This window comes from Hemiscyllium ocellatum, chromosome 32 (assembly GCF_020745735.1).
Source record: "Hemiscyllium ocellatum isolate sHemOce1 chromosome 32, sHemOce1.pat.X.cur, whole genome shotgun sequence".
NCBI lineage: Eukaryota > Metazoa > Chordata > Chondrichthyes > Orectolobiformes > Hemiscylliidae > Hemiscyllium > Hemiscyllium ocellatum.
Genome location: NC_083432.1, coordinates 41,785 through 113,873, shown reverse-complemented (window position 1 = coordinate 113,873; position 72,089 = coordinate 41,785).

Below are 72,089 nucleotides of genomic sequence, written 5' to 3'. Positions count from 1 at the left end.
GGAACTGACTGTGAATGGGACATTACCGAATCGGAGGGAACACATTCTCTAAACAACCCGCTAATGAGATTCTCTCCCTCACAATGTCACAGCACCTCCAGAAGCCCCGAAGACTCTCTCTGTCTCTATGGAACCCCAGCTGACACAATACTTCCACAGATAAAATGTCACCAAACTAATCAATATGGATGAGCTGAGCCCTACTGTGGACAGGGCGACCCTCCTGTGGCCATTGTTTAACTGATGGATACTGGTTAAACATTGTTAGCTCTCTTTCAATACAGTAAAACTATCCACTGTAATTAAAACTGTATTGTCTTACAATCAGCTATCAACCTCTTGTATCCCTCTAAAACCTGGATATGCCTGTACTTTGGGGAAGAGGCTGAGACCCCTCTGTGTAGAGTGATGACCATTCTGTGTGTGAGCGATCTTTGGCTCCTTCCCACAATATCGTGAAATAAAAAAGCGGATCAATTTCACAAGGTCTGAGTAGGAGCTTCATTTGAAATTGGACAATTCTCTGGCAGGGCCCAGACTGAACACACAGCAAAGATGCTCACTGAAGCAAGAGGGAGAGTACTAAAGGAAGTCATTACACCTGTCCTTCCCAAATTTATTACTAATTGCTAAATGGTGACAATGGTCTTGTTGAAAATGTGAGCGTTGAGCAGCTGGGATTTATCGTCACAGCTAATGAAGAGGAGTTGAAAAGCCTGCAGCACTCCCAATGAAAATTACCTGGTCCTGGCAGGATACAGCCTGGATTGCTGAAGGGAGCAAATTGCAGGGTCATTGAAAGAAATTCTCCGAACACAGGATTAGTGCCAGGGAACTGGAGGATTGCAAATGGGACACCATTGTTTCATAAAGGAGCAAAGGTTAATATTGTTAGGCTGGAACCTCGGGATTCCAGTCTTTGCGAGTTCTTTGGAAGGAGAGACTGCACCAGCTTCTTTAGTTTGGAGCAGAGCACGGTTTATTTTACAGAATCAAAACTGGCAAACTATACAACAAATTCTACAGCATGCAATTCGTTGGAGAAGGCGTTCTGCTTTCCCCTTTGGACTTGGCTCAATTATACTTTGCGCTGCCAGGAGTTCCCGGTCAGTTCTCCCTCACTCGTCCCCTCATTGGTCAGTACACCTGAGAGCGAGGGGGCCTGCGCCTCTATTGGCCGCATCGAGGTGCCTGTCCAGCTCCCGCTGTGCCGGACAATGGTACAGACATCCTGGGGTCGGCAGTTCCGACCCTGCAATCAATAGTCCATTGTTCAGAGTATCAATCTCATTACTATGTGTCTGACAGGCTAGGTGTTTTCCATAACAGAGTCAATGGTTTTCCGCAAGCGAATTAACAATCATTATTACTTATCATGGGTTTCGATGGGATTCTGTTCTAGTAGGTACATTAACAGATGCTTTAGCAACCATGTACTCCAATAGCGCAATTCACACCGTTCGACAGCTACCGGTTCCTTTATTAGTCATGAGTTCTCAATGGGACAGTCTGATACTGGCTGACATGATCTAATCAGCGAGGAATGTTACTTCAGACAGGTAGCCCTGCAGTTGCTAGGTTCTCCCCCATGGCTGTGATTAACTGTTTGGGGACTGGAACTGGTAATGTCTGCTGTAGCAATAGTGCTACCCTCCCTAGCCCCACTCTAGGCAATCTGATGGTGTATTCTCCCCAACATTCCCTCCCTTGGCCTCTTTTAGAGGCTACACACCCCCCATCGCAATGCCCGCGTAACAAGGTACATACAGAGAATTTAAACAAAAACATGCAAATCCAAAGTAAGGTCCCGCTCCGGGAGGGCTCCTCTGCAAAGGTAACAAAAGGACAAATTAATCAATTATGGTAAAACGACAGACAGAGGTCGAGGAAGTGGTGAAGGTATGAAGGTATCACAGATTAGTACAGTAACGGGCAGAAGAGTTCTAGAGGGGAGAAAGAAGAGCAATAAATCGGCTGGGGGATTAGGTCTGCAGTCCACGGAACACCCAAGTGTAAATTTGTGAGGGATACGAAATGGGGCACTAGTAGCGGTCTTGTTCTCGGCAGTAATCAAAACGCAGCGAACAGGTGTACTGTGGCCTGGGTCTGGTGCAGAGCAGAATGTCTCATAGAACCATCATGAGTCGCAGACATTGGTGCGAGCATTGAGTATGACTCGAACGTAGGGCCCCACAGTTTGACTGTGCCTGCTTTAGGTAGCCTCTCATCTGAGGAGGCCCACCCGTCCTTGGCTAACCAGTCATCAATCCTTACAGCGAAGGGTGGTGGCCAATGGCTGTTCCTCGTGGTCGTTAGGCGAATCCGTTGATAGAGGCCATGCGCTATGATGGTTAGGCGAGTCGCCGGGGCACACAGTGTTCCCTGATGCTGGCATGTAGCGGACAGTGCTAGTGTGCACGTTGCCAATGATGGAAGGGGTATCTGGACAGCAGACCGACCCACCCCAGGGTTAGTACGGGGTAGGGGGAGTAGGAGTAAACACATACAGATAGAACCCTGCTATCTGTCCGGAACAGAGGAGCATGAAAGGTAGTCGCCAATGTGTGTACATTAGTCAAGGCAAGAGCACTGTTTTAGAATTAGTACAACAATAGTCCCCCTTGCCGTTAGAGAGAGCGTCTGACCGGTAGTGGTGAGCAGGATGCAAAAATCGTTGAAACCGCCAAGGTTAAGCCGACTCGAGGAGTGTACACAGAAGCAACCGTGAGTGCGTGAAGTAACTCCCCCCACCGCCCCCCAGGCAGCAGCTGTGTAAACGGTGGACGTAGGAAGGCTCAGTGGGGTATGGCTGCAGGGCAACGCGACGGATGTTACGATCGGGGCCCCGCCAGTTGCCAGACTCACACCAGGGGGTAGAATGGGGAACATGCAGGGTCACAGCGGAAAATCGTAGACTGTATTGTGCGGCGTCCGCAGTGATGCGGCCCGTGTTATATGGGGATCTAGGGGAACGTGGCCCTGAGGGGACGTAGCGGGCAGCCGGTGTAGCACCACCGCCTGGTAGGCGGGTGTGGAAGTGCTCGTTCCCGAGAAAAGTTAGTACTGAGTAGCATCAAGAGCAGAACCGTGGCGCACCACCGTGGGCGACGCGATCGGATGAACTCGAAAGAAAGCCATTGAGACCGCTGACATGCACCGGAGAGATAGTATTTAGTACGCCTGCACCCGTAGCCCATTCAGAGGTGGTAGTGCATCATTGGAGAGAATAACCGCCAGATCCCCACTCGCCTGGCTTCCCATCGGGAGGCGTGAGTCACTTAATGCAACCGGCCGCACGGAAAACCGGCTCCACGGTTCATGAATGGAAGTCACCTTACAGCATGTATTCCATATGTCCCTCCCCGTTTGTAGGAGATCACACGCAGGCTGTCGTGTACTCAGAGTTGGTGGCGGCGCAGGCATCTGTTGAGGAGTGCAGAGCCCAGCATATGGGGGGTTCGGTTGAAAAGTAATGATACCACATTACATTTAAACCAGGGAGATGGGGCTGCAGAAATGTGGTGAAAAGAGTCCTGCCCTCCCCAGGGTGACATTTGGTGAAATCAGCCAGAAAATAAAAGCATTGTATTTAACAACCGCCATTAGCACATTCCTGTGAAGGCAGAGCCATTGGGTGAGCTGATCTCGAAAAGCTCCTTGCTATTAGACTCAACGGACATCACCATGCCAGTACTTCTGGATGTGAAGTCTCATCTAGTAAAAGGAAGAGGGGGCCAGTGCGAAATGTCCAATGCATTCACTAAGATTGCCCCCCACCCAGTTGTGCAACAGAACTGGAGAAACCAGATATCAATCAAGACAATGAGAGGAAAAAAAAATGAAGGTAGGCCTAACCCCTAACCTTTCTCACAGCCCATGGACCTGTACGAAGCTGTCACCTAAAAAATAGAGTGATCCCAGTGTGAGGTAAAAGGAGTGGTTCCGTCTAAAAGGAAGAAATAGTACCTTGTACAAAGGAGTGCAGAGCAATTTGTGAACTCCAATCAGAGAGAAAAAAAAAGGTCCCTGACCACTGGCTGCCACAGAAGGCAATTGAAACAAGGGGAAATAGATCATCCTGTAGGGGAATTGTTCGTGTTATTTTTAAAGAGTCAGAAAAAAGCGAAAAAATGCAGCCACCCCACTGATTCAGTATTGGGAGAGGTAACTGCGGAAAAGCAGTCACGCAAAAAGATACCAAGTAGCAGCATTTCTTAATCAGAAAAAGGTGAAAAAGCAAACGTGCACAGGCTGTGGAAGACATTCAGTAGGAAAGGCTGCGGCCAATTGGGAAATAGCACTATACAGGGCAGATAGATTCCGGGACAATGATGAAAATGCAAGATAGTACGAGTCTCGGTTATAGCTTGCCGTGCATCTGCACTAGCAGCTGCAGGCGCAAAAACGTCGTCATGCACATGAAATAACCAATGTTGGAAAGTAAAAATATCCGGTCAAGAGCTCTACCGAAAAAATAGGGTGACCCCCTAGAGGGGTCAAAGGATTGACAACAGTTAAAAGGGGAGAAATAGTACACCGTATAGGGGAAGGCAAACTATGACCACTGTCACCACAGGTGATTAAAACAGATTGTCGTATGCGCAGGTTACTTCCCTAGGAGGCAAACCGAAAAAACAGGAGGAATATAAAGTAGGTAATCAGTTCAGATGAGCTGGACATGGGTGAATGCACCACGCATCGCGCAGGAACTGTAACAACTGCAGCGTGTACACTATGTAAATGACAAACCAGAAAGTTGTCGGGTGTGAGATCACGAACATACAGGGTCGGCTCTGTTGCAGTATGGGTGACCCGTGGCAACAGGACAATAGAGCAGCTAAATTTCCACAGTGTGGTTACGAAAAACATGGCGCAGGGGGCCCCCTAATTTCTCAGGGTGCGCAGCATAACTCGCACGTAGGGGAGAACCCCGAGCTGTTCGTAAATATTGTTGAGAGGTAATTTAAAAACACAAAGGCAACTCAGAAAGCATGGGTAACATCAACAAAAAAGGGCGAATTGTTCCCTGCTCTTCCCAGATATTCATGTACGTCCTGCCCGTGTTTTAGCCTGAGGGTCCCCCATGCGTCCAGGGAGAGGGTGGTGGGGAAGCTATCTGGTGGGGACTGCCGTATAAGATTTCAGAAAAGGTCAAACAAGGCCGTCTCGTCTGTCCGTGGTCCTAAATTATCTCATGGCAGGTTTCTCTCTCAAAAGTCGCTATGTGACCAGGGGACCTAATTCTCCTCCCCCACACTAGTGGCGAGGAGAGGCGCTTGGACGGTTGGCCTAGTAGCAACGGCCCCCTTTAGCGGGCTACACCCTTCCTCACGACCCGCAATAATCTCCCCCTCGTCCAGCTGGGAGGTGATGTCAAGAGGGGATTCGAACTCATTACCCTAGGTGGGTTCCCCAGGGCCAAGGTTGAAGACAAATTTAGACAAAATGCACGTAAAACATCAACCACGAGCACAATCTTACTTTTACGACTACCCGCCTGCTCGCAGCAGAATCCATGGTGAACAAGGTGGATCACTCAGGACAAGGGTCAGTGAAGAAGCTAGAGAGCCAAAAGCATTCCCAAAATACCAGCAAAGATATCACAGAACAGACCTCGTTCGGTGTTGACGGACAATGACCCTATCACTACGCAGAGACGTAGGGCAAAGCAGGGCTCTGTTACGCCCCCTCATTTCCCACGTCCCTGTCGGGCTCAGTCTCCTGAATTGAATTCAGGGCAACGTTTGGCCTCCCTGACCTGGGGCAATGGGGGAAATGGTGCCAGTTATTGTCATCCTCCCTTCAGACCCTGCACCCAAGTTTTCCATATGTTACCGCAGTCAGGGGCCCACCAGCGGTTGTGAACGGACTTACTGCCTTGGGCAACTCTCACATGCGTTGCCCCATGTGTTTTCAGCCCGTTCAGTATAAGGGATGGTGATGATTATGGAGAGGGGGCCTTTGTCACGGGGACCCTGGTGAGTAACGTAAAACTCTGGGCAATTAGGAGATTTGCGGTGGGACGAAATTGGACTGTTTGCCTGAGGGGACTTGTCCCCTGAACGAGATACAGAACGAGAGGTGCAAGTATAATCCTTGTGTGTGCAAGAATCTGTGTGTGTGAAGGGCCGTGTGTCATAGCCAAAAGAGAGTGCGCAGGTGCTGCGTATCTGTGTGAAACAGAGAGTGAGAGCCACAAGGGGCTGCTCAGCTAGCAGAGAGGTTAACACTGTTCTAGCTCGAAATCATCTGATTGTTAGTGAGTGGATGTGTGAGTGTTGTCAGCTAGAGCTTGCACCCCCCTTTTTGACTGTGATATTTATGGATGTGTAACATGATCTTAAAAGACGAAAGAGTGCGCATGTGATTGTAATGAAAAGATGAATGAGCGCGCATAACACTTTAACGTAAGGGAAAATCTGTGGATCTGAGAGAAAGGATGAAATGGGTGTGTAAGATAGGTCAGTAAAAAAAAATTAGAGGACATAGGCGGAAAGATGAATGAGTGCCCCCATCTCGTCATAAAAGAATCCGTGAGCATGAGCGTTGAACAAATGGCTGAAGCACCCATGTCGGCGGACAAAAAATGAGTGACTGGTCGCGAGGAAAAAAGATGAATGAGCTAGGCCAAACCCTTTACTGTCTGCTGAGTCGCAGGTCCCGGTTGGAGACCTGAGATCTGCGGCCACCGGGAAAAAAGGAGGAATAGGCAAAAATAAGTGGGCTGGGGGATGTCAGAGCCTAATGCCGGCTTCGATAATGCCGGGCAAACAGCGGTCGCATGAAAACCACTTTAAAAGGGGCGAGTAGTAGTGGCCACTGTGCCACCGTATGGTAATGCTGTACTGCGCATGTTGTTGTTCGGTATTTTCTATTTAAAAGTAAAAAAAAAGGGTACAACCTGTCGAATAAGATGTAGTTAGAAGCATGATTCATGTCATCATCATGATAATTTAAGAAGACCTTCCCATCGGATTATCCCCTGGACCAGGACAATCGCGCCTACGTGTCCCTCCGATGTAGTGATGGCTTAGTGGTCGACCTGTTAGGGTCGCAGACCCCTGAAAACGAGTAGCCCCTCCCAGAGCGAGCAATCCCGCTGAGAGTGAGTTGACCCGCCAGAACCAAGCTGACCCCGGGACACCCCGGGATTTACCGTCTTAGGACGGCACAACCGTAGTGGTCCGACAATTAAATGCTCCACCATCCCTTACTCTGTCACCTTTCTGTACCCATCTCTACCTTTTCAAGTAAAAGAGTAATTAAAAATGATAGTGGGGCAGTACACAATGTTGGGAGGACAGAAGTCATTAACCCTAAAAATCAATGTGAGTCCACAGAGATAAATCCCAGCCCGTTAAATCCAGGGAACAAAACTCACATACTCGCAGAGCTGCAGATCTGCTCCTGTTTGCTGGACAGCTTTCCACGCTCTCTCTCTCTCTGAGGCTGCCGGTGCAGGTCCGCTGCACCCCGATGCCTCGCTGCCGACGTGGTCTAGCAGGTCCAGACCTGGGAGCAAGTGTTCCTGCAACACTCCCGTTCGCCACGTCCGTCAAAATCACAGCACTCACTCTTTCTCTCTCACTGGGCCGGCCCCACACTGGTTGTCACCCGCATACATGCCAAGCCACGCATACTGTCGGTGTCTCTGTATCCCCGTCTCAGCCTGTCGCAGTCCCCTGCCCTCTGTCTTAGTAACATGCTCCAAGGCTTTACAGCCTCGGCGGTCCGAGATCAGGTCCCCCATGTCGGAACTCCCCTGATGGGAACCGTGATAAAAACAGAGCATCTTTCAAAACCTGACCTTCGCGTGGCAGATCTCTGCTCTTAACAACCGGTCTAAGGCAGACGTCTGTGCGGATAACCCTGTTCAGAAGATGAGATCCGACCTCTGTCCCCCCGGGGTTTGGTAGATGCTAGCAGCAAGTGTGTATAGCAAGATTCGTCGGTCTTAAGTGCTTCGTAACGTGGATCCAAGCAGTCAAGTGCGGTCAGCGCTGCAATAGTTAATCTCAGGAACGCGCTCGGCTCCGTAAGCCACGCGAATTAAACAGACAACAAGGGGCGCGCTCGGCTCCGAAAGCCGCGCAAATTAAACAGACAACAAGGGGCGCGCTCGGCTCCGAAAGCCACGCGAATTAAACAGACAACAAGGGACGCGCTCGGCTCCGAAAGCCACGCGGATTAAACAGGCAACAAGGGACACGCTCGGCTCCGAAAGCCACGCGGATTAAACAGACAACAAGGGACGCGCTCGGCTCCAAAAGCAACGCGGATTAAACAGGCAACAAGGGACGCGCTCAGCTCCGAAAGCAACGCGAAATCAAACAACAGGGGCGCGCTCAGCAGCGAAAGCCACGCGAAATCAAACCAGTTACAAATTAAAAGGTTAGTGGTAGCTTACCAGTCAGGATTCTGCGATGCTGCTGCCAAACTGATCAGTTTTTTGGGTTGGTGAGGTTCAGAGAGCAGACAAGAAACTAACTAAAGAAATTTAACTACTGGAAGCCTTAGGTTTAACAGGCGCTTCCTCACCTTAGAAGGTTTCGGCCGAAGATTGTCTGCCCCCTGACCCGCCAACGTGGCCAACTTGCCGTGGTCTCTTTCCCTTCCCGCGACAGGCTCACCAGATGTTAGGCCGGAACCTCGGGATTCTAGTCTTTGCGAGTTCTTTGGAAGGAGAGACTGCACCAGCTTCTTTAGTTTGGAGCAGAGCACGGTTTATTTTACAAAATCAAAACTGGCAAACTATACAACAAATTCTACAGCATGCAATTCGTTGGAGAAGGCGTTCTGCTTTCCCCTTCGGACTTGGCTCAATTATACTTTGCGCTGCCAGGAGTTCCCGGTCAGTTCTCCCTCACTCGTCCCCTCATTGGTCAGTACACCTGAGAGCGAGGGGGCCTGCGCCTCTATTGGCCGCATCGAGGTGCCTGTCCAGCTCCCGCTGTGCCGGACAATGGTACAGACATCCTGGGGTCGGCAGTTCCGACCCTGCAATCAATAGTCCATTGTTCAGAGTATCGATCTCATTACTATGTGTCTGACAGGCTAGGTGTTTTCCATAACAGAGTCAATGGTTTTCCGCAAGCGAATTAACAATCATTATTACTTATCATGGGTTTCGATGGGATTCTGTTCTAGTAGGTACATTAACAGATGCTTTAGCAACCATGTACTCCAATAGCGCAATTCACTCCGTTCGACAGCTACCGGTTCCTTTATTAGTCATGAGTTCTCAATGGGGCAGTCTGATACTGGCTGACATGATCTAATCAGCGAGGAATGTTACTTCAGACAGGTAGCCCTGCAGTTGCTAGGTTCTCCCCCATGGCTGTGATTAACTGTTTGGGGACTGGAACTGGTAATGTCTGCTGTAGCAATAGTGCTACCCTCCCTAGCCCCACTCTAGGCAATCTGATGGTGCATTCTCCCCAACAATACAGCAACCTGTATACATGTTAGCTCGGCATCAATAGTGGGATAACTGATAGAGGATATAATACGGACTGAGGTAAATACCCATGGATAAAAATAAGTTAATACCAGACAAATAACATGGCTTTGCCAAGAGCAGATCATGTCTAGAAAGAAACTTGAGTTCTTTGATGAGGTGACACAGGCAGAGAATGAGAGTACTCCTGTGGATGTTATATATTGGAACTTTCAAATAGCATTTGATGCCACACAGCAGGATGGTTCCCAAATTAGAAATGTCTGGGACTGGTGAGTCCTCGGCAGCACGGAATTGAAGTTGGTGAAATGATAAGAGACAGGGTGGAGCTGTAGGTGGGCATTTTCCAGTTTGGAGCTGAGTTGGAATTAGTGTTTTCCAGGGATTGGTATTCAGACCCTTGCCCCATCTGATTGAGAGATGGGTGTTGTTGCAAACTCTCTAAATGTGTCGATGTTACCGCGATGGGGAGAATTGTGACTTGTGAGAATAGAGTCATGCAGCATGGAAACAGACCCTTCGGCCCACCCAGCCCATGCACACCATGTTCCCAAACTAAACCAGTTCCACCTGCCATATTAAGGCCCATATTGCTCCAATGCTTTCTTATTCAGGAACTTATCGAAACAAGTTGGTCAAAACGCACAGATACCCGGCAAATGGATGTCAATGCTGAAAAATGTGAGGGATTGTATTTTGTTCCAATAAGTACAGACAGAAACCACAGGCTCAATGTCACAATTTTGAGGGGAATACAGGAGCTGAGGGACTGAGGGGACCATGTGTATAATTCTATGGAGATTATCCGGCAAGTGGCAAGAGCAGGTAATAAGGATTATCGGTTCGTTGGGTTTATAAACAGAGGGATAGAACATGAAAGCACGGGAGTAATACTACACCCCTGCAAATTATTGGTCAGGCTACATTTGGATTATTGTACTCAGATGTTGGAACCTTATACAGTGTTTCCACGAGTTTGTCTGTCAGTATCTGGATGATAGATTACAGAGTTATACAGCACGAAAACAGACCCTTCAGACTAACGTGCCCATGCCGACCAGATTTCATAAAGTGAGGGAGTCCCATTGGACAGCGTTTGGCCCATGTCCCTCTAAACCTTTCCCATCCATCTCCCCATCTGGATGCCTTTTCAATGTTGTAACTGGACCTGTCTCCATCACCTCCTCTGGTGGCTCGTTCCACACACGCACCAACTTCTGTGTGAAAAGATTGCAGCTCGTGTTCAGTTTTAAATATTTCCCCCTCACCTAAAGACAAAGGCCCTGCCTGAAACTGTGTAAACCTCCCCTGGTTTATCGGAGCAAAATGGAAGTCCTCACATTTATCTAAATCAAACTCCATCTGCTATTTATCGGCCCACCAGACCAGCTGATCAAGATCACATTGAATGCTTGGATAACATTGTTTACAGTTCACTATATCATCAATTTTGGTGTTATCTACAAACCTACTCACCACATCTTCTATATTCCCATACAAATCATTTATATAAATGACAAACAACAGTAGACCCAGCACTGATCCTTGCAGCACACTGCTAGGTGCAGGTCTCCATCCTTAACCAAAACCCTCTCCCACCACCCCGTCTCCTACAATCAAGCAACTTTGTATCCAGTTGGCTGGGTCTCCATAGACCCCATGTGGTTGAACATTCCTAACCAGTCTCCAATGTGGAACCTTGGTGAAGACCTTGCTAAAGCCCATGTAAACAATGTCTCCCGCTCTGCCTTCATGTATCTTCATGGTCACCTCTTCAAGAATCACAATAAGGTTTGTGAGACATGATTTCCCTGGTACAACGCCATGTTGGGTATTCCTGACATTTCCAGAATTGGAAGGTCATTCCAACCCACGTGGTGAAGTTTCCAGAAAGGAAAAGTAGTAAATATGGTGTCCTGGGAGGAGCAGAAACCTGTTTTGGACTCATCTGTGGCAGGGAATATGTCCTCACGGTCATTCTCTAGTTTAGATGGAGAGTCACAAGACAATCCCTGATCACAGTATCATGGGAATTTGTAGCTCAGGTTGTGGATGAGATTGTTGACTTGCTCACTGAGCTGACAAGTTTGTTCTCAGACATTTCCTCACCATTCTAGGGAACAGAATCAGTGAGCCTCTGGTGAAGCATTGGTGTTCTGTCCTGTTTGCTGTTTAAGTGTTCGGGTCTGCTGGGGTCGGTCGTGTCATTTACAGCTTTGCTGCTGGTTCTGTTTCTGAGTGGTTGGTAAATGGGGTCCAACTCGACATGTTTGTTCATGGAGTTCCGGGTTTGGTGCCAGGCTTCCAGGAATTCCCATGAATGTAACTGGCGTGTCACAGGATGGATACGTTGTTCCAGTTATACAGTCACAGAGTCATACAGTCCGACAGAATGGAGAGAGACCCTTTGGTCTAAACTGGGTCATGCTGACCAAACTTCTCATCGATACTCAGCCCATGTCCCTGCACTGGACCCTTCTCCATCTCATCCTTTCCTATCCATGTTATTGACCAAATGCCTTTTAAATGTTGTTACTGTACCCACCTCACACACTTCCGCTGGTAACTCATTCCATTTGTATACCACCATCTGTCTATAAACTTATAGAGTCATAGAGATGCACAGCATGGAAACAGACCTTTCGGTCCAACCCATCCATGCCGACCAGATATCCCAACCCAATCTAGTCCCACCTGCCAGCACCCGGCCCATACGCCTCCAAACCCTTCCTATTCGTCTCCCCATCCAAATGCCTTTTAAATGTTGCAATTGTACCAGCCACCAGCACTTTGTTTGGCAGTTCATTCCATACATGTACCACTCTCTGCATGAAAAAGTTGCCACTCAGGTCTCCTTTATATCTTTTCCCTCTCACCCTCAACCTATGCCCTCCAAATCTGGACTCACACACCCCTGGGAAAAGACTTTGTCTATTTACCCTATCCAAGCCCGTCATAATTTTGTAAACCTCTATAAGGTCACCCCTCAGCCTCCAACGCTCCAGGGAAAACAGCTCCAGCCTGTTCAGCCTCTCCCTATAGCTCACATCCTCCAACCTTGGCGACATCCTTGTAGATCTATTCTGAACCCTTTCAAGTTTCACAACATCTTTTCAATAGGAAGGAAACCAGAATTGCACATAATATTCCAACAGTGGCCTGCCCTTAAGGTCCCTTTTATTCTTTCCCCTCTAACCTTAAACTGATGCCCTCTCGTCCTCAATTTCCCAACCCTGGGGAAAAAAAACCTGATGCATTCACTCTATCCATGCCTCTTATGATCCTACATAAGATCCTTCTCTAAGATCCCCCCTCACTCTACTACGCTCCAAAGATGAACGTTTTAGCTTGTCTAACCTCTCCCTGTAACTCAGACCGTTGGATCTTGGTAGCATCTTCATACATTTCTTCTGCACTTTTTCCTGTTTCATAACATCCTTCTGACAGCAAGGTGACCAAAACACAATACTCCAAGTGCAGCCTCACCAATGTCCTATAAAACTGCAACATAACTTCCCAACGTTTATACTCAATGCCCTGACTGATGAAGGTCAGTGTGCCTAAAGCTTTCTTCACTGCCCTCTCTACCTGAGACTCCTCTTTCAGAGAACCATGTACCTGAACTCCAAAGTTCCTCTGTTCCACTGCACTCATTAAGGCCCTACCATTCACCATGAAACTCCTGCCTTGATTTTATTTTCCAAAATGCAAGACCTCACACTTATCTATATTAAACTTCATTTGTCATTTTTCAGGCCACTTCTCCAGCTGATCAAGAACCTTCTGCATTTTCTGATAACCTTCCTCATGGTCGACGATATTATATTATCATCTGCAAATTTACTAATCATGTCTAGAACGTTCTCATTCAAATTATTGATGGAGATAACAAACAGTAATGGGCCCAGCACTGACCCGTGAGGCACTCCGTAGTCACAGGCCTCCATCTGACAAACATCCTTTCACTATTACCCTCTGCTTCCTACTATCAAACCAATTGTGTATCCAATTTGCCAGCTCCCCCTGGATTCCATGCGATCTAACCTTCCAGAGCAGCCTACCACGTGGAACCTTATCAAACGCTTTACTGAGATTCATATAGACAAGTTCTACTACCCTGCCCTTGTCAATTTTCCTGGTCACTTCATCAAAGAACTCTGACAAATTTATGAGACTTCATTCCCACACGCAAAGTCATGCTGACTACTCCTAACCAAACCCTCTCTTTCCAAATGCATGTATACCTTATGTTGAATTGGGGTCGTTCATTGTCCGTGTGTCTGTCCAAGTGATAACTGGTCATGCCTCTTGGTTGCTGGTTGGTGTTCATGTACCCTGGTGGCTAATTTCCTTCCTGTTTGTTCTATGTCGTGCTTTTGACAATCTTTATGTGGTATTTTGTCTCAATTCACCCGTGTTGTTGCTCTCTTCTTCCTTGGTGAATTGCATGCTGGGAAGGATATTGTTGATGTGTTGCTGGGTTTCCTTGGCATCAAATGGACAGATAACCACACTCCAGCAAGAAACACTATGTGGCAGACTGGCCTGTCCATTCTATACTGCATTGCCATAGTTAGACAAGAGTCTGCCTTTTGAGGCACAGTGGCTCAGTATTTAGCACCTGCTGTCTCACAGCGCCAGGGAGTTGGGATCGATTCCAGCCTTGGGATAGTGTCTGTGTGGAGTTTGTAAACTCTCCCCGTGTGTGTGTGTGTGTGTGTGTGTGTGTGCGTGTGTGTGTGTTTGTGTGTTTCCTCCAGGTGCTCCAGTTTCCCGCCACAATCCAAAGATGTGCAGGTTGGGTGAATTGGTCACACTAACATTGCCCGGAGTGTTCAGGGATGTGTAGGTTAGGTGCATTAGTCAGGGGTTAATGTAGAGTAGTACGGTAGGGAATGGTTCTACTTAGGATACTCTTCACAGAGTCAGTGTGGACGTGTTGGGCCAAGTGATTCCCCTCTTAGGGAATCCACGATTCTGTAATCCATTTGGAAAGTAATTGATCATCCGTCTAGAGAATCTCCAATGGAACATATGTCTGAGCATGCAATGAAAGTAAAAGTGTGTTTTTGAGAATGCAAATAAAACAAAACATCATCATTCACAATAACATGTTTTATAAAATTATCATATCATATTAAAATACATAAAGTACAGGAGTAATGAATAATTAATGTCTGAACTTTGATCTAGGTTTGGCTGACAACCAACTTATCTAACTGTATAAGAGGCTGGAATATTCTTTGATGACCTAATTGGTTAATTGGAGATGTTTCATTCCAAACAGCCTGACGTTACATTCATATATTCCACCCGGGGACATCGGACCTGATAGTCATTAAATATGTCAGGTCACCAAATCAGACAATGTGCCCAGGTTTCTGAAACTCAGCCTTTTTTCAATCATCACAATAGAGTCCTCCAAAACACAACTCACACACTGACTGGATTGTACCTTTCCTACACTGTTTGTGTTTTGATTGTTTCTTGAATCATTTTGATATTTCCTTTCAGCTCAAACATAAGAAGTGAACTTCAGCTACAGACTGTGTTTCTCTCATGGCACCGTCCATCCTGAAACTGATCTTCTTCTCATTTGAAATCTCTTCCCTGAGAAAATCGGTCGGCATGTTGTTGTCCGAACCCAGGCATTAAAATCCTTCAGGTATATCGGGCCACAGCAGGTAACACTTATACCTGAAATGTTATCCTTCACATCTCATTCTTGTGCTGCGTTAAATCGCTCTGTAAAACTGTCCTGAATTCTGATTTTGTAGAAATGATTTAATCCGTAAGAGATACTGAGCTCTGATTAAGGCAAAATTAATCAATCAATAATTAATTGATTAAAAAATTAATTAATTAATCAATAGGAAAGGGATGTAAACATAGATTTAAATATTTATTCCAAGAAGATCAAAGCACAGCAGTTGTTCAGACTACATGGAGTTTTTGACTGACGTGATTAAGTAAAAAATACTTTTCATTTCTCAATCTGGTGAACAGAAAAGTCTTTGTGCTGCTCTACAGCATAATGATGAGCTATCTGCTGAGTTGGCCATGAGATACTCCATGCAGAATCACTGTCTCTGAAACATTAATGCAGTTCCTGGTCAGGATGCTGCCAGACCTCCTGTGTCTTCCTTTAGTCTTCTATTCAGACTCCCCGGATCTGCAGTGCTTTATTTTATTGTATTTAATTATATGGTGATTCCTTGATGGACAGCACACATTTCAGAGACATCATGAAACCCGACTTTGATTTGACAGAACACTAACTCTGTGATCAGTAATACTCCTCAGTGGTTCAGGCATTGGGCTTTGTAAAACTTTAATTCAAACCTCAAAAGCCTTGAATGAAGTTCCACATTTGGCTCAAAGTTGCCGTGTTGCCAGAATTCATGGTCCGAGCTGAGTCACACACTGGAGACTATCCAGAGAATGAACATTCGTGAAATGAGTGACCAGAGGCCTCACTCAATGCAATGCTGCTTCGAGACTTGATGGTACATACCCCCAACATTGCCTCACCCTTTTATAATCTTCACTACTTTGTCTTTCCCCCAGTTTCATCTGAACACATTTGCGGTGATGAAAGAGCGTTTCTTTATAAATATGGAAAGCACCAATGGGTGGCCTTTCCTTTCATTGATGTTCCCTCCTTCCCTTGTCAGATTAGCGGGTTTGATCATTCATTTCTGTTCCGTCCTGTGTACGGCTGAGGATCAATGTTCGACTCTGTGAGAATTCTTCTGAGTGGACAGGAGATGGAAAATGAACATGGCTGAATCTGTACGGAAATATTTCGAGACTGTTGAAGTGAAATGTTCATGAAATAACTTTCTTTATAGATTATGATACCTTTGCAAATCAAAGTCAGAAACAGATTGTGTTTAATCAGCGAATATCGATGGAATGCATTTTTGTCAGAATGTGCAACTATTCTGCATGATAGATATTCCACACATTTACAAGAACGATAAGTTGCTAACCAATGAGAAAAATAGGACGAGATCGACAAAATGGGAACTGAAGAATCAATCTGATAGGTGTACCTGATAATTATCAATATTTAGACAGATGACGTCACTCCAATGAGACTGGGACCCAGTCAGCAAGTCACCTTTCCTTTACACGTGTACGGTACATGGAGTCTGCCTCCCTCGCTCAGAGCCAGGCCCTAGAATGAGGCGATTCTCTGAATCTCCTGGATGTACCTATTAGTCAGGGCTCTCTGGCCCAGGGGAACAAGCCCAGGCAAAGATCTCATTGTCAATGAAATCCACCTGGCCCCAGTCCCAGGGATGGAGGCCTGTTCCTTACCATGTAGCTTCTCCTGGGATGTTCTCACCTCAGGTCCAATTCTTCTGTCTCTGACTCAGACGTGAGGGGCATGTATCGGACTGTAGCCCATCTGTTGTATCTGAAGAGGCCACACTTAGAGCTTTGTATTCAGTTCTGCACGCCACATTACAAAAGGGAAGTGGAGGCTTTGGAGAGAGTGCAGAAGACGTTTGCCAGGATGCTGTCTGGATTAGAGGGGATGAACTATAAGGGAGGATTAGAAAATTTAGGTTGCTTTCTCTGGAGGGGTGGAAGCTGAGGGGAGATTTGATAGAAATATATAAGATTATGGGATGTACAGATAGGATTGATCGTTTCTGAATTGCCTCTGAATTGAAATGTGTAATACTGGGGAGCATGCATTCAAGGTGAGAGGGGGTTAGTTCAATATCTTTTTACACAGAGAGTGGTTGGAGTCTTAAACGTGCGGCCGGGGGCCGTGATGGAGGTAGGTATGATCGGGGAGTTTAAGGGTCTTTTAGATATAAATATGCATGAATATGCAAGAAATGGAGGGCTATGGCAGGCAGAAATGTTTAGTTTAATTTGGCATCAAGTTTAACACAACGTTCTGGGCTAAAGGGCTCATTCCTGTGTTTTTTCAGTGCTATGTTGTATGTTTATTTTTGAAGGTTAAATGCAAGAGGAAATAATACAGTCGAAGACAGGATCCTTCGGAGTATTGATATACAGAGGGATCTCGGAGTGACAGGACACAGCTCCCTACAAGTGGAAGTACATGTCGATAAGGTGCTGTAGAGGGTGGGCCATTGATTAGAAAAGTTGGCGAGTGATGCCGGTTGGCAGCTGTAAGTAAACCGTTAGGTTCCAGTGGAGTAGGGAATGCTGTTCTGGTTATCACATGGTAGGCAGGATGTGGAGGCTTAGTGTGTAACATTATGAGAAGCAGGAATAGAGTGCAGAGTCAGAATCATGTTTCGAGGGTGGAAATGTCACATACAAGGTTTTATTGATAAGGTGAGAGGGAGAGGGTTTAAAGCAAGTGTGTGAGGCAACAGTTTCTTTCCTGCGATGTGTGGTAGATGCCTAGAAGGTACCGTGATAATAGCAGACGTGATAGTAACGCCTGAGAGACATTTAGATGGGGATGTGCCCAGGCTGGAATAGAGGGAAATGGATCCTGTGCAGGCAGATGGAATTAGATTAACATTGAATTATTGTCAGCAGAGACATGATTGGCTGAAGGGCCTTTTGCTGTACTGTTCTGTGTGCTATTATAACCACACTAATTTGATTTTTTAAGGAAACCTTGCATCACAGCCTGCCAAGTCAGAGGGCTGGCTCAGTCCAATCCTGGGTTTTCTGTCTTTTTGTTCCCTTTATTAGAGCCAAAGAATCATAGAGATATACAGCATGGAAACAGACCCTCTGTTCCAACTCGTCAATGCCGAACAGATATCCTAACCTAATCCAGTTCCATTTGCCAGCACTTGGCCCATATCTCTCAAACCCCTTCCTATTCATATACCCACCCAGATGCTTTTTATTGTCCCAGCCTCCACCACTTCCTCTGGCAGCTCATTCCATACAATGCACTATCCTCTGCATTAAAAGGTTGTCCCTCAGGTCCCTTTTAAATCTTTCCTCTCTCACCCTCAACTTATGCCCTCTAGTTCTGGTCACCCTCACCCAGGGAAAAGACCTTGTCTATTTACCCTAGCCATGCCCCTCATTATGTTATAAACCTCTATAAGCTCAATCCTCAGCCTCCAACGCTCCAGGGAAAACCCTCCAACCCCCAACCCCCAGTAACATCCTGGTAAATCTGTTATGAGAGAGAAGTCAATATTTCAGGTGGAATTGTTCTTCAGTCCTGAAGAAGGGTGAATACCCAAAACGCTAACTTCCCCACCTGCTGATGCTGCCTGGCTGGCTGTGTTCTCTCAGCCTCCTGCTTGTCTACTTTGGATTCCAGCATCTGCTGTTTTCTTTCTCTCTAACGAATGATAAACAGGACTCGATGGGCCGAATGGCCAAACTTCTGCTCCGATGGTCTTGTGGTCTGACGTTTCTGTGGATCATTTCAGTCCCAGGCTCAAGGAGCTGCAGCGCTCACTGGGAGCAAAGCTCATAGAATCCCTACGGTGTGGAAACAGGCCCTTCGGCCCGACAAGTCCACACTAACCCTCCGAAGAGTAACCCACCCAGACCCATTCTCCTAATCTATTATTCTACATTTACCCTCGGACTAATGCACCACAACTACACATCCCTGAACAATGCAGGATAATTGACAATTCATAATTCACCCTAACCTGCACATCTTTGGACTGTGGGAGGAAACAGGAACACCCAGAGGAAAGCCAGGCAGACATGGGGTGGGGGGGTGGTGTGGAGAACATGCAAACTCCACACAGAGAGTCACCCCGAGGGTGGGATCGAACCCAGGTCCCTGGTGCCGTGAGGCAGCGGTGCTAACCATTAAGCCACCGTGCCGCCCCTGAGCCACCGTGGAGTGGGGGTGGGGGTGGGGGGTTGGGTGAAGGAGGGGTTGGGGGGGTCAGTCCGGCAGAAAACTAAAAAAGCCCACCGACTCTCCCACTGCACCCACTGTCTTGTTAAACTGTTATTAAAACCATGCCAGGACATCTTGTTCTTGTTTAATGTTCCACATGCTGTCAGCCCCATTTACAGGATACCTGGGCTCGGACATGACTGTATATTAGAGGCATATGCTTATTACTTCAGCATCAGATGAAGTGGTAACAGTGTGAAGTTTGGTCCATTCTATGTGTACATGTAACTGGTGTGGACTAGGCCAGACCACTCAAAACATTCTGAAGCAGGCAACCCAGACGAGAACTGTGCAATTTGTTTCGGTACGTGTACAGTGAACATTACCCAGAGTCAGGGAGCTATGTTGACCACCACGTTTCAAAACAGGCAAACATTTATTTACAAAATTACACAATGTAACACATAGAACAGAATAAAGATCCCCTTCAGAAAGTAGTCTCTCCAAACTAGACTCAACTATGTTGTTGCGAACATACATAACAGTCCCAATAAGCAAATCCCCTTAAAAAAACAGTAAAAATGGAACAAATGCTTCCAGGAGGGCAGAAAGAGAGAGAGTTTTCGCAGCCCGTTTCCACACAGCTGAACTCCGAACCTGGATTAAACTGCTCAGCTCGAGAGCTGACCACGCTGACCACGAGAGAATGATGCTTTCATTCTACAGGTCACTTCTAAAACATGACCACTTTGGCCTGAAGTCTCATCTGTTTACACAGAAACAAAAAGACCTCACAATACTCTTTAATCTCTGTAAAAAACAGTCTAATTGGAACCAGGGCTGTTTACGACCACTCTGACAAAACCAAGGACACAGAATCCTTGAGAGAAGGAACAGCTTTTAGAAAAAAGGGATCGGCTTTGTGACATTGCTGATTTATTGTTTTCGATTATTTATTCCGGGATGCAGTTCGATACAAAACAGGCAGGTCACCAGATGCGGCTGTGCCAGAGTAAGCAAAGAAGATGGTTCTAATAGCTCTCCAGTGAAATGTAGGGTCGGTCAGTCAGAAAGGAAAGCAAACAGCTGCTGTTTCATCCAGGTGGATGGGTTTGTAAAGGGAGGCTGTAGTGACAGAGTTTGGGACAGGTACTGAGTAAAAGGTCATCATTTTTACAGCAATAAATGATCTACTCTGGTTCAAAAACACCATTCTCTTGTCTGTACGGATGCAAAATGTCTGCTCAACATCTTTCTGACGCTGCACAGTGTTATGAAGTTGAAGGTATTAGTGATGTCTCATGAACTTAATTGAGTTTTTTGAAGAAGTAACAATGGGGATTGATGGAGGCAGAGTGGTAGATGTGAACTATATGGACTTCAGTAAGGCATTCAAGAAGGTTCCCCCATGGGAGGCTGGTTAGCAAGGTTAGATCTCATGGAAAACAGGGAGAACTAGCCATTTGGATACAGAACTGGCTCAAAAGTAGAAGACAGAGTGTGGTGGTAGAAGATTGCTTTCAGACTGGAAGCCTGAGACCAGCAGATTGCCACAAGGATTGGGGCTGGGTCCACTATTTTTCATCATTTATATAAATGATTTGGATGTGAGCATATGAGGTATCGTAAGCAATTTTGCAGATGACACCAAAATTGGAGGTGTAGTGGACAGCGAAGGAGGCTACCTCAGATTACAATGGGATCTTGATAAGATGGGACAATGGGCTGAAGAGTGGCTGATGAATTTTAACTTAGATAAATGTGAGGTGCTTCAGTGTGGGAAAGCAAATCAGAACAGGACTTATAGACTTAGTAGTAAGGTCCTAGGGAGTGTTGCTGAACAAAGAGACCTTGGAATGCAGGTTCATAGCTCCTTGAAAGTAGAAGCGCAGGTAGATCGGATGATGAGGAAAGTATTTGGTATGCTTGGCCAGAATACTGAGTATAGGAGTTGGGAGGTCATGTTGTGGTTGTACAGGACATTGGTTAGGGCACTTTTGGAATATGCATGCAATTCTGATCCCCTTCCTATTGGAAGGATGTTGTGAAACTTGAAAGGGTTCTGAAAAGATTTACAAGGATGTTTCCAAGATTGGAGGATTTGAGCAATAGGGAGAGGTTGAATAGGCTGGGACTGTTTTCCCTGGAGTGTCAGAGGCAGAGTGTCAGAGGTGACGTTATGGAGTTTTATAAAATCATGAGGGGCATGGATAGGATAAATAGACAAAGTCTCTTCCCTGGGGTGGAGGAGTCCGGAACTAGAGGACATAGGTTTAGGGTGAGAGGGGAAAGATATAAAAGAGACCTAAGGGGCAACGTTTTCACGCAGAGGGTGGTAGGTGTATGGAATGAGCTGCCAGAGGAAGTGGTGGAGCCTGGTGCAATTGCAACATTTAAAAGGTATCTGGAGGGGTATCTGAATAAGAACGTTTTGGAGGGATAGGGGCCAAGTACTGGCAGGTGGGTCTGGATTGGGTTGGGATATCTGGTCGGCATGGACGAGTTGGACCGAAGTGTCTGTTTTCATGCTGTACATCTCTGTGACTTTGTGACTCTGTATGTACTATATCTTTCAAAGAGAGTGAATGCTGATCTGAACTGAGAGATTCCAAGTGTTAGTGTATGTGACTAGATGCCAATCCCAGCCTGGTCATGGCTTGTGTAAAGAATTGTAGCTCGGGTGCCAGTTGTTGTGGTTGTGGGTGTGCTCGCCGAGATGGGATGGTGATTTGCAGATGTTTCGTTCCCTGTCTCGGTGACCTTTTCAGTGCTTTGGAGTCTCCTGTGAAGTGCTGCTGTCATGTGTCTGCTGGAAGTTATGTGGTTCCATTCCTGCAGCTTCCAGATGCCAGTTCCAGTTGTTCATTGAAGTGCCGGTGTATTGGGTGTATGTCTATGTGTTTGTTAATGGAGTTCATGGATGAGTGCCATGCTTCTGGAAATTCTCTGGCTATCCTCTGTTTAGTTTGTCCTATGATCATTGTGTTATCACAATCGAGTTTGCAGTCTTTGTCATCTATCTGTATGGTTACTGGGGACAGCAGTCATGGCATTTAGTGCTTGGTGGTGTTGGTGGATGTGGATTGCTAGTTTTCTGTCTGTTTGTCCTACACAGTGTTGTGTGCAGGCTTGGCATGAAATTCTGTAAGTTACATTTGTCTTGCACATGATGGGTAGAGGCTCCTTTGTCCTGGTGAGTTGTTGATTGGGCGTGGCTGTCAGTTTATGCCCTGTCATGAATCTGAGTGGTTGGAGAATTCTGGCTGACAGTTCTGAGGTGGTTTTTATAAAGGGGAGCGTGGCTAGTGGGTTAGTTCATGGCCTTGTTGCGTTGTTTGTCTGTTAAGCATCTTTGGATGAAGTTTAATGAAGGTGTAAGGGGTACTGTACCTTTAAGAGAGTTGAAGGACTTAGCAAACACACAGACTGCTGGAGAATTTACAATGTTACATGTGGTTCAGCAGTGAGCAGTACCTAGGTTGCCATGAGACAAAAAAAAACAAATTCGGCCAATCAATTTAAACTATGCTCCAAAATACTAATCTCCAATCAATTTTGAATTTAGTATTTTGACAACATTAACACAAATGAAATAATCCGATACTTTGGGGTATCAAACCGAAACAAAAATTGAACAGTTGGAGGAGAACTGCCAAAAGACCAACACATGTAGGCTGCTGGTGAGAACTCTCTGAGAGGGACCTGTCCAGAGAAGGAGTTTGCACAGAGAAAAACATCAACACTGACCTGGAGATCAAATCTACACAGGAAGGTGCAAGGAGAAGATCCAGCTGTTGGCTAGTTTTGAAATTTGAATTTTCTGGTAAATCTTAATCGAGGGTTTATCGGACTAATATTGTACAGGGGAAGGTAAAAGATAGGTTAGAGAAAGGATTTGTAACTGGTTGTTAATTAATTATTCTCTGTTAGACTTTTAAAAAATAACATTCTTAATTTTTACTTTGGGAATAGTTCCTTGCCTCTCAAAGTTTAACAGATTACAGCAGGGATTAAATCATTTCGGTGTTGCAGGTTTACCTTAACGGGGGCGGAGTGGGGCTAACCCTTGTAGTAACAGAAGGTACAGGGATATCTGCTCTTGGGGAATACTCTGTCGAGGTGTTCTTCTTTTTCCCTTCGTGGATGGGGAGCGCTGCAGTGTGTTGTAGCCCTTTTGAAGAGGGTCCTAATGCAGCTTTGTTTGTGTGTTCGGGTGGTTGTGGTTGTAGTTCAGGACGTGCTCAGTGTGTGTGCCTTTCCTGTATAGGTTTATGGTGCATTCACCGTTCTGTGTTCTTTCTAACATCACATCCAGGAATGGCAGTTGATTTTTGTTTCTTCCCTCTCACGTAAATCTGATCCTTGTGAACATGATGTGTATAATCCGGTGTGGGTTCGCGATTTCTGTTCTCTTAATGAAAATGGAAGTGCAGTCCACATATCTGATCCAGAGTTTGGACTGGATTTGTTGGAGAGCTGTTTGTTCCAGTCTTTGCCTCATTGCTTCTGCTGTGAGCCCCGAGATGGGTGAGCCCAGAGGTGTCCCATTGATCTGTTCATAGATTTGGTTGTTGAAAGTGAAGTGTGTCATCAAGCACAGGTCTGGAGTTTGAGTGTGCACCCATAGAGTCATATAGTTAGACAGCATGGAAACAGACCCTTCGGTCCACCTCGTCCATGCTAACCAGATATCCCAACCAAATCTCGTCCCACCTGCCAGTACCTGACCCATATCCCTCCAAACTCTTCCCAGTATATACCCATCCAGATCCCTTTTAAATGTTGTAATTGTACCAGCCTCCACCACATTCTCTGGCAGCTCATTCCACACACGCACCACCCTCTGTGTGAAAAAGTTGCCCCTCAGGCCTCTCTTTTACATCTCTTCCCTCTCACCCTAAACCTGTGCCTTCTAATTCTGGAATCCCGCACCCCAGGGAAAAGACTTTGTCTACTTATCCTATCCATGCCTTTATAAGTTCACCCCTCAGCCTCCAACACTCCAGGGAAAACAGCCCCAGCCTGTTCAGCCTCTCCCAGTAGCTCAAATCCACCAACACTGGCAACATCCTTGTAAATCTTTTCAGGTTTCACAACATCTTTCCAATAGGAAGACCAGAATTGCACGCAATATTCCAACAGTGGCCTAACCAATGTCCTGTACAGCCGCAACATGACCTCCCACCTCCTGTACTCAGTACTCTGACCAATAAAGGAAAGTATACCAAACGCCTTCTTCACTATCCTATCTACCTGCGACTCCACTTTCAAGGAGCTATGAACCTGCACTGCAGGGTCTCTTCATTCAGTAATAATTCCTAGGACCTTACCATTAAGTGTATAAGTCCTGCTAAGATTTGCTTTCCCAAAATGCAGCACCTCACATTATCTAACTGCATCAGCTACTTCTCAGCCCATTGGCCCATCTGGTCAAGATCGTGTTGTAATCTGAGGTAATCTTCTTCACTGTCCACTACACCTCCAATTTTGGTGTCATCAGCAAACTTACTAACTGTCCCTCTAATGCACACATCCAACCCATTTATATAAATGATGAAAAGTAGTGGACCCAGCACCGATCCTTGTGGAACTCCACTGGTCACAGGCCTCCAGTCTGAAAAACAACCCTCCACCAGCACCCACTGTCTTCTACCCTTTGGTTAAGAATAAGAAGGAAGCATATGTCAGGTGTAGACAAGATAGATCGAGTGATTCCTTAGAGTAATAAGGCAGGAGGAGTATATTTAAGAGGGAAATCAGAAGGACATAAAGGGGACATGAGATAGAGCATAGAACATAGAAAAATACAGTGCAGTCCAGGCCTTTCGGCCCTCGATGTTGCGCCTATCCAAGCCCACCTAACCTACACTAGCCCACTATCCTCCATATGCTATCCAATGCCCGTTTAAATGCCCATAAAGAGGGAGAGTCCACCACTGTTACTGGCAGGGCATTCCATGAACTCATGACTCGCTGAGTAAAGAATCTACCCCTAACATCAGTCCTATACCTACCACCCCTTAATTTAAAGCTATGCCCCCTCGTAATATCTGACTCCATACGTGGAAAAAGGTTCTCATGATCAACCCTATCTAAACCCCTAATCATCTTGTACACCTCTATCAACTCACCCCTAAACCTTCTTTTCTCCAATGAAAACAGCCCCAAGTGCCTCAGCCTTTCCTCATACGATCTTCCTACCATACCAGGCAACATCCTGGTAAACCTCCTCTACACCCGTTCCAGTGCCTCCACATCCTTCCTATAGTAGACCAAAACTGCACACAATACTCCAGATGCGGCTGCACCAGAGTCTTATACAACCGCAACAGAACCTCAGGACTCCAGAACTCAATTCCTCTACCAATAAGGCCATTTGCCTTCTTCGCTGCACTATTTACCTGGGTGGCAACTTCCAGAGATCTGTGTACATGGACACCAAGATCCCTCTGCTCATCCACACTACCAAGTATCCGACCATTAGCCCAGTACTCCATCTTCTTGTTACTCTTACCAAAGTGAATGACTTCACACTTAGCTACATTGAACTCCGTTTGCCACCTTTCTGCCCAGCTCTGCAGCTTATCTATATCCCGCTGTAACCTGCCACATTCTTCCTCACTGTCAAAAACTCCACCGACTTTCATATCATCCACAAACTTGCTCACCCAACCTTCTAGCCTCTACTCCAGGTCATTTATAAAAATGACAAACAGCAATGGTCCCAAAACAGATCCTTGTGGAATACCGCTAGTAACTGCACTCCAAGATGAACCTTTACCATCAACTACTACCCTCTGTCTTCTTCCAGCCAGCCAATTCCTAATCCAAACCTCCAACTCACCCTCAATGCCATACCTCCGTATTTTTTGCAGTAGCCTACCATGGGGAACCTTATCAAACACCTTACTAAAATCCATATACACCACATCTACCGCTTTACCCTCGTCCACCTCCTTAGTCACCTTCTCAAAGAATTCAATAAGGTTTGTGAGGCACGACCTGCCCTTCACAAAACCATGCTGACTATCCTTGATCACATTATTCCTATCTAGATGTTCATAAATCCTATCCCTTACAATTCTCTCTAAGACTTTGCCCACAACAGAAGTGAGACTCACTGGCCTATAGTTACTAGGGTTATCCCTACTCCTCTTCTTGAACAAGGGAACCACATTTGCTATCCTCCAGTCTTCTGGGACTATTCCTGTAGACAACGAGGATATAAAAATCAAGGCCATTGGCTCTGCAATTTCCTCCCTTGCTTCCCAGAGAATCCTAGGATAAATGCCATCAGGCACAGGGAACTTATCTATATTCACCTTTTCCAGAATTTCCAACACCTCTTCCCTACATATCTCAAAGCCATCCATTCTAATTAATTGTGACTCAATATTCACATCGGCAACAATGTCCTGTTCCTGAGTGAATACTGACGAAAAGTATTCATTCAGTGTCTCCCCAATTTCTTCAGCCTCCACACGCAACTTCCCACTACTATCCTTGACTGGACCTATTCCTACCCTAGTCATTCTTTTATTCCTGACATACCTATAGAAAGCCTTTAGGGTTTCCCTAATCCTATCAACCAAGCATTTTTCATGTCCCCTCCTTGCTGCTCTTAGCTCTCTCTTTAGATCCTTCCTGGCTACCTTATAACTCTCAATCACCCCAATTGAACCTTCACGCCTCATCTTTACATAGGCCGCCCTCTTCCCTTTAACAAGGGATTCCAATTCCTTATTAAACCACGGCTCCTTCACACGACCCTTTCCTCCCTGCCTGACAAGTACATACTTATCAAGGACACTCAATAGTTGCTCCTTGAACAAGCTCCACATATCGATTGCATCCTTCCCATGAAGCCTACTTTTCCAAGCCACGCATCCTAAGTCATGCCTCACCGCATCATAATTTCCCTGCCCCCAGCTATAACTCTTGCCCTGTAGTGCACACTTATCCCTCTCCATCACTAGAGTAAAAGTCACCGAATTGTGGTCACTGTCTCCAAAGTGCTCACCTACTTCCAATTCTAACACCTGGCCTGGTTCGTTACCCAGAACCAAACCCAGTATGGCCTCACCTCTTGTTGGCCTGTCTACATATTGTGTCAGGAAACCCTCCTGCACTCATTGAACAAACACCGACCCATCTAACGTACTCAAGCTATAGCTTTCCCAGTCAATATCTGGAAAGTTAAAGTCCCCCATAACAACACCCTATTACTTTCACTCTTCTCCTAAATCATCCTCGCAATCCTTTCTTCTACGTCTCTAGGACTATTAGGAGGCCTGTAGAAAACTCCTAACAGGGTGACCTCACCTTTCCTATTTCTAAGCTCAGCCCAAACTACCTCAGATGGCGAGTCTTCATCCATTGTCCTTTCCATTGCTGTAATACTACCTTTGACAAGCAATACCACACCTCCCCCTCTTTTACCCCCACCTCTGACCCTACTAAAACATTTAAACCCTGGAACCTGCAACAACCCATGTCTCCGTAATAGCCACAACATCGAAATCCCAGGTACCAACCCACGCTGCAAGTTCACCTACCTTATTTCGTATACTTCTTGCACTGAAGTATACACACTTCAAGCCACCTTCCTGTTTACAGGCACCATCCTTCGAGATTGGCATGGATAACAAACCAGAGCCAACAACTCTGTTTGTTCTAACTCTGAGCTTCCAACCTAGCTCCCTGAAAGCCTGCCTAACATCCTCATCCCTCTTCCTACCTATATCGTTGGTGCCAATGTGGACCACGACTTCGGGCTGCTCCCCCTCCCCCTTAAGGACCCGGAAAACACGATCAGAGACCTCACGTACCCTTGCACCTGGGAGGCAACATACCAAACGTGAGTCTCTCTCGCCCCCACAAAACCGCCTATCTGTGCCCCGAACTATCGAGTCTCCAATAACTATTGCTCTGCTCTTCTCCACCCTTCCCTTCTGAGCAACAGGGATAGGCTCCATGCTAGAGGCCTGAATCCCATTGCTTATCCCTGGTAAGTCGTCCCCCCACAAGTATCCAAAACGGTATACTTGTTCTTGAGGGGAACAGTCGCAGGGAGTCTCTACACTGGCTGCTTCCTCCCAGTCCCCCTCACTGTCACCCATCTGTCTGCAATCTTTGGAGTTACTACTTCCCTAAAGCTCCGATCTATGACCCCCTCTGCCTCCCGAATGATCCTAAGTTCATCCAACTCCAGCTCCAGTTCCCTAACACGGTCTTGGAGGAGCTGGAGATGGGTGCACTTCCTGCAAGTGTAATCAGCAGGGACGACCATGGCATCCCTCACCTCAAACATGTTGCAAGAGGAACATTGCACTGCCTTCACTGCCATCCCTCTAAAAGTAACCTTTAAAAAAAACTAGGTCTAAACACTAGAATAAGCAAAATGCAGCACTTACCTTCTTACCACAACGGGTCTTATTATTAGGTGAGAGGAGGAGGGCGGGTGGGAGGCTCTACCCCTGTAGTGCCTCGGGTTCCTCTCCTGCGCGCCTTTATATGAAAACAACTTACCCAGGTAAGCTTGCACTGCACTAGCTTCCGGGTCCACTCCGCACATTTTTAAAAAAAACTTTCAAATTTAAACCATTAAACAAATATCACCGAGCCTTCAAGCAGCCACTGCCAAACAGCCCTTAACCTGCTCTGCTGAGAGAGTGAGGCCAAGGCCTTGAAGCTGCGTGCCTTTATAGGGAAAAAAAAAACAACTTACCCAGGTAAGCTTGGGCTACACCAGCTTTCGGGTCCGCTCTACGCTTTTTAAAAAAAAACTTTCAAATTTAAACCGTTAAACAAACGAGATAGCTTTGACAAATAGAGTGAAGGAGAATCCATCGGGTTTTTACAAATACATTAAGGACCAAAGGGAGAGATATCCTTATTGATAGGTTCCCCATCGTGCTGTCTGTTCTGTTTGTCCAGGAGTTTGGCTATTGTCTCTCTGGCTAGAAGGCAGAAGTGAGGACTGCAGATGCTGGAAACCAGAGTTTAGATTAGTGTGGTGCTGGGAAAGCACAGCAGGTCAGGCAGCATCCGAGGAGCAGGAAAATCCTGATGTAGGACTTTTGCGCGAAACGTCGATTCTCCTGCTCCTCGAATGCTGCCTGACCTGCTGTGCTTTTCCAGCATCTCTCTGGCTAGGGTTATGTCAGTCGAAGTGAACAGAGCCGTTATATCCAATGAGACCATTACTTCGCCCTTGTCTATGTTTATGTTCTTGATGTTGTTTCGGAATTCCTGTGATGATTGTACGGAGTATTTGGATCCACTGATAAGATGTTTCAGATTTTGTTGAAGTCCTTTTGCCATTTTATGTGATGGAGTTTGAGAGAGTGCCTCAATGGGTCTAAGTGGGATGACTGGTTGGTGTACTTTGGGTAATCCAGAAAATCTTGGGGTGTTATTGCTTTCTGGTTTCATCCTTTATCGGTCAATTCTGGTAATGAGTCTGTTTTTTGTTGGTTCCGTAGCGTGTTGTTTATTCTATTGGTTACTGTGGTGTGGGGTCACACTCCCTCTGGAGGTAGGTCTCGGTATCTGCAAGTAATTTCTCTGCTCTCTGAATATATTCGGTCTGGTCCATGATAACTGGCGTTCTTACCCAGGTGTCTGTCGTGTTGTCTTCTCTGCTTTGGTGAGCTTTGTCATTTTGTCTTGTCGTGCCGTTTTCTTTCGGTATGGACATAATTGTTCATTCTGAGTGATAGTCGGGTGTCTCTGATTTTGTTTGTGTCCACTGTGTGATAGCTTTTGGTGGATAGACTACCCAGTTCTGTCACTTCCACCTGAGAATCTTCTATCTTTCAGAAATGACTCCTCTCAATCTTCCAAACTCCAGCTCCAGTGGATTACCGTTGGTCATAAACTGATGTTACACACAATAGGAAACCCTTCTGCTAATTAAACAAAACACACAGAAAACCTCACCATGCTGCCTCATCTGTTAAAGTAGGAGTGACAGAGAACGAGGTAAAAACAAGGACTGCAGATGCTGGAAACCAGAGTCTAGATTAGAGTGGTGCTGGAAAAGCACAGCAGGTCAGGCAGCATCCGAGGAGCAGGAAAATCGACGTTTTGGGCAAAGGCCTTTCATCAGGAATAGAGGCAGGATGCCTGCAGAGTGGAGAGATAAATGAGAGGAAGGGGTGGGGGTGGGGAGAAAGTAGCGTCGAGTACAATAGGTGTGTGGGGGTGGGGATGGAGGTGATAGGTCAGAGAGGAGGGTGGATTGGATAGGTGGAAAGGAAGATAGGCAGGTAGGACAGGTCATGAGGGTGGTGCTGAGCTGGAAGGTTGGAGCTGGGGTGGGGTGGGGGACAGGTCATGAGGGTGGTGCTGAGCTGGAAGGTTGGAGCTGGGGGGAGGTGGGGGACAGGTCATGAGGGTGTTGCTGAGCTGGAAGGTTGGAGGTGGGGTGAGGTGGGGGACAGTTCATGAGGGCAGTGCTGAACTGGAAGGTTGGAGCTGGGGTGGGGTGGGGGGACAGGTCATGAGGGCGGTGCTGAGCTGGAAGGTTGGAGCTGGGGTGGGGTGAGGGACAGGTCATGAGGGTGGTGCTGAGCTGGAAGCTTGGAGCTGGGGGGAGGTGGGGGAAGGGGAAATTAGGAAACTGGTGAAATCCAGAGAACTCCCCAAGTTCCACTGTTGAAAAGAAAAAATATCAATTTTATTCTTTAATTTTAAAAATGAACATTAAACAACAACTACTTGCAACTTTCCACCTCCTTTCCCTTAAAGGTTTGTTATTTACCTCTCCCTCTATAATAACATACTGATCCAATAAAAACACCTAATAAAATTACAGCAACTTAATTTTCAAAACCAGGCAGTGGCTGTGGTCCCCAGTGTCTGTCTCCCTCTGTTTGTAGATCATCCTGAATCATCTTCACTCTTCTGCTGCACAGATATTTTTAATGAAAATGGTACCTTTGAGTGTTTTTCATGCAGTCTCTCAATAGCCGTTGGTGCTCTCTCTCTCGCTCTCTCTCGCTCTCTCTGGCTCACTTACACAATGCCAGATTATTTATACACCAAACATCATTCATCTCAGTGGTTTGATGCTGTCAAAACAATTCAAAATTCACTGGGATTTAGTATCCTGGGACATAATTTAAACTCGAGAGTGTGGTACTGGAAAAGCACAGCTGGTCAGGCAGTATCCGAGGAGCAGGAGAATTGATGATTCCCATGTTCCTCGGATGCTGCCTGACCGGCTGTGCTTTTCCAGCACCACACTCTCGACTCTGATCTCCAGCATCTGCACGCCTCATTTCCTCCTCGCATAATTTAAACAGATTGGTTAAATTCAAAGGGTGGTCTAAACAACTGAGGTGTAGTTTACAGCCAAATGTTACAGATTTTCAATTTTCCGGTATACTCTGAGACAGCTCGTCAGTCACATGACAGCTGCCTGCACATTCCCACTGCCGAAACAGTCTCACTCTCTCTTAATGCTAGAGTCCATGCTTTCAGCTTCATAACACCTCCCCCCTTAAGAAAGAAATGAACAGTTATAATGAAAAGATTGTTTCATTTTTTTCTCCTAATTACACTGAAATATGTATAATATATGTACAAAACATCAGAATCTGTTCAATCTTATCTCTGCTTTATCGAATAAATTCTCGATAATGTATCTGATGTCACATTCTTACAACCCGCAACATGTACAATGTGGAAATTAAAAGTCTGTAACACAAGACCCCAATGAAATGGTCTCATTTACTTGTCTTTAAATCATTCCAAGAATGTGAGAGGATTGTGATCTGTGTACCCAACCGTCTACGACTCATTGTCATGACATTAACATTAAAACATTGCAATGCCAGGACCAAACTCAATAGTTCCTTTTCAATCAGAGAGTATTTTCTCTGGTGGGTGTTGTGTTTCTTTGAAAAGTAACCGACTGGCAGTTCAATTCCATCCTCACCTTCCTGGAGCAGTACAGTTCCAAATCCTATGTCACTAACATCGATTGCAATTTGAAGGGTTTCAAAAAGGTTGGTGTCGCTGAAACTGGTGCGGTGGTTAATACAGCTTTCAAATAGTCCAATACCTCCTGGCATTGTTCTGTCCACCAAAATGTTGTCTTCCCCTTCAGTTAACGGTGTTAACGGTGAGACTACACTGGTGAAGGTTAGAACAAACTTCCGGGAGAATCCGCTTCGTCCACAAATCGAAGCACCTTTTTCTTCAAGGTTGGTCGTGGAAATTCCTCGGGATCCTTCATCCTTGTGTTCCTTCGGGTCAATCTTCCATTACCAATGTTATGTCCCAAGAACATCACCTTTGCCTTCGCTCATCCTGCTTTCTCTAAGTTTATTATCAGTTTTGCTACTGAGAACAGTTCAAAGAGCTCTGCCGACTATACCATGTGATCGTTCCATGGCTCACTAAAGACCACTACACCATCCAGACAGACTGCACAGTTTGTTAACCCACCTTTCCAACGTCTGTCCCTGAGTCTTTGGGATGTGGCAGGTGCATTCTTCATTCCAAAGGACATCATTTTGAATTGATATAGCCCATTTGGGGTTACAAACACAGAAATTTATTTCACTCTCACTGTTATAGGTATCTGCCAATACCACACAGGAAGTCTAACTTTGTGATGTAACTGGTTTATCCAACTTTCTCTATACTGTCCTCTAATCTTGGTATTGGGTTTGAGTCTGATTTTGTTACGGCATTGACCTTCCAATAATCCACACAGAATTGTTGAGTCCCGTCAGGTTTGGGAAGTTAGGTGATTGGTGAACTCCACTCACTCTGACCCAGTTCGATGATATCCTCATTGAGGATCACATGCACCTCCTTCTGGACCTGTGTGTCTTTGAAAGGATTAAGTCTGTAGGGGTGTTGTTTTATCGGAACAGCATCCCCTACATCTACCTCACGTACAACAGCATTAGTCCTCCCCATCTTATTCCTGCGTATGTCATCATCCTGCTGCAACAAGCCTTTCAACTGGGTTCTTTGCTCCTGAGACACAGCTCACTAACCTATCCCACTCCTCAAGGACTTCCCCATTCTTTAATGTAATTTGAGACACATCAAACTTCACAACATCTGGATTGGATTCCGCACTCTGTGGGATAGTGACTAACACCTGTTCCTCCATTTCCTTCTTTCTATTATCATAAGGTTTCAACATCTTCACATGACAGACCTTGTACAGTTTTTTTTTCCAATCCGGCATCTTTCCCAGATAGTTTAGCTGGCTCAGCTTTTGCTCAATTTGATCAGGACCGCTAAACCTTGCTTTGGAAGGATCTCCGATCACCCATGACAATATTAATAAGTCATCCCAATGGGAAAACATTCAAATTTCAGAATGTTCACTGACACCTGCTTCATTCTACACTGTGCCCTCTTCAGGTGCTGTTTAGCTAACTCACCAACCTGATTTCCTCTCTCCCTCACCTCTGATATATAATCCAAGTGTGAGATCTCGTCTTTGCTCCTGTCAGCTTCTCTTTAATTAATTTCAAAGGCCCTGTCACATCACATCCAAATATAAACTCAAAGGGTTTAAACTGTGCAGATTCATTTGGGGCATCTCGAATGGAGAACAATACAAATGGGATACCTTTATGGTAATCATTCAGGTCATCCTGACAGGATGGTCTTCCCATGATCTTCAGGGTATGATACCACCTTTCTACAGCTCCCTGGGGTTCAGGGGGATACACACTTGATTTAAAGTGCTGTCTGCTGAAGCTATCCATGACTTCCTTCAGCAGCCTGAGAGACAAAAAAAACCCTGCTGATGCTGGAATCCAAAACAGACAGGCAGGAGGCTGGAAGGACACAGCAAGCCAGGCAGCATCAGCAGGAGGAGAGTCAATGTTCCAGATATAACTCTTCTTCAGGACTGGGGGTGTGTGTGGGAGGGGCTGCAGATAAAGGGTGTGGCAGGTGGGGAGAGGTTAAGACAGGTAGAGGGTACGACCTGGTTAGGTCAATGTGTGGAATGAATCCGGTTGGGGCAGGGACCATTGGAAGGGAGGGGAGAGGCTGGGAAGGGAGTTGGGGGATGGGGAGGGATGTTATTTGAAATTAGAGAACTCAATTTTGAGTCCTCCAGGCTGTAGGCTGCCAAGGTGGAAGATGAGGTGTTGTTCCTCCAATTTGCACTGTGGTTTATTGCCGCAATGGAAGAGGTTATGCTTGAAAGGGAGTGGTTGGGGGAATTGAAATGGGTGGTGACTGGGGGGTCCGGTTGGCCCCTGTGGGCCTGGCTGTGATGCTCGGTGAACAGAATGCCTAAGTTTACATTCGGTCACCCCGATGTAGAGAAGACCACATCGGGAGCATCTGATGCAGTAAACTAGTCTGGAAGAGAGGCAGCTGAATCTCTGTCTCACCTGGAAGGAGTGTTTGTGGCCCTGGATGGAGGTGAGGGGGGTGGTGTGCCAACTGGTTTGGCATCTTTTCTGGTTGCAGGAGAAGGTACCTCGGGGTTCAGGGGTGTCGGTGGGGAGAGTGGGCACAAACCAAGGATTGTCAAAGTGAGTGGTCCTTGTGGAAGGCAGAGAGGGGTGGGGGAGAGGAAGATGTGCTTGGTGGTGGGGTCTAGGTGGAGTTGGCGGAACTGTTTAAGGATGAAGCGTTAGATGCGGAGATTGGTGGGTGAGGACAAGGGGGACTCTGTGTTTAATGTAATAGAGGCTGTTTGGCTCTTTAATGTAATAGAGGCTGTTTGGACCAGAGGAACAGGGAATGGAGGTGGTGTGGAGGAGGACTGTCTGGATGATGAAGGGAGGAAAATCACATTGTTCAAAATATGTGGATATCTGGGATGCTCACGTGTGGAATGTCTCCTCGTCCGAGCACATGCTGCAGACACAGAGGAAGTAGGAGAATGGGATGGAGGACACTGGGTGGGAGGGGGAGTACTCCAGGTAGTTATGGGAGTCTGTGGGCTTGTCACTGGAGTCTGTCACGGAAGATGGAAACGGTGAGGTCAAGAAAGGGGAGGAAGGTGTCTGAGATGGACCGAGTGAGTTTGAGGGTGGGGTGGAAGGTGTGGGTGAAGTCGATGAGCTGCTCCGGTTCAGCCTGGGCGCAGGCCGCTGCACCGATGCAGTCACTGATGTAACAGTGGAAGAGTTGGGGCACAGTTACTGTGGAGGTACTGAAGAGGAACTGTTTGATAGAACCAACAAAGAGGCAGGTGTAGGCGGGGCCTATTCGGGTGCCCATGGCCACTCCCTTGATTTGAAGGAAATGAGAGGAGTGGAAGGAAAGGGTTTTGAGAGTGGGAACAGTTCAGCGAGGTGGAGGAGGGTACTGGTTGAGGGGGACTGGATGGGTTTGTTGAAGAGGAAGAAGCAGAGGGCTTGGAGGTCTTCCATGTGAGGTCTGGATGCATCTAAGGACTGTACATCCATAATGAAGATAAAGCGCTGAGGGCCGGGGAACAGGAAGCTGCTGGAGAGATTAAGGACATGGTTGGAATCATGAATATCAGTGGGAAGTGCCTGAACTAAGGGGGAAGAGGAAGGAGTCGAGGTCGGTGCCAAGACGACAGGTCAGGCAGGATAGTTGGGCTTGTGGATCAGCCCCTTGGTCTGACTGAATCCCTCTGGGTCACCCATACTGCACAAAGACAGCTCCTAACTCCTCTCCCACCCTTTTTATGTTCATACTCTGTAATGGAATTGCCTCTGGAAATCTGGTACACACATCCATTACGGTGAGCAAGTACTGGTTCCCTCTTCTAGTTCTCAGGAGGGGACCTACACAATCCACCATAACCCGGGTGAAATGGTCTTCGGGCTGTGGGAATTGCCAACAAAGTTGCTGGTTTTATTCCCGCCTGTGGCTTCCCTACCATTTGCCGTGCATGACACGTACGGCAAAAGTTACCCACATCCTTGTGCATTCCAGGCCAATAGAAATGCTTTTGTAACTTAGCCTGGGTCTTCCATACACCTGGGTGACCTCCTCCTGGTAATTCGTGTACCACTCCCCCATCCCCGTGTCACTTCCTGTCTGTATGCTCCCGGCAACACAATCTGGTGCACTTCGGCCCATTTCTCCTCGACACTAACCTGCCGTGGTCTCCATTGTCATCTTTAAGATAATTCCCCTCAGGAATAGTCTCTGCCTCCTTTCGGAGTGTGCAACAACTTTGATTGCCTTGCCTTTCTGCTGTAAGGCCATGAGCCTTTCAGGCCCAAACACTTCTGCCTGACCCTCTGCCTGGTCAGGGTTTTCCTGCACCGTTCCCTCAAACAGGGGGGTCCGCTCACTGAAACTCAACTCCTTCATCTTGCTCTTTAGTTTTTGCTTCGTGCTGTGACTTATGACAGTGGGATCTTGTTACTCCACTGTCTGGGAAAATTCCAGGATATTTTTTTCTTTTAATTCCTCAGTTTCCTGGTCTTCCTTGGGTTTCTCTACAACAAGGAATCTCAATCCCACCCTGGATCCTACCACATTGTTCCCAAAAACAAACTGGATTCCTGGAACTGACACTCTGTCAATCACTCCCACTGTAACTTGCCCAGCCTTGAGTTGGCACTCCAACCTGATCTTACATAGGGGAAGGTATGGACATTATTCTAGCAGTTATGTAGTTAACTTAGTGTTGCAATGTATGCCCGGGATCATGTTATAGGGCTCCAGTAACAGATAATGGTAGTGCATTGTGATCAGTTAGTTAAATCACTGGGAGATGAGCTAATGCTGAAGATGATGGTGTTGTAATGTGATGGGTTAAATGTGATGGAGGGAACTAGTGTGGCAGACGATGATCAGGTTAGAAAGGTGAAGGAAGCCAGTGGGATTGGGGATGCTAATGCTCTCAGATCGGCACGGGAAGGAGATCTGGATGAATTGCAGGAGATCAAAGAGATTGTGGGAAGTCAGGAAGACATTTTGCTGGTTCCCACAGCTTTGATTTTGCAAGATTAAAGTTTAATTTCATGAAGGATTTTCTGCATTTCCTGGTAATTTTTTAAATAGAACATTGAGTGATTCTTCCACAACAAACGCTAAATTTCTGTCCATCTGTACTACAACGTAGCATTCTGTTGGGTAACAGGTCAGACAGAATGCAAATAAGTTCATCTCTTAATATTAGAGACTGGTTAAATCCTGTATCTCTCAAAATTATAACTTCTTTCCTTTCTCCCCCGTTCTTCCTGAGTAACCTTTACCCACTGAGGCGAATCCTTTATAGAGATCAGGTACAGCCGCCATACCCAGCCCCTGCGTAGGCTGTGCACTCTCCTGCACTCCTCAAATTGTTCTGAGTTTCCTTTACTCCTTTCACTAATGCCACTGGCTTAGCCTCTTTTCCCACAATGCCTTTCTTTACTGACCAGCCCTGTGACTTGCTGTGTCCCACGTTACCGCAGTGGAAACATATGAGGCCTTTTACCTCCTTTCCACCCTCTTGGGCTTCTTTTTTAACTGGTGGTAAACGATTCCCAGTGTTCTCTACTCTGTGTGTTGTAGTGTAGGACCTCCCCTCCTCCCAATTTCTCACCCTCACTGATGGAATTCTTGCTGGAAGCTAAACTCCCCCTTTAACAGATTATGCACCAATGTATATTCATCCGCCATCTCTGCTGCTCTACTCAATTCTTGAACTTTCTGTTCATCCAGGAGGGAGCTTTTAAACTCCTCTTGCTGAATAATCTCTCTTACAGCCTCATAAGTCTTATCTATTTTTAAAAATTACCGTGTTTAATGCTTTCGAAGTCAACATAAGTCAGACCTGGTTCTTACTTTGTGTTTCTGAATCACTGTGTATTTGCTTCTGGTACCAATTCTTAAGCATTCAAAACAGCTTGTTTGACATCTGTATAACCTCTTGACCCCTCATCTGACCGTGCTGCAAGTCCCTCACTCGCTCTGCCGACCAGCTCAGTCTGAACTAGCATTACCCACAAGGCCTCTGACCACTCCATCTGCCGAGCCAACTTTTCAAATGAAATGAAGGAAACATCAACACCGTTCTCATCAAAATGTGACAGAGTTTTAACATATTTATATATATAACTACCTCCTCATTTCACCTCCATCCTGTTCACTTCACTTTCCCAACGAAGTCACAACTTCTGAAGTTCAAATTATCTCTCCTTTTCTCTTTCTTTTCTTTCTGTGTTCTTTCTCACTTTCTTCTCTCTCTTTGCTCAGCTCAGAACTTCTCTCCCTTTTTTCCTGTCTCTCTTTCTTTTCCTCTCTCTTTTTATTCTGTCCCTCTTTCTTCTTTCTGTCAGTGTGGGCCGCACCGTGGCACAGTGGTTAGCACTGCTGCCTCACAGTACCAGAGACCTGGGTTCAATTCCCAACTCAGGCAACTGTCTGCGTGGGTTTGCACATTCTCCCCGTGTCTGCGCAGGTTTCCTCCGGGTGCTCCGGTTTCCTCCCACAGTCCAAAAATGTGCAGGTTAGGTGAATTGGCCATGCTAAATTGCCTGTAGTGTTAGGTGAAGGGTAACTATAGGGGAATGGGTCTGGGTGGGTTACGCTTCGGTGGGTCAGTGCGGACTTGTTGGGCCGAGGGGCCTGCTTCCACACTGTAAGTCATCTAAGAATCCTAATCTGTTAAAGGGGGAGTGTCAGAGAACTCCCCAAATCGTTTCCATTCTATTCTTTGACTCCAAAAAAGAACATTAACCAACAACTATTTCCAACTCAGCACCTCCTTCCCATTAAAGATTTGTATTTACCTCTCACCCTATAATAAAATACTGATCCAATAACACCACCTATTGTTAAAATCACAAGAAATTAATTTTCAAATCCAGACAGTGGCTGTGTTCTCCAGTGTCGGTCTTCCTCTGTTTGTAGATCACTCCTGGGTCGTCTTCAGTTTTTTACTGCAAAGGTATTTCGTATGAAAAAGGTATCTTTGATACAGTGTGTTTTTCAGGTAGTCTCTCAATAGCCATTGGTGCGCTCTCTCTCTCTAACTTTCAAAATGCCGCTTATTTATGTCCCAAACATCATTAATTGTTGTCAAAACAGTAACATGCAAATTGGATGGAGTTTTAGTTTCCTGAAGCATAATGTAAACTGATTTGTTAAGTTCAAATGGTGGTCTAAACAACTGAATTACACATTTCACAGCCAAATGTTACATATTTTCAAATTTCTAATACACTGAGACTGCTCATCAGTTACATGACAGTTCACTGTGCATTCTGCCTGTTCTTTCTGAATAGAGATGAGGAGCTGACAAGTCAAACATTGCAGTTGGAGGATGGACTGTACACATGATTTCCCTCCCAGTGCTGCAGGGTCTGTCATTCCCACCTGCTGGACTCTTTCTGATCACTTCTTCAAATCTTAGCTTTTTTAAGACATTCACCATGTTTTGCGTGACTAATTTCTGCCATTCTCGTACCTGTAGGTCACATGATTAAATGTATTTGATTGCCCTATTGATCTTTTTCCTCCTCACTGACTTGAGGTGTCCCGGGTGTCAGATTTCATAACGGTTCTCTCCAACGTCCAGCTGATGCTGTGAGTTTATTTCCAACTGTCCATTCCAACGTAACTGCTCACACAGTCAATAATTATACTTTTCTAGTTCCTCCTCCAGGCATTTTCTTTCCGATCTCGAGCAATCAGCATTGGTCTCCATTGCTCCCAATGGATTTTGCTGCAGGTCCCATTGAACAACTCAGGAGAAAAGAACTTTCACTGTGTTCCTAATTTTCTCCCGAAACTTGGACAGTGTCGCTACATAAATAATAGTATTTGTGCAGGAACCTAAATCCCAAAGCATGTATGTGATTTTTTCAAACATATATTCAGAGTCACCATCTAACAAATGCTCTAAAACTTCAAAATAATCTAAGAGGTACCACAGCCACAGAATGATGAAGCTGCCAGATATGGTGAACAGTAAAATCATAGCCTTCCTTCTGCTCTCCATCTCAGTGTCAGAGTGATCCTGCCTCTGTTTCTGACCCATCAGTACTTTACGAACACGACTGGCTACAACAATGTGTCTGACAGTTAGAGTGTTCAATAGCAAAATTAAAATGAATGGGAGCATTGGGGTTAGAACCTTTTCAAATAGTTTAAATCGCCTCCATACAGGGTCATGATAGTATGCTTGTGTGTTCACACATTCCCAGGGTATATTGTTGAAAATCTCAGAAGGCCTAAATCTAAAGTAGGTTGGAATATTTTTCAGTGAGAGCAGAATGCCACTAGTTGCGAGAACCATAACTGCAGTTTTCTCATTGCAATACTTTGATCTCAGCTTTGAGCAACAAATGCCGATAAAACGGTCAAAAGTAAAGGTGGCAGTGAACCAAACAGAGCAATCTGTGACTGCACGGCGGAGGGCATAGCGAACAGCGCACACAGGGGTAATGTCCAGGAAATTCCAAGGGAAAAAATACTTATTGAATCGGTGCATTATAATCTCAAGTATAATGAACAGCAGATCTGTCACTGCCATTGCCACCAAATAGCGTGTGGTACAAGTGGAAACACCACATTTTCCCTTGGACAAGACCAGAATAGCCACTAAATTCACTATAAGAGAGAGAAAAGGAAAAAAAGAGATTAGAAATTATTGATCAAAGTCAATTCCGTTTCTTAGTAATTGATGAATGTTTAGAAGGCCACACAAACTCCGATCAGAGCAGAATTTATTGAATCTGAAACATGAACTCAACATTGCTACAAAGTGTGCAACTCTCAGTCTGACACATCTGACATGGGATATCCAATCAGCTGCTCCCAGGAGGCAGAGCTGCAGTGTGATGAAGAATCCAAAAGGCAGGTCACTGAGAGACACCTGCTGAGGTTAAACATATTCCCTGGGATGGGATGATATCACCATCGTCCTCTTGGATCATTTCTGGGATTAGGGAACCTTCCTTCCAATTTCGTACAACACAGTCAGGCTTCAGGCCCTCGGCTTTCTCGGACATTGCACGATGATTGGTGCATAACGGATAGAAGGGTGTAGACAATTAATGTTTAAGATTAAACTTCCAACTTGAAGGTATGCTCCAAGAACTGGTTTTCAATTCAAGAGGACGATCAATAAACCGAATGAAATTTCACAATAACACAGACTTTGGGGAGCGCAAACCTTGATTATATTATGCAATACTTGTCTTCACCTCATAAAACTATCGCCATTTGGAGCATGTATTCGGTATCATGATCACACTGTGCCTGAGACGTTTAAAAAAATTGCTGGGAAACTTGAAGTGGATTGTGTCCATTGAATAGCTCCTCAAACCAATGAAAGGTATGTCTGAAATTGCAATAGAGTAGATCACTGGAACTGGATCTATGGGCAACCACGGTGCAATTCTGAACAATTCCCAACTGTCTGCACATGCTCCATAACCTTCTGCCATCTGCCTGTCTCTGTGTCTGTGAAAACGCATCTTAAACATTGTTACCTTATCTATTTCTATCACCTCCCATCAGCACATTCCAGGCCCCGAGCACCCTCTCTGTAAAAACAAGTGATTTAGTTCACTCAGATCCTTTCGAGATTTACCATTCCAGCCTAAAACCGTGTGCTCTAGCATTTGTCATTTCCACCCTGGAGACAATATTGTGTCTATCCACCTCACATATAATCATAAAATAATTTGTAACAGTGTCTCTCAAAATCTCGACTTCCATCAGGCCCCAGCTCAGCCTCCAACCAACACAGGCCATTCATGGAGGAGGCTTCGAGACAGACAGAGCAGGGTTTTGCCGAATGAACAGTTTGTGTGCTGCAATTCCTTGGCTCGAATATTGAATCAGTATTATCCCCAATGTTTTTGTATCTATTCTAACATTAAACCTGATGGTGATCGATGTGCTTCCACATAAAGATACTTGGTAAAGCTGTGTCTACCCACGAATGGAAGGACTTCATGGCCTTGTTCAGGAAGGATTAGTAATCAATCCCAGATAGGTCTAAGTCAAACTGAAAAGGTACAATGATCGAGGAGGATGCCTATAATTATTCAATACTAATTACGGGAGATCATACATCATCTCTGGGGCACAGAGATGCATTCTATTCCAGGGAGTCTACTTCACTCCCGATATTGTTAGCGGGCAGTTAATGCCATGAACCCATGGACATTTGTTGACATGCCCTTACAATGATGATGACACACGCTCAGTGATATTCTACACTGAAAGATGATCCCAGTCTTACTCTCCTTCACAGTGTCCTTTCACAATCAACAGGACAAAACCCTGCACTGTGATGACTCACATAATCTTCCCAAGCTGCTTTGAAATAAGGAGAGTTGTAGCAAGAGTAAAACCACAGGCAATGTATGACCCTCTCCAGCTAATAGCACTTCAATAGGAGGCTGTCACAGAATTGCAGAATTGGTCCTGCACATGAGGAGACCATTCACCCCTCTGTGTCTGTACAGCCCACTCAAACGGGCAGCTTCCCCTGATATCAATCCCCTGCTCCTTCTACAGAATGTCGCACACTATTTCAATCCAAATAATGATCCCGTGCCCCTTTGAACGCTTCGATTGAACATATTTCCATTATATTTCCACACACTTTACCCTAACTACTGACCATGTGAAAAAGCTTGTCTTACAAATCACTCATAATTCACATTACACATTAAATTGTTCCCCTCTTATTTTTCTTGTGATTTCACCAGCAATAACAGCAGCTTCATATCTGTTCTTTACAGCTGGCTCATGATTTTGGAAATCACAATCAAATCTCACCTCCACCTCCTTCCCTTCAGGGAGAACAGTTCTAACATCCTCAACCTGTCGTCATTACTGAGCTTTTCCTTTTCTGGTATAGGCTTATACAGAATATTTAGAGCAGAGGATATTTGAATTAATGAAAATATGTTGTTGACTAGCTGTCCTTCCAACAGTTCCATCAGATTAGCAAGCGACATTCTCAATCACAGTTTAATGGCAGAAAACAGCTCACTCAGAATTATGCAGAACCCCAACGGTTATAGTCACTTACCAGGAAGGCCAATTATACCAAGGATCAGATAGAATATGTTCCTGACTGTCTGAATGGGAAGATGCATTTTCTACCAGAAATGATACATTCCTTCAAGTGTCAGGGTGTCAACGTAAAACATTTTCTGATATGATACAATCTCTTTTTATATCACCTGCATGGTCTTTCTCAGGATCTGAGGTTACAGCACTCTCTCTGATGTAATGTTTGAATAAACAGAATGCAGCAGCTGTGTTAATTCCCTGATGTTGAAATATATTTAGAACAGGGAATTAATTTGACTAGCAACCAGGCATTACAACAGGACAAGCCTGATCTAAGAATGAGTAATTATTCATACCCCTAACCGTGCTGGAAAGTAATGGAGTTACTGTTTCTAACATTGCTCACACCATCCCTCACCATTTTAGAGATGGCCGCTGCAGACAAGGAAGTGCTCTGCAGAGTGTACCATCAAACTGTGCAGTGTCCTGTTGTTAACCAAGCCATTGGACTGGGACAGCACCATTGAAAGTGATAATGGTTGGTAATGCTATAATTAGGAGGACAGATAGCATCCTTTAAGTGACAGATAAGGGGGTAGTGTCCCAGTGGTATTATCAAAAGAATATTACTCACGAGACCCAGGTAATATTCCAAGTTTCAGGGTCTGCGTCTCCTCATGACAGATGGTGAACAAAATCTAATTATTAAAAAAACCCTGGAATTAAGGGTCTAATGTTGCCCATTGCCGATTGTCAGGAAATAATATCCATCGAGTTCAATAACTTCCTTTCGGGAAGGAAACTGCCATCCTTCCCGTTTCTGACCCACATGCGAGGCCAGACACACAGCAATGTGGTTTACTCCGAACAGCCCTCTCAGCAATTAGGGATGGACAATCAATTCTTTCCGAGCCACTGAATCATTAAAAATATCAGATGGGGGTCTGTGTGTCTGATGCCACTGTGAGGCACAACACAAGTGGAATTGAGAGGATACTGGTGAGGGAACAGGAGGGGTTCATTGTCCTACAGAATCATAGAATATGCAGAGTGTGTAAGCAGGCCCTTCAGCCCATTGAGTCTGTACTGACCTTCGGAAGAGCATCACTCTCAGACTCACCCCATTCCTGTAGCCACACACTCCCCATAGGCTTATTCAACCATCTTACATATCCGGGGATACAGTGAGCAAATTAGCATTGCCAATCTACCTCACGTTCGCATCTTTGGACTGTGGGAGGAAACCAGAACACCCAGAGGGACCCACGGAGACACACGGAGAATGTACAAATTCCACATCCCTAAGGTTGAAATCGAATGCAGGATCCTAGCGCTGTGAGGCACTACTGAGTTACCGTCCTGTATCATGGTGCCTGTTAACACCAAATACATCGGCAGGGACAGGCAGGAGGGACTGTTTGGGGAATCTCAGTAATTAGGAACAAAATCTGTTTAAAAAGGACTTCATGGAATGGAATCGCTGAATTATTACCAGAAAATGTGTAAAATGCCAAAGACGTGAGAAGATGAGGGAAGTAAACACATGGGTGAAGGAGTGATGTGGGAAAGAGAGATTCACATTCGTGGGGCATTGATGTCTTCATTGGGACAGCATGGGATTGCACCATTTGGACAGGCTCCACCTGAACTGATCTGGGACATAAGGATGTAAGCACTAGGAGCAGGAGTAGGCCGTCCGGCCCTTCGAGCCTGCTCCAACATTTATTAAGGTCGTGGCTGATCTATTCGTGGGCTCAGAACCACTTACCCACACTCTCACCGTATCCCTTAATTCCTTCAGGTTTTCAAAACATGATCTACCTTCACTTTAAAAACGTTTACTCAACCAGCGTCAACTGCTTCCCTGGGCAAGGAATTCCATAGATTAACACTCTCTGGGTGAAGAGGTTCCTTCTCAATTTAGTCTGAACTCTGCTCCCTCTAATCTTGAAGCGATACCCTATTGTCCTAGTTTCACCAGACAGTGGAAACATCCTCTCTACTTCTATCTCAACCATTCCCAAAGAAACACCCACATTCTTCTGAATTCCAATGAATATAATCCCAATTTACTCAGTCTCTCCTCATAAGCCAACCCCCCTCAACTCCGGAATCAACCTAGTGACCCCCCTCTGCACCAACCCCAGTGCCAGTCCATCCTTTCTCAAGTAAGGAGACCCAACGTGCACACAGTCCTCCAGGGGTGGCCTCCCCAGCACCTTGTACAGCTACAACATTACCCCCCTGCTTTTAAACTCAATCCCTTTCACAATGATGGACAAAATTCCATCTGCCTTCCTAATTCCCTGTTGTACCTGCAGACCAACCCTCTGTGATTCACACACAAGGACACCCAGGTCCCTCTGCACAGCAGCATGCTGCAATTTATTACCATTCAATTAATAATCCGTGTTCCTGTTACTCCTCCCAAAATGGATGACTGCACATTTATCGATACTATATTCTATCTGCCGAATCTTTGCCCACTCACTCAATGTGTCTGTGTTAGAAGATAGGACATTGCCAGCGCAGTACAGACCCTTCGGCCCTCGATATTGCGCTGACCTATGGAACCAATCTGAAGCCCATCTATCCTACACAATTCCATTCTCGTCCACATGCCTATCAAATGACCATTTAAATGCCCTTAAAGTTGGTGAGTTTGGCTGCTGTTGCAGGCAGTGCATTCCTTGCCCCGATTAATCTGAGTATAGAAACTACCTTGGACATCTCACCGATATCGATCACCCCTCAATTTAAAGCTATGTCCATTCATTCTAGCCAGCGTCATCTGAGGAAAACGACTCTCACTGTCCAAAATATCTAACCGTCTGATTATCTTATATGTCTCAATGAAGAGCTAACAGCAGCAAGGAGGGGACATGAAAAGTCCTTGGGTGGTAGGATTAGGGAAAACCCAAAGGTTTTCTATAGGTATGTCAGGAATAAAAGAATGACGAGGGTAGGAATAGGTCCAGTCAAGGATAGTAGTGGGAAGTTGCGTATGGAGGTTCAAGAGATTGGGGAGACACTGAATGAATACTTTTCGTCAGTATTCACTCAAGAACAGGACATTGTTGCCGATGTGAATATTGAGTCACAATTAATTAGAATGGATGGCTTTGAGGTATGTAGGGAAGAGGTGTTGGAAATTCTGGAAAGGGTGAAAATAGATAAGTCCCCTGTGCCTGATGGCATTTATCCTAGGATTCTCTGGGAAGCAAGGGAGGAAATTGCAGAGCCATTGGCCTTGATTTTTATGTCCTCGTTGTCTACAGGAATAGTGCCAGAAGACTGGAGGATAGCAAATGTGGTTCCCTTGTTCAAGAAGGGGAGTAGGGATAACACTAGTAACTATAGGCCGGTGAGTCTTACCTCTGTTGTGGGCAAAGTCTTAGAGAGAATTGTAAGCGATAGGATTTATGAACATCTGAATAGGAATAATGTGATCAAAGATAGCATGGTTTTGTGAAGGGCAGGTCATGCCTCACTAACAAAGAATTATTGAATTCTTTGAGAAGGTAACTAAGGAGGTGGATGAGGGTAAAGCGGTAGATATGGTGTATATGGATTTTAGTAAGGCGTTTGATAAGGTTCCCCATGGTAGGCTACTGCAAAAAATACGGAAGTATAGCATTGAGGATGAGTTGGAGGTTTGGATTAGGAATTGGCTGGCTGGAAGAAGACAGAGGGTAGTAGTTGATGGTAAAGGTTCATCTTGGAGTGCGGTTACGAGCAATGTTCCGCAAGGATCTATTTTGGGACCATTACTGTTTGTCATTTTTATAAATGACCTGGAGGAGGGGCTAGAGGGTTGGGTGAGCATGTTTGCGGGTGATACGAAAGTCGGTGGAGTTGTTGACAGTGAGGAAGAATGTGACAGGTTACAGCGGGATATAGATAAGCTGCAGAGCTGGGCAGAAAGATGGCAAATGGAGTTCAATGTAGCTAAGTGTGAAGTCATTCACTTTGGTAAGAGTAACAAGAAGATGGGTTACTGGGCTAATGGTCAGATACTTGGTAGTGGATGAGCAGAGGGATCTTGGTGTCCATGTACACAGATCTCTGAAAGTTGCCACCCAGGTAAATATTGCTGTGAAGAAGGCATATGGCGTACTGGCTTTTATTGGCAGAGGAATTGAGTTCCAGAGTCCTGAGGTCATGTTGCAGTTGTATAAGGCTCTGGTGCAGCCTCATCTGGAGTATTGTGTGCAGTTTTGGTCGCCATACTATAGGAAGGATGTGGAGGCACTGGAACGGGTGCAGAGGAGATTTACCAGGATGTTGCCTGGTATGGTAGGAAGATCGTATGAGGAAAGGCTGAGGCACTTGGGGCTGTTTTCATTGGAGAAAAGAAGGTTTAGGGGTGAGTTGATAGAGGTGTACAAGATGATTAGGGGTTTAGATAGGGTTGACCATGAGAACCTTTTTCCATGATTGGAGTCAGCTATTACGAGGGGGCATAGCTCTAAATTTAGGGGTGGTAAGTATAGGACAGATGTTAGGGGTAGATTCTTTACTCAGCGAGTCGTGAGTTCATGGAATGCCCTGCAGGTAGCAGTGATGGACTCTCCCTTTTTATGGGCATTTAAACGGGCATTGGATAGGCATATGGAGGATAGTGGGCTAGTGTAGGTTAGGTGGGCTTGGATCGGCGCAACATCGAGGGCCGAAGGGCCTGGACTGCGCTGTATTTTTCTATATTCTATGTTCTATGTTCTATGAAGTCACCTCTTAACCTTCTTCTCTCTCACAAAAACAGCCTCAAAGTCCCTCAGGCAAAAGTGAGGGCTGCAGATGCTGGAAACCAGAGTCTAGATTAGAGTGGTGCTAGAAAAGCACAGCAGGTCAGGGAGCATCCGTGGAGCAGGAAACTCAATGTTTTGGGCAAAAGCCCTTCATCAGGAATGAAGGCAGGAAGCCTTCAGGGTGGAGGGATTAATGAGAAAGTGGTGGGGGTGGGGAGAAGGTTGCAAAGAGCACAATAGGTGGATGGGGGTGGGGATGAAGATGATAGGTCAGAGAGCAGGGTGGAGCAGATAGGTGGAAGGGAAGATTGGCAGGTAGGACAGGTCATGAGGACGGTGCTGAGCTGGGTGCTATTGCTATTCTATCCACCTATTGTACTCTTTGCTACCTTCTCCCCAACCCCACCACCCCTCCCATTTATCTCTCCACCCCGGAGGCTCCCTACCTTCATTCCTGATGAAGGGCTTTTGCCCAAAACGTCGATTTTCCTGCTCCTCGGATGCTGCCTGGTTTCAATTCCTTCAGCCTTTTCTCGTAAGACATTTTCTCCAGACCAGGCAGCATCTTAGTAAATCTCCTCGGAACATTTTCCGAAGCTTCCACATCCTTCCTATAATGCGGTGACCAGAACTGTGCGCAATACTCCAAATGTAGCCGTACCAGAGTTTTGCACAGCTGCAGCATGATCTCATGGTTCCAAACCTCCATCCCTCTGCCAATAAAAGATCACACACTGCCTTCTTCATGACCCTCTCAACCTGGGTGGCAACTTTCAGGGATCTGTCTGCCAAGACACTGAGATCTTGCTGCTAATCTACACGACCAAGAATCTTACCATTAGCCCAGTACTCTGCATTCCTGTTACTCCTTCCAAAGCGAATTACCTTCTACTTTTTCACATTAAGCTCCATTTGCCACCTCTCAGCCCAGCTCTGCAGCTTATCTATGTCCCTCAGTAACCTGCAACATCCTTCAGTACTATCCACAACCTTCATGTCATCTGCAAATTTACGAGCCCATCCTTCTATGCCATGATTCCAGGTCATTTATAAAAATGACAAATGGCAGTGGCCCCAAAACAGATCCTTGCGGTACCCCACTACTAACTGAACTCCAGGATGAACATTTCCCATTGGTCCAAAACCACTAAGTCACCCTCAACCCCATGACTCCATATTCTGTGCAATAGCCTACCGTGGGGAACCTTATCAAATACCTTACTGAAATCCATATACAACACATCAACTGCTTTACCCTCATCAATCCATTTGGTCACATTCTCAAATAAGGCAATAAGGTTTGTGAGGCAGGGCCTACCCTTCACAAAATCATGTTGACTATCCCTAATCAACTTATTCATTTCTAGATGATTATAAATCCTACCTCTTATAACCTTTTCCAACACTTTACCCACAACCGAAGTAAGGCTCACTGGTCTATAATTACCAGGGTTGTCTCTATTCCCCTACTTAAACAAGGGAACAACATTTTTATTTTTGAAGAAGTAACAAAGGTTGATGAGGGCAGAGTAGAAGATGTGATCTATGTGGACGTCAGTAAGGCATTCAGCAAGGTTCCCCATGGGAGATTGATTAATAAGGTTAGATCTTATGGAATAAAGGGAGAACGAGCCATTTGGATACAGAACTGACTCAAAGGTAGAAGACAGGGGGTGGTGGTGGAGGGTTGTTTTTCAGACTGGAGGCCTGTGACCAGTGGAGTGCCACTAGGATTAGCGCTGGGCCCTCTACATTTAGTCATTTACATAAATGTTTTGGATGCGAGCATAAGAGGCCCAGTTAGTAAGTTTGCAGATGACACCAAAAGTGGAGGTATAGTGGACAACGAAGAGGGTTACCTCAGATTACAACAGGATCTGGACCAGATGGGCCAATGGGCTGAGAAGTGGCAGAGGGAATTTAATTCAGATAAATGCGAGGTGCTGCATTTTGGGAAAGCAAATCTTAGCAGGTCTTATACACTTAATGGTAAGGTCTTAGGGAGTGTTGCTGAACAAAGAGACCTGGGAGTGCAGGTTCATAGCTCCTTGAAAGTGGAGTCGCAGGTAGATAGGATAGTGAAGAAGGCGTTTGGTATGCTTTCCTTCATTGGTCAGAGTACTGAGTACAGGAGTTGGGAGGTCATGTTGCGGCTGTACAGGACATTGGTTAGGCCACTGTTGGAATATTGCATGCAATCCTGGCCTCCTTCCTATTGGAAAGATGTTGTGAAACTTGAAAGAGTTCAGAAAAGATTTACAAGGATGTTGCCAGGTTTGGAGGATTTGAGCTATAGGGAGAGGCTGAACAGGCTGGGGCTGTTTTCCCTGGAGCATCGGAGGCTGAGGGGTGACCTTATAGAGGTTTATAAAATTATGAGGGGCATGGATAAGATAAATAGACAAAGTCATTTCCTGGCACGTGTGAGTCCAGAACTCAAGGGCATAGGTTTAGGGTGAGAGGGGAAAGAGACCTAAAAGAGACCTAAGGGGAAACTTTTGCACACAGAGGGTAGTACATACATGGAATGAGTTGCCAGAGGATGTGGTGGAGGCTGGTACAATTGCAACGTCTAAGAGGCATTTATATGGGTATACGAATTGGAAGGGTTTGGAGGGATATGGGCTGGGTGCTGGCAGGTGGGACTAGATTGGGTTGGGATATCTGGTCAGTGTGGACAGGTTGGACCGAAGGGTCTATTTCCATGCTATACATCTCTACGACTATGACTCTATTCTCCAGTCTTCTGGCACTATTCCTGTAGACAATGACGATGGAGAGATCAAAGCCAGAGGGTCTCCAATCTCCTCCCTGGCTTCCTAGAGAATCCTAGGATAAATCCCATCTGACCCAAGGGACTTAACTCCTTTTACACTTTCCAGAATTGCTAACACCTCTTCCTTAAGCACCTTAATCCCATCTAGTTTAACAGTCAGTATCTCAGGATTCTCCTCGACAACATTGTCTTTTTCTGGTGTGAATACTGATGAAAAGTATTCATTTAGTGCTTTAAATCAGTAAGTGACTGATTTAAAAACTTACCTCGAGTGTAGGGGCCCTGCACCTTTGTTTAGCAGCAGGAAGAGCAGGAGTAACGATTCAGGGCTGACGGGAAGGTGAATCATTGATTTAAAAACTTACCTCATGAATAGACGGAGCGCACGCTGAGCAGGAGCAGACTCGGGACTGCTGGGTAAGGGAAGGAACATATTTGGGCGGTTACTTTAACCAAAACACTACTTAGGTATTGTCTCCCACTCATCCTCATCATCCAATCAAATATAGATTTCTGTGTGCTAGGTTGGTATGATAACTTTTTTTTCTTTATTTTTCAGTAGACTTGTTGGGAATTGAGAATAGTGGGAATGGAGGTTAGGGCAGTTGAATGTTCCTCCTGCAGAACATGGCAGGTAAGGGTCACCACTCGTGTCCTTACTGACTACACCTGCGGGAAGTGCACCCAACTCCAGCTCCTCAAGAACTGTGTAAGGGAACTGGAGCTGGAGGTGGGTGAACTTGGGATCATTCGGGAGTTGGAGGGGGTTATTGAGAGGAGTTAAAAATCCATGAGGTGAGAGTCTGTGTGTACTCCAATCTTGAATCATACTGGTTCGATTTCCAAAATAGGAATTTATAACATTGCACAGGGGTTAGGGACATATTGACTGGCTCCAGATTGTGTGCTTTTTGAACAAAATAGAATCCAAATGCAAATAGAATTCTGCAAAGCTATAACCTGGTGTTGTGGGATTTTTAATGTTGTCCACTCCAGACCAACACTGGCACCTCCACATCACGGCTTCAGTCATCAGTTCAGTGCCTCTGCCTTACACCTGTCCTCAAAACAGAACAAAATAATCTCCTAAAGTGACAGTATCAGCACAGTTACAATGAAAATTAATTTCCTCGTCTTAAAGTCTGTTTTATTAAGACAGAAGGTGGTGTTAAAATCTCAGCTTGGAATTAAAGCTCAAGTAATTTGAGTCTTTCGTAAAATTAGTTAGGCAGTAAACAGAATTTTAAAATGTAAAATAAACAATCATTTTTAAATTAATAGCGAGGTTAATTACGTGTTTGATCTGGAAATGACAAATTAAAACAAAAAGGAAAAGGATGAAGATTGAAACATGAAGAAAGAGTCCTGAACAAGAGGTATCAACATACATGAACTCATCTTGGTCATGAAAGATGAGGATAATCTTGAGAAAAAAGCTTAACCCAACCAAATAAGCAAAAGCTTCACCTTTGTGGGCAGCACGGGGGCTCAGTGGTTTGCACTAGTGTCTCACAGCACTCGGGGACTCGGGTTTGATACCAGCCTCGGGTGACTGTATCTGAATTGCGGGAATAAACCAAGACAGACACCTGCACAACGTGCAAACTCCACAAAGACATGCACGTTTGGTGAATTGGCTGTGCTGAATTGACTGTAGTATTCAGGGATGTGCAGGTTCGGTGAATCGGCCATGTCGAATTGTCTGTAGTATTCAGGGATGTGCAGGTTCGGTAAATTGACCATGTTGAACTGTCTGTAGTATTCAGGGATGTGCAGGTTTGGTGAATTGGACATGCTGAATTGTCTGTAGTATTCAGAAATGTGTAGGTTCTGTGAATTGGCCATGCTGAATTGCCATCTATTATTCAGGGATGTGAAGGTTCGGCAAATTGCCCATACAGAATTGCCTGGAGTATTCAGAAATGTGTAGGTTCGGTGAATTTGACATGCTGAATTGTCTGTAGTATTCAGGGAAATGCAGGTTCGGTGAAATGGCCATGCTGAATTGCCTGTAGTATTTAGAAATGTGTAGGTTCGGTGAATTTGACATGCTGAATTGTCTGTAGTATTCAGGGAAGTGCAGGTTTTGTGAATTGGCCATGCTCATGGCCTGTAGTATTCAGGGATGTGCAGGTTCAGTGAATGGGCTTTGCTGAATTGTCAGTCATATTCAGAAATGTGCAGGTTTGGTGAATTGGCCATGCTGAATTGCCTGTAGTATTCAGGGATGTGTAGGCTCGGTGAATTGGCCATGCTGAATTGTCTGTGGTATTCAGAAATGAGTAGGTCTAGTGAATTGGCCATGCTGAATTGTCTGTGGTATTCAGAAATGTGTAGGTTTGGAGAATTGGACATGCTGAATTGCCTGTAGTATTCAGGGATGTGCAGGTTTGGTGAATCGGCCGTGCTGAATTATCTGTAGTAGTCAGGGATGTGCAGGTTCGGTGAATTGGCCATGCTGAATTGTCTGTAGTATTCAGGGATGTGCAGATTCGGTGAAATGGCCATGATGAATTGTCTGTAGCATTCACAAATGTGCAGACTCGGTGAATTGGCCGTGCTGAATTGTCTGTACCATTCAGGGATGTGTAGGTTCGGTGAATTGTCTGTAGTATTCAGGGATGTGCAGGTTCGGTGAATTGGCCATGCTGTATTGTCTGTAGTATTCAGGGATGTGTAGGTACGGTGAATTGGCCATGCTGAATTGACTGTAGTATTCAGAGATGTGTAGGTTCGGTGAATTGGCCATGCTGAATTGCCTGTAGTGTTCAGGGATGTGCAGGCTCGGTGAATTGGCCATGCTGAACTGTCTGTAGTATTCAGGGACGTGCAGGTTCGGTGAATTGGCCATGCTGAATTGACTGTAGTATTCAGAGATGTGTAGGTTCGGTGAATTGGCCATGCTGAACTGTCTGTAGTATTCAGGGATGTGCAGGTTCGGTGAATTGGACATGCTGAATTGTCTGTCGTATTCAGGGATGTGCAGGTTCGGTGAATTGGACATGCTGAATTACCTGTAGTATTCAGGGATGTGCAGGTTCGGTGAATTGACCACGTTGAACTGTCTGTCGTATTCAGAAATGTGTAGGTTCGGTGAATTGGCCATGCTGAATTGACTGTAGTATTCAGAGATGTGTAGGTTCGGTGAATTGGCCATGCTGAACTGTCTGTAGTATTCAGGGATGTGCAGGTTCGGTGAATTGGACATGCTGAATTGTCTGTCGTATTCAGGGATGTGCAGGTTCGGTGAATTGGACATGCTGAATTACCTGTAGTATTCAGGGATGTGCAGGTTCGGTGAATTGACCACGTTGAACTGTCTGTCGTATTCAGAAATGTGTAGGTTCGGTGAATTGGACATGCTGAATTACCTGTAGTATTCAGGGATGTGCAGGTTTGGTAAATTGACCATGTTGAACTGTCTGTCGTATTCAGAAATGTGTAGGTTCAGTGAATTGGCCATGCTGAATTGTCTGTAGTATTCAGGGAAATGCAGGTTCGGTGAAATGGCCATGCTGATGGCCTGTAGTATTCAGGGATGTGCAGGTTCGGTGAATGGGCTATGCTGAATTGTCCGTCATATTCAGAAATGTGCAGCTTTGGTGAATTGACCATGCTGAAATGCCTGTAGTATTCAGGGATGTGTAGGTTCGGTGAATTGGCCATGCTGAATTGTCTGTGGTATTCAGAAATTTGTAGGTCAGGTGAATTGGCCATGCTGAATTGTCTGTGGTATTCAGAAATGTGTAGGTTCGGAGAATTGGACATGCTGAATTGCCTGTAGTATTCAGGGATGTGCAGGTTTGGTGAATCGGCCGTGCTGAATTATCTGTAGTAGTCAGGGATGTGTAGGTTCGGTGAATTGGCCATGCTGAATTGTCTGTAGTATTCAGGGATGTGCAGATTCTGTGAAATGGCCATGATGAATTGTCTGTAGCATTCACAAATGTGCAGACTCGGTGAATTGGCCGTGCTGAATTGTCTGTATCATTCAGGGATGTGTAGGTTCGGTGAATTGTCTGTAGTATTCAGGGATGTGCAGGTTCGGTGAATTGGCCATGCTGAACTGTCTGTAGTATTCAGGGACGTGCAGGTTCGGTGAATTGGCCATGCTGAATTGACTGTAGTATTCAGAGATGTGTAGGTTCGGTGAATTGGCCATGCTGAACTTTCTGTAGTATTCAGGGATGCGCAGGTTCGGTGAATTGGACATGCTGAATTACCTGTAGTATTCAGGGATGTGCAGGTTCGGTGAATTGACCATGTTGAACTGTCTGTCGTATTCAGAAATGTGTAGGTTCGGTGAATTGGCCATGCTGAATTGCCTGTAGTATTCAGGGATGTGCAGGTTTGGTAAATTGACCATGTTGAACTGTCTGTCGTATTCAGAAATGTGTAGGTTCAGTGAATTGGCCATGCTGAACTGTCTAGTATTCAGGGATGTGCAGGTTCGGTGAATTGGCCATGCTGAATTGTCTGTAGTATTTAGGGAAGTGCGGGTTTTGTGAATTGGCCATGCTCATGGCCTGTAGTATTCAGGGATGTGCAGGTTCGGTGAATGGGCTTTGCTGAATTGTCAGTTATATTCAGAAATGTGCAGGTTTGGTGAATTGGCCATGCTGAATTGCCTGTAGTATTCAGGGATGTGTAGGTTCGGTGAATTGGCCATGCTGAATTGTCTCTAGTATTCAGGGATGTGCAGATTCGGTGAAATGACCATGATGAATTGTCTGTAGCATGCAAAAATGTGCAGACTCGGTGAATTGGCCGTGCTGAATTGTCTGTAGTAGTCAGGGATGTGTAGGTTCGGTGAATTGGCCATGCTGAATTGTCTCTAGTATTCAGGGATGTGCAGATTCGGTGAAATGATCATGATGAATTGTCTGTAGCATTCAAAAATGTGCAGACTCGGTGAATTGGCCGTGCTGAATTGTCTGTACCATTCAGGGATGTGTAGGTTCGGTGAATTGGCCTTGCTAATTGCCAGTCGTGTTCAGGGATGTGTATGTCCGGTGAATTGGCCATGCTGAATTGCCTGTAGCATTCAGGGACCTGCAAGTTCGGTGAATTTGCCAAGCTGAATGGACTGTAGTATTCAGGGACGTGCAGATATGGTGAATTGGCTATGCTGAATTGTCTGTAGTATTCAGAAATGTGTAGGTTCGGTGAATTGGCCGTGCTGAATTGTCTGTACCATTCAGGGATGTGTAGGTTCGGTGAATTGGCCGTGCTGAATTGTCTGTAGTATTCAGGGATGTGCACGCTCGGTGAATTGGCCATGCTGAATTGTTTGTATTATTCAGTGGTGTGTAGGTTCGGTGAATTGCGCTTACAGAATTGCCAGTAGTATTCGGAAATGTGTAGTTTCGGTGAATTGGCCGTGCTGAATTGTCTGTAGTATTCAGGGTAGTGCAGGTTTGTTGAATTGGCCATGCTAATTGCCTGTAGTATTCAGGGATGTGTAGGTTCGGTGAATTGGCCGTACTGAATTGTCTGTAGTATTCAGGGATGAGTAGGTTCGCTGAATTGGCCATGCTGAATTACCGGGAGTATTCAGGGATGTGTAGGTTCAGTGAATTGGCCATGCTGAATTGTCTGTAGTATTCAGGGGTGTGTAGGTTCGGTGAATTGGACATGCAGAATTGCCTGTAGTGTTCTGGGATGTGTAGGTTCGGTGAATTTGCCATGCTGAATTGCCTGTAGTGTTCTGGTATGTGTAGGTTCGGTGCATTGGCCATGCTGAATTGCCTGTAGTATTCAGGGATGTGCAGGTTCAGTGAATTGGCCATGCCGAATTGTTTGTAGTATTCAGGGATGTGTAGGTTCGGTGAATTGGCCATGCTGAATTGTTTGTAGTATTCAGGGATGTGTAGGTTCGGTGAATTGGCCATGCTGAATTGCCTGTAGTATTCAGGGATGTGTTCGTTCAGTGAATTGGTCATACTGAATTGCCTTGAGTATTCAGGGACGTGTCGTATCGGTGAATTGGTCATGCTGAAGTTTCTGTAGTATTCAGGGATATGCAGGTTCAGTGAATTGGCCATGCCAAATTGTTTGTAGTATTCAGGGATATGCAGGTCCAGTGAATTGGCCATGCCAAATTGTTGGTAGTATTCAGGAATGTGCAGGTTCAGTGAATTGGCCATGCCGAATTGTTTGTAGTATTCAAGGAAGTGCAGGTTCGGTGAATTGGCCATGCTGAACTGTCTGTAGTATTCAGGGATGTGCAGGTTCGGTGAATTGGCCATGCTGAATTGACTGTAGTATTCAGGGATGTGCAGGTTCGGTGAATTGGCCGTGCTGAACTGTCTGTAGTATTCAGAGATGCGCAGGTTTGGTGAATTGGACATGCTGAATTGTCTGTAGTATTCAGGGGTGTGTAGGTTCGGTGAATTGGCCATGCTGAATTGCCTGTAGTATTCAGGGATGTGCAGGTTCGGTAAATTGACCATGTTGAACTGTCTGTCGTATTCAAAAATGTGTAGGTTCGGTGAACTGGCCATGCTGAATTGCCATCTATTATTCAGGGATGTGAAGGTTCGGCACATTGCCCATACAGAATTGCCTGGAGTATTCAGAAATGTGTAGGTTCAGTGAATTGGCCATACTGAATTGTCTGTAGTATTCAGGGAAATGCAGGTTCGGTGAAATGGCCATGCTCATGGCCTGTAGTATTCAGGGATGTGCAGGTTCGGTGAATGGGCTTTGCTGAATTGTCAGTTATATTCAGAAATGTGCAGGTTTGGTGAATTGGACATGCTTAAATGCCTGTAGTATTCAGGGATGTGTAGGTTCGGTGAATTGGCCATGCTGAATTGTCTGTAGTATTCAGAAATGTGTAGGTTCGGAGAATTGGCCATGCTGAATTACCTGTAGTATTCAGGGATGTGCAGGTTCGGTGAATTGGCCATGCTGAATTGTCTGTAGTAGTCAGGGATGTGTAGGTTCGGTGAATTGGCCATGCTGAATTGTCTCTAGTATTCAGGGATGTGCAGATTCGGTGAAATGATCATGATGAATTGTCTGTAGCATTCAAAAATGTGCAGACTCGGTGAATTGGCCGTGCTGAATTGTCTGTACCATTCAGGGATGTGTAGGTTCGGTGAATTGGCCTTGCTAATTGCCAGTCGTATTCAGGGATGTGTATGTCCGGTGAATTGGCCATGCTGAATTGCCTGTAGCATTCAGGGACCTGCAAGTTCGGTGAATTTGCCAAGCTGAATGGACTGTAGTATTCAGGAACGTGCAGATATGGTGAATTGGCCATGCTGAATTGTCTGTAGTATTCAGAAATGTGTAGGTGCGGTTAATTGGCCGTGCTGAATTGCCTGTAGCATTCTGGCTTGTATAGGTTTGGTGAATTGGCCATGCTGAAATGCCTGTCGTATTCGGGAAAGTGTAGGTTCGGTGAATTGGCCGTGCTGAATTGTCTGTAGTATTCAGGGATGTGCACGCTCGGTGAATTGGCCATGCTGAATTGTTTGTATTATTCAGTGGTGTGTAGGTTCGGTGAATTGCGCTTACAGAATTGCCAGTAGTATTTGGAAATGTGTAGTTTCGGTGAATTGGCCGTGCTGAATTGTCTGTAGTATTCAGGGTAGTGCAGGTTTGTTGAATTGGCCATGCTAATTGCCTGTAGTATTCAGGGATGTGTAGGTTCGGTGAATTGGCCATGCTGAATTGTCTGTAGTATTCAGGGATGTGTAGGTTCGGTGAATTGGCCATGCTGAATTACCGGGAGTATTCAGGGATATGTAGGTTCGGTGAATTGGCCATGCTGAATTGTCTGTAGTATTCAGGGGTGTGTAGGTTCGGTGAATTGGACATGCAGAATTGCCTGTATTATTCAGGGATGTGTAGGTTCGGTGAATTGCCCATACAGAATTGCCTGTAGTATTCAGGGATGTGTAGGTTCGGTGAATTGGCCATACTGATTTGTCTGTGGTATTCAGAAATGAGTAGTTTCGGTGAATTGGCCATGCTGAACTGTCTGTAGTATTCAGGGATGTGCAGGTTCGGTGAATTGGCCATGCTGAATTGACTGTAGTATTCAGGGATGTGCAGGTTCGGTGAATTGGCCGTGCTGAACTGTCTGTAGTATTCAGAGATGCGCAGGTTTGGTGAATTGGACATGCTGAATTGTCTGTAGTATTCAGGGGTGTGTAGGTTCAGTGAATTGGCCATGCTGAATTGCCTTGAGTATTCAGGAACGTGTCGTATCGGTGAATTGGTCATGCTGAAGTTTCTGTAGTATTCAGGGATATGCATTTTCAGTGAATTGGCCATGCCGAATTGTTTGTATTATTCAGGGATGTGTAGGTTCGGTGAATTGGCCATGCTGAATTGTTTGTAGTATTCAGGGATGTGTAGGTTCGGTGAATTGGCCATGCTGAATTGCCTGTAGTATTCAGGGATGTGCAGGTTCGGTAAATTGACCATGTTGAACTGTCTGTCGTATTCAAAAATGTGTAGGTTCGGTGAACTGGCCATGCTGAATTGCCATCTATTATTCAGGGATGTGAAGGTTCGGCACATTGCCCATACAGAATTGCCTGGAGTATTCAGAAATGTGTAGGTTCAGTGAATTGGCCATACTGAATTGTCTGTGGTATTCAGGGAAATGCAGGTTCGGTGAAATGGCCATGCTCATGGCCTGTAGTATTCAGGGATGTGCAGGTTCGGTGAATGGGCTTTGCTGAATTGTCAGTTATATTCAGAATTGTGCAGGTTTGGTGAATTGGCCATGCTTAAATGCCTGTAGTATTCAGGGATGTGTAGGTTCGGTGAATTGGCCATGCTGAATTGTCTGTTGTATTCAGAAATGTGTAGGTTCGGAGAATTGGCCATGCTGAATTACCTGTAGTATTCAGGGATGTGCAGGTTCAGTGAATTGGCCATGCTGAATTGTCTGTAGTAGTCAGGGATGTGTAGGTTCGGTGAATTGGCCATGCTGAATTGTCTCTAGTATTCAGGGATGTGCAGATTCGGTGAAATGATCATGATGAATTGTCTGTAGCATTCAAAAATGTGCAGACTCGGTGAATTGGCCGTGCTGAATTGTCTGTACCATTCAGGGATGTGTAGGTTCGGTGAATTGGCCATGCTGAATTGTCTGTAGTATTCAGGGATGTGCACGCTCGGTGAATTGGCCATGCTGAATTGTTTGTATTATTCAGTGGTGTGTAGGTTCGGTGAATTGCGCTTACAGAATTGCCAGTAGTATTCGGAAATGTGTAGTTTCGGTGAATTGGCCGTGCTGAATTGTCTGTATTATTCAGGGATGTGTAGGTTCGGTGAATTGCCCATACAGAATTGCCTGTAGTGTTCTGGGATGTGTAGGTTCGGTGAATTTGCCATGCTGAATTGCCTGTAGTGTTCTGGTATGTGTAGGTTCGGTGCATTGGCCATGCTGAATTGCCTGTAGTATTCAGGGGTGTGTAGGTTCGGTGCATTGGCCATGCTGAATTGCCTGTAGTATTCAGGGGTGTGTAGGTTCGGTGAATTGGCCATGCTGAATTGCCTGTAGTATTCATTGGTGTGTAGGTTCAGTGAATTGGCCATGCTGAATTGCCTTGAGTATTCAGGAACGTGTCGTATCGGTGAATTGGTCATGCTGAAGTTTCTGTAGTATTCAGGGATATGCATTTTCAGTGAATTGGACATGCCGAATTGTTTGTAGTATTCAGGGATGTGTAGGTTCGGTGAATTGGCCATGCTGAATTGTTTGTAGTATTCAGGGATGTGTAGGTTCGGTGAGTTGGCCATGCTGAATTGCCTGTAGTATTCAGGGGTGTGTAGGTTCGGTGAATTGGCCATGCTGAATTGCCTGTAGTATTCAGGGGTGTGTAGGTTCGGTGAATTGGCCATGCTGAATTGCCTGTAGTATTCAGGGATGTGTTCGTTCAGTGAATTGGTCATGCTGAATTGCCTTGAGTATTCAGGGACGTGTCGTATTGGTGAATTGGTCATGCTGAAGTGTCTGTAGTATTCAGGGATATGCAGGTTCAGTGAATTGGCCATGCCAAATTGTTTGTAGTATTCAGGAAAGTGCAGGTTCGGTGAATTGGCCATGCCGAATTGTTTGTAGTATTCAAGGAATTGAAGGTTCGGTGAATTGGCCATGCTGAATTGTCTGTCGTGTTCAGGGTTGTGTAGGTTCGGTGAATTGGCCACGCTGATTTGTCTGTGGTATTCAGAAATGAGTAGTTTCGGTGAACTGGCCATGCTGAACTGTCTGTAGTATTCAGGGATGTGCAGGTTCGGTGAATTGGCCATGCTGAATTGACTGTAGTATTCAGGGATGTGCAGGGTCGGTGAATTGGCCGTGCTGAACTGTCTGTAGTATTCAGAGATGCGCAGGTTTGGTGAATTGGACATGCTGAATTGTCTGTAGTATTCAGGGGTGTGTAGGTTCGGTGAATTGGCCATGCTGAATTGCCTGTAGTATTCAGGGATGTGCAGGTTCGGAAAATTGACCATGTTGAACTGTCTGTCGTATTCAAAAATGTGTAGGTTCGGTGAACTGGCCATGCTGAATTGCCATCTATTATTCAGGGATGTGAAGTTTCGGCACATTGCCCATACAGAATTGCCTGGAGTATTCAGAAATGTGTAGGTTCAGTGAATTGGCCATACTGAATTGTCTGTAGTATTCAGGGAAATGCAGGTTCGGTGAATGGGCTTTGCTGAATTGTCAGTTATATTCAGAAATGTGCAGGTTTGGTGAATTGGCCATGCTTAAATGCCTGTAGTATTCAGGGATGTGTAGGTTCGGTGAATTGGCCATGCTGAATTGTCTGTAGTATTCAGAAATGTGTAGGTTCGGAGAATTGGCCATGCTGAATTACCTGTAGTAGTCATGGATGTGTAGGTTCGGAGAATTGGCCGTGCTGAATTGTCTCTAGTATTCAGGGATGTGCAGGTTCGGTGAAATGATCATGATGAATTGTCTGTAGCATTCAAAAATGTGCAGACTCGGTGAATTGGCCGTGCTGAATTGTCTGTACCATTCAGGGATGTGTAGGTTCGGTGAATTGGCCTTGCTAATTGCCAGTCGTATTCAGGGATGTGTATGTTCGGTGAATTGGCCATGCTGAATTGCCTGTAGCATTCAGGGACCTGCAAGTTCGGTGAATTTGGCAAGCTGAATGGACTGTAGTATTCAGGAACGTGCAGGTATGGTGAATTGGCCATGCTGAATTGTCTGTAGTATTCAGAAATGTGTAGGTGCGGTTAATTGGCCGTGCTGAATTGCCTGTAGCATTCTGGCTTGTATAGGTTTGGTGAATTGGCCATGCTGAAATGCCTGTCGTATTCGGGAAAGTGTAGGTTCGGTGAATTGGCCGTGCTGAATTGTCTGTAGTATTCAGGGATGTGCACGCTCGGTGAATTGGCCATGCTGAATTGTTTGTATTATTCAGTGGTGAGTAGGTTCGGTGAATTGCGCTTACAGAATTGCCAGTAGTATTCGGAAATGTGTAGTTTCGGTGAATTGGCCGTGCTGAATTGTCTGTAGTATTCAGGGTAGTGCAGGTTTGTTGAATTGGCCATGCTAATTGCCTGTAGTATTCAGGGATGTGTAGGTTCGTTGAATTGGCCGTACTGAATTGTCTGTAGTATTCAGGGATGTGTAGGTTTGGTGAATTGGCCATGATGAACTGCCTGTTGTATGCAGGGATGTGTTGGTTTGATGAATTTGTCATGCTGAATTGCCTGTAGTATTCAGGGATGTGCAGGTTCGTTGAATTGTCTGTGTTGAGTTGCCTGTATTATTCAGGGATGTGTAGGTTCCGTGAATTGCCCATACAGAATTGCCTGTAGTGTTCTGGGATGTGTAGGTTCGGTGAATTTGCCATGCTGAATTGCCTGTAGTGTTCTGGTATGTGTAGGTTCGGTGCATTGGCCATGCTGAATTGCCTGTAGTATTCAGGGGTGTGTGGGTTCGGTGAATTGGCCATGCTGAATTGCCTGTAGTATTCAGGGGTGTGTAGGTTCAGTGAATTGGCCATGCTGAATTGCCTTGAGTATTCAGGAACGTGTCGTATCGGTGAATTGGTCATGCTGAAGTTTCTGTAGTATTCAGGGATATGCATTTTCAGTGAATTACCATGCCGAATTGTTTGTAGTATTCAGGGATGTGTAGGTTCGGTGAATTGGCCATGCTGAATTGCCTGTAGTATTCAGGGATGTGTAGGTTCGGTGAATTGGCCATGCTGAATTGCCTGTAGTATTCAGGGATGTGTTCGTTCAGTGAATTGGTCAGGCTGAATTGCCTGTAGTATTCAGGGGTGTGTAGGTTCGGTGAATTGGCCATGCTGAATTGCCTGTAGTATTCAGGGATGTGTTCGTTCAGTGAATTGGTCAGGCTGAATTGCCTTGAGTATTCAGGGACGTGTCGTATCGGTGAATTGGTCATGCTGAAGTTTCTGTAGTATTCAGGGATATGCAGGTTCAGTGAATTGGCCATGCCAAATTGTTTGTAGTATTCAGGAATGTGCAGGTTCGGTGAATTGGCCATGCTGAATTGTCTGTAGTGTTCAGGGTTGTGTAGGTTCGGTGAATTGGCCATGCTGATTTGTCTGTGGTATTCAGAAATGAGTAGTTTCGGTGAATTGGCCATGCTGAACTATCTGTAATATTCAGGGATGTGCAGGTTCGGTGAATTGGCCATGCTGAATTGACTGTAGTATTCAGGGATGTGCAGGTTCGGTGAATTGGCCGTGCTGAACTGTCTGTAGTATTCAGAGATGCGCAGGTTTGGTGAATTGGACATGCTGAATTGTCTGTAGTATTCAGGGGTGTGTAGGTTCGGTGAATTGGCCATGCTGAATTGCCTGTAGTATTCAGGGATGTGCCGGTTCGGTAAATTGACCATGTTGAACTGTCTGTCGTATTCAAAAATGTGTAGGTTCGGTGAACTGGCCATGCTGAATTGCCATCTATTATTCAGGGATGTGAAGGTTCGGCACATTGCCCATACAGAATTGCCTGGAGTATTCAGAAATGTGTAGGTTCAGTGAATTGGCCATACTGAATTGTCTGTAGTATTCAGGGAAATGCAGGTTCGGTGAAATGGCCATGCTCATGGCCTGTAGTATTCAGGGATGTGCAGGTTCGGTGAATGGGCTTTGCTGAATTGTCAGTTATATTCAGAAATGTGCAGGTTTGGTGAATTGGCCATGCTTAAATGCCTGTAGTATTCAGGGATGTGTAGGTTCGGTGAATTGGCCATGCTGAATTGTCTGTAGTATTCAGAAATGTGTAGGTTCGGAGAATTGGCCATGCTGAATTACCTGTAGTATTCAGGGATGTGCAGGTTCAGTGAATTGGCCATGCTGAATTGTCTGTAGTAGTCAGGGATGTGTAGGTTCGGTGAATTGGCCATGCTGAATTGTCTCTAGTATTCAGGGATGTGCAGATTCGGTGAAATGACCATGATGAATTGTCTGTAGCATTCAAAAATGTGCAGGTTCGGTGAATTGGCCGTGCTGAATTGTCTGTACCATTCAGGGGTGGGCAAATTCGGTGAATTGGTCATGCTGAGTTTGCCTTGAGTATTCAGGGAAGCGCAGGTTCGGTGAATTGGCCATGCTGAATTGCCAGTCGTATTCAGCGATGTGTATGTTCGGTGAATTGGCCATGCTGAATTGCCAGTCGTATTCAGGGATGTGTATGTTTGGTGAATTGGCCATGCTGAATTGCCTGTAGCATTCAAGGACCTGCAAGTTCGGTGAATTTGCCAAGCTGAATGGACTGTAGTATTCAGGGACGTGCAGGTACGGTGAATTGGCCATGCTGAATTGTCTGTAGTATTCAGAAATGTGTAGGTTCGGTTAATTGGCCGTGCTGAAATGCCTGTAGCATTCTGGCTTGTGTAGGTTTGGTGAATTGGCCATGCTGAATTGCCTGTTGTATTCGGGAAAGTGTAGGTTCGGTGAATTGGCCGTGCTGAATTGTCTGTAGTATTCAGGGATGTGCACGCTCGGTGAATTGGCCATGCTGTATTGTTTGTATTATTCAGTGGTGTGTAGGTTCGGTGAATTGCGCTTACAGAATTGCCAGTAGTATTCGGAAATGTGTAGTTTCGGTGAATTGGCCGTGCTGAATTGTCTGTAGTATTCAGGTTGGTGCAGGTTTGTTGAATTGGCCATGCTGAATTACCGGGAGTATTCAGGGATGTGTAGGTTCGGTGAATTGGCCATGCTGAATTGTCTGTAGTATTCAGGGGTGTGTAGATTCGATGAATTGGACATGCAGAATTGCCTGTATTATTCAGGGATGTGTAGGTTCGGTGAATTGCCCATACAGAATTGCCTGTAGTATTCAGAAATGTGTAGTTTTGATGAATTGGCCGTACTGAATTGACTGTTGTATTCAGGGATGTGTAGGTTCGGTGAATTGGCCATGCTGAATTTCCTGTAGTGTTCTGGGATGTGTAGGTTCGGTGAATTTGCCATGCTGAATTGCCTGTAGCGTTCAGGTATGTGTAGGTTCGGTGAATTGGCCATGCTGAATTGCCTGTAGTATTCAGTGGTGCGTAGGTTCGGTGAATTGGCCATGCTGAATTGCCTGTAGTATTCAGGGATGTGTTCGTTCAGTGAATTGGCCATGCTGAATTGCCTGTAGTATTCAGCGATGTGCAGGTTCGGTGAATTGGCCGTGCTGAATTGCCTGTGGTATACAGGGATGTGTAGGTTTGGCGAATTGGCCATGCTGAATTACCTGTAATATTCGGGGATTTTTTTTGATTACTTACAGTGTGGAAACAGGCCCTTCGGCCCAACAAGTCCACTCCGACCTGCCGAATCGCAACCCACCCATGCCCCTATATTTACCCCTTACCTAACACTATGGGCAATTTAGCATGGCCAATTCACCTGGCCCGCACATCTTTGGACTGTGGGAGGAAACCGGAGCACCCGGAGAAAACCCACGCAGACATGGGGAGAACATGCAAACGCCACACAGTCTGTCGCCGGAGTCGTGAATTGAACCCGTGTCTCAGGCGCTGTGAGGCAGCAGTGCTAACCACTGTGAAACCGTGCCGCCCACACAGGTGCAGGTTCGGTGAATTGGCAATGCTGACTTGTCTATATTATTCAGGCAAGTGCAGGTTCGGTGAATTGGCCATACTGAATTGCCTGTAGTATGCAGGGATGTGCAGGTTCGGTGAGTTGGCCATGCTGAATTGCCTTGAGTATTCAGGGACGTGTCGTATCGGTGAATTGGTCATGCTGAATTTTCTGTAGTATTCAGGGATGTGCAGGTTCGGTGAATTGGCCATGCTGAATTGTCTGTAGTATTCAGCATGTGTAGGTTCAGTCAATTGGCCATGATGAATTGCTTGTAGGATGTGCAGGTTCGGTGAATTGGCAATGCTGAATTTCCTGTAGTATAGAGGGATGTGCTGGTTTGGTGAATTGGCAATGCTGAATTTCCTGTAGTATAGAGGGATGTGCTGGTTTGGTGAATTGGCCATGCTGAATTGCCTGTTGTGTTCAGGGGTGAAAAGGTTTAATGAATTTGTCAAGCTGAATTGCCTGTAGTGTTCTGGGATGTGTAGGTTCGGTGACTTGGCCATGCTGAATTGTATGTAGTATTCAGGGATGGGTAGTTCGGTGAATTGGCCCTGACAAATTGTCTGGAGTATTCAGGAAGGTGCAGGATCTGTAATTCTGTAATTGAATTTGCCATGCAGAATTGCCTGTCGTGTTCTGGGATGTGTAAGTTCAGTGAATTGGCCATGTTGAATTGCTTGTAGTATTCAGGGGTGTGTAGGTTCGGTGAATTGGCCATGCTGAATTGTCTGTAGTACTCAGGGATGTGTAGTTTCGGTGAATTGGCCATGCTGAATTACCTGTAGTATTCAGGGATGTGTAGGTTTGGTGAATTGGCCATGATGAACTGCCTGTTGTATTCAGGGATGTGTTGGTTTGATGAATTTGTCATGCTGAATTGCCTGTAGTATTCAGGGATGTGCAGGTTCGTTGAATTGTCTGTGTTGAGTTGCCTGTATTATTCAGGGATGTGTAGGTTCGGTGAATTGCCCATACAGAATTGCCTGTAGTGTTCTGGGATGTGTAGGTTCGGTGAATTTGCCATGCTGAATTGCCTGTAGTGTTCTGGTATGTGTAGGTTCGGTGCATTGGCCATGCTGAATTGCCTGTAGTATTCAGGGGTGTGTAGGTTCGGTGAATTGGCCATGTTGAATTGCCTGTAGTATTCAGGGGTGTGTAGGTTCGGTGAATTGGCCATGCTGAATTGCCTGTAGTATTCATGGGTGTGTAGGTTCAGTGAATTGGCCATGCTGAATTACCTTGAGTATTCAGGAACGTGTCGTATCGGTGAATTGGTCATGCTGAAGTTTCTGTAGTATTCAGGGATATGCATTTTCAGTGAATTGGCCATGCCGAATTGTTTGTAGTATTCAGGGATGTGTAGGTTCGGTGAATTGGCCATGCTGAATTGCCTGTAGTATTCAGGGGTGTGTGGGTTCGGTGAATTGGCCATGCTGAATTGCCTGTAGTATTCAGGGGTGTGTAGGTTCGGTGAATTGGCCATGCTGAATTGTTTGTAGTATTCAGGGATGTGTAGGTTCGGTGAATTGGCCATGCTGAATTGTTTGTAGTATTCAGGGATGTGTAGGTTCGGTGAATTGGCCATGCTGAATTGCCTGTAGTATTCAGGGGTGTGTGGGTTCGGTGAATTGGCCATGCTGAATTGTTTGTAGTATTCAGGGATGTGTAGGTTCGGTGAATTGACCATGCTGAATTGCCTGTAGTATTCAGGGGTGTGTAGGTTCGGTGAATTGACCATGCTGAATTGCCTGTAGTATTCAGGGATGTGTTCGTTCAGTGAATTGGTCAGGCTGAATTGCCTTGAGTATTCATGGACGTGTCGTATCGGTGAATTGGTCATGCTGAAGTTTCTGTAGTATTCAGGGATATGCAGGTTCAGTGAATTGGCCATGCCAAATTGTTTGTAGTATTCAGGAATGTGCAGGTTCAGTGAATTGGCCATGCTGAATTGACTGTAGTATTCAGGGATGTGCAGGGTCGGTGAATTGGCCGTGCTGAATTGCCTGTAGTATTCAGGGATGTGCAGGTTCGGTAAATTGACCATGTTGAACTGTCTGTCGTATTCAAAAATGTGTAGGTTCGGTGAACTGGCCATGCTGAATTGCCTGGAGTATTCAGAAATGTGTAGGTTCAGTGAATTGGCCATACTGAATTGTCTGTAGTATTCAGGGAAATGCAGGTTCGGTGAAATGGCCATGCTCATGGCCTGTAGTATTCAGGGATGTGCAGGTTCGGTGAATGGGCTTTGCTGAATTGTCAGTTATATTCAGAAATGTGCAGGTTTGGTGAATTGGCCATGCTTAAATGCCTGTAGTATTCAGGGATGTGTAGGTTCGGTGAATTGGCCATGCTGAATTGTCTGTAGTATTCAGAAATGTGTAGGTTCGGAGAATTGGCCATGATGAACTGCCTGTTGTATTCAGGGATGTGTTGGTTTGATGAATTTGTCATGCTGAATTGCCTGTAGTATTCAGGGATGTGCAGGTTCGTTGAATTGTCTGTGTTGAGTTGCCTGTATTATTCAGGGATGTGTAGGTTCGGTGAATTGGCCATGCTGAATTTCCTGTAGTATTCAGGGATGTGCAGGTTCAGTGAATTGGCCATGCTGAATTGTCTGTAGTAGTCAGGGATGTGTAGGTTCGGTGAATTGGCCATGTTGAATTGCCTGTAGTATTCAGGGGTGTGTAGGTTCGGTGAATTGGCCATGCTGAATTGCCTGTAGTATTCATGGGTGTGTAGGTTCAGTGAATTGGCCATGCTGAATTGCCTTGAGTATTCAGGAACGTGTCGTATCGGTGAATTGGTCATGCTGAAGTTTCTGTAGTATTCAGGGATATGCATTTTCAGTGAATTGGCCATGCCGAATTGTTTGTATTATTCAGGGATGTGTAGGTTCGGTGAATTGGCCATGCTGAATTGTTTGTAGTATTCAGGGATGTGTAGGTTCGGTGAATTGGCCATGCTGAATTGCCTGTAGTATTCAGGGGTGTGTAGGTTCGGTGAATTGGCCATGTTGAATTGCCTGTAGTTTTCAGGGATGTGCTGATTCAGTGAATTGCCGTGCTGAATTGTCTGTTGTATTCAGGTATGTGCAGGTTTTGGAATTGGCCATGTTGAATTTCCTGTATTATTCAGGGATTTGTAGGTTCGGTGATTTGGCCATGCTCAATTGCCTGTAGTATTCAGGGAACCTGCCCTCAATCTCTTCATAGCCAACTGCCGCCGCGACATTAACTGCCTCAACCTGTCCACCCCTTTCACTCACTCCAACCTCTCACCCTCGGAACGTGCAGCCCTCCACTCCCTCCATTCCAACTCCAACCTCACTATCAAACCGGCATACAAGGGACGCGCGGTGATAGTTTGGCACACCAATCTTTACATTGCTGAAGCTAAACACCAGTTCGCGGACATCTCCTCCTCCTGCCCCTTTGTCCATGACACCACCTCCCACCACCAAACCATCATATCCCAGACCATCCATAATCTTATCACCTCAGGGGATCTCCCATCCACCGCCTCCAACCTCATAGTCCCAGACCCCTGCACCGCCCGTTTCTACCTCCTGCCCAAAATCCACAAACCTGACTGCCCCGGCCGACCCATTGTCTCAGCCTGCTCCTGTCCAACCGAATTCATCTCTGCATACCTCGACACGGTCCTGTCCCTCTTAGTCCAAGAACTCCCCACCTACGTTCGGGACACCACCCATGCCCTCCACGTCCTCCATGATTTTCACTTCCCCGGTCCCCAACACCTTATCTTCACCATGGACGTCCAGTCCCTGAACACCTCCATCCCCCATCACGAAGGACACAAAGCCCTCCGATTCTTCTTTTCCCACCGAACCAACCAGTACCCTTCCACTGACACCCTCCTTCAACTGACTGAATTGGTCCTCACTCTGAACAACTTCTCTTTCCAATCCTCCCACTTCCTCCAAAGCAAAGGAGTAGCCATGGGTACCCATATAGGCCCCAGCTATGCCTGCCTCTTCGTAGGATATGTGGAACAGTCCATCTTCCGCAGTTACACTGGCACCACCCCCACCTTTTCCTCCCCTACATCGATGACTGTATCAGCACTGCCTCGTGCTCCCACGAGGAGGTTGAACTGTTCATCCACTTTACCAACACCTTCCACCTCGACCTCAAATTTACCTGGACCGTCTCAGACTCCCCCATCCCCTCCCTAGACCTCTTCATTTCTATCTCGGGCGACCGAATCAACACGGACATTTACTATAAACCAATCGACTTCCACAGCTACCTAGACTACACCTCCTCCCACCCTACCCCTTGTAAAAATGCCATCCCATATTCCCAATTCCTTTGTCTCAGCCGCTTCTGCTCCCAGGAGGACCAGTTCCAATACCGAACAACCCAGATGGTCTCCTTCTTCAAAGATCACAATTTCCCCCCAGACGTGATTGACGATGCCCTCCACCGCATCTCCTCCACTTCCTGCTCCTCTGCCCTTGAGCCCCACCCCTCCAATCGCCACCAGGACAGAACCCCACTGATCCTCACCTACCACCCCACCAACCTCCATTAACATCGTATCATCCATCATCATTTCCGCCACCTCCAAACAGACCCCACCACCAGGGATATATTTCCCTCCCCTCCCCTATCAGCGTTCCGAAAAGACCACTCCCTCCGTGACTTCCTTGTCAGGTCCACAACCCCCACCAACCCAACCTCCACTCCCGGCACCTTCACCTGCAACCACAAGAAATGCAAAACTTGCGCCCACACCTTCCCCCTTACTTCCCTCCAAGGCTCCAAGGGATCCTTCTATATCTGCCACAAATTCGCCTGCATCACCTGCACCTGCATCCGCTACACCCGATGTGGTCTCCTCTATATTTGGGAGACAGGCTGCCTACTTGCAGAACATTTCAGAGAACACCTCTGGGATACCCGCACCAACCAACCCAACCACCCCGTGGCTCATTACTTCAACTCCACCTCCCATTCCACCAAGGACAAGCAGGTCCTTGGACTCCTCCATCGCCAGACCTTGGCAACACGACGGTTGGAGGAAGAGCGCCTCATCTTCCGCCTAGGAACCCTCCAACCACAAGGGATGAACTCAGATTTCTCCAGTTTCTTAATTTCCCCTCCCCCCACCTTGTCTCAGTCCCAACCCTCGAACTCAGCACCCACCTTCCTAACCTGCAATCTTCTTCCTGACCTCTCCGCCCCCACCCCACTCCGGTCTATCACCCTCACCTTAACCTCCTTCCACCTATCGCATCTCCATTGCCCCTCCCCCAAGTCCCTCCTCCCTTCCTTTTATCTTAGCCTGCTTAGCACACTTTCCTCATTCCTGAAGAAGGGCTCATGCCCGAAAAGTCGATTCTCCTGCTCCTTGGATGCTGCCTGACCTGCTGCATTTTTCCAGTAACACATTTTCAGCTCTGATCTCCAGCATCTGCAGTCCTCACTTTCTCCTAGAACATATTCCAGGCACCAACCACCCTCTGTGCAAAGTACTTGCCACGTACATCCCCCTTAAACTTTTCACCTCTCACCTTGAAGTGTGACCTCTTGTTATTGAATCCCTCAGCCTGGGAAAAAGTGTATCTCTGTTGACCCTGTCTATACCCTTCCTGATTTTGTAGAACTCAATCAGGTCCCCCCTCAATTTTTGTTTTTTCTAATGAAAACCTCCTCAACCTCTCTTCATAGCTAGCACCTTCCATATCAGGCAATATCCTCATGAACCTTCTCGGCAGCTTCTCCACAGTGTCTACATCCATTTGGCAATGTGGCGATCAGAACTGTACACAGCATTCTAAATGCAGCCGAAACAAAGTCTTGTACAATTTTGACATGAACTTCCAGCTCTTATACACAATACCCGTCCGATGACCATATGTCTTCTTGACCACTCTACCCACCTGTGCAGCCACCTTCAGGATACAATGGACCTGAACTTCCAGATCTCTCTGCTCATCAACTTTTCCCATGGCTCTTCCATTTACTGTATAGTTTGCTCCAGAATTTGACTTCCAAAATGCATCACCTCACATTTGCCTGGATTGAACTCCACCTGCCACTTCTCTGCCTAACTCTCCTGTCTATCTATATTCACCTGTATTCTTTGACTGTCCCCTATGCTTTCTGCTACTCCACCAATATCCATGTCATCTGCAAACTTACTGATCATATCAACAGTGCCCTCTTCCAGGTCATTTATGTATATTACAAACAACAGTGGCCCCAACACTGATCCCTGTGGAACACCACTGTCAACCTTT